Genomic DNA, 50,863 nt, shown 5'->3' with positions numbered 1-50,863 from the left:
AGCAATGAGACAACCAAAGAAGGTGAAAAATATACATTTTGGAAAGGAAGAAATCAAAATATCACTATTTGTATATGATATGAAAGCATACTTAAGTGACCCCAAAAGTTCCACAGGAGAACTATTTAAGTCTGATAAACAACTTCAGCAAAGTGGCTGGGTATAATATTAACTCAAACAGATCATTAGCCTTCCTCTACTCAAAGGATAAACAGGCTGAGAAAAATATTAGGGAAATGACACCTTTCTTTTTTTTTTTTTTTTTTTTTATTAACTTGAGTATTTCTTATATACATTTCGAGTGTTATTCCCTTTCCCGGTTTCCGGGCAAACATCCCCCTCCCCCCTCCCCTTCCTTATGGGTGTTCCCCTCCCAACCCTCCCCCCATTGCCGCCCTCCCCCCATAGACTAGTTCACTGGGGGTTCAGTCTTAGCAGGACCCAGGGCTTCCCCTTCCACTGGTGCTCTTACTAGGATATTCATTGCTACCTATGGGGTCAGAGTCCAGGGTCAGTCCATGTATAGTCTTTAGGTAGTGGCTTAGTCCCTGGAAGCTCTGATTGCTTGGCATTGTTGTACTTTTGGGGTCTCGAGCCCCTTCAAGCTCTTCCAGTTCTTTCTCTGATTCCTTCAATAGGGGACCTATTCTCAGTTCAGTGGTTTGCTGCTGGCATTCGCCTCTGTATTTGCTGTATTCTGGCTGTGTCTCTCAGGAGAGATCTACATCCGGCTCCTGTCGGTCTGCACTTCTTTGCTTCATCCATCTTGTCTAATTGGGTGGCTGTATATGTATGGGACACATGTGGGGCAGGCTCTGAATGGGTGTTCCTTCAGTCTCTGTTTTAATCTTTGCCTCTGCCTTCCCTGCCAAGGGTATTCTTTTTCCTCATTTAAAGAAGGAGTGAAGCATTCACATTTTGATCATCCGTTTTGAGTTTCGTTTGTTCTAGGGATCTAGGGTAATTTAAGCATTTGGGCTAATAGCCACTTATCAATGAGTGCATACCATGTATGTCTTTCTGTGATTGGGTTAGCTCACTCAGGATGATATTTTCCAGTTCCAACCATTTGCCTACGAATTTCATAAACTCGTTGTTTTTGATAGCTGAGTAATATTCCATTGTGTAGATGTACCACATTTTCTGTATCCATTCCTCTGTTGAAGGGCATCTGGGTTCTTTCCAGTTTCTGGCTATTATAAATAAGGCTGCAATGAACATAGTGGAGCACGTGTCTCTTTTGTATGTTGAGGAATCTTTTGGGTATATGCCCAAGAGAGGTATAGCTGGATCCTCAGGCAGTTCAATGTCCAATTTTCTGAGGAACCTCCAGACTGATTTCCAGAATGGTTTTACCAGTCTGCAATCCCACCAACAATGGAGGAGTGTTCCTCTTTCTCCACATCCTCGCCAGCATCTGCTGTCACCTGAGTTTTTGATCTTAGCCATTCTCACTGGTGTGAGGTGAAATCTCAGGGTTGTTTTGATTTGCATTTCCCTTATGACTAAAGATGTTGAACATTTCTTTAGGTGTTTCTCAGCCATTCGGCATTCCTCAGCTGTGAATTCTTTGTTTAGCTCTGAACCCCATTTTTTAATAGGGTTATTTGTTTCCCTGCAGTCTAACTTCTTGAGTTCTTTGTATATTTTGGATATAAGGCCTCTATCTGTTGTAGGATTGGTAAAGATCTTTTCCCAATCTGTTGGTTGCCGTTTTGTCCTAACCACAGTGTCCTTTGCCTTACAGAAGCTTTGCAGTTTTATGAGATCCCATTTGTCGATTCTTGATCTTAGAGCATAAGCCATTGGTGTTTTTTCAGGAAATTTTTTCCAGTGCCCATGTGTTCCAGATGCTTCCCTAGTTTTTCTTCTATTAGTTTGGGTGTGTCTGGTTTGATGTGGAGGTCCTTGATCCACTTGGACTTAAGCTTTGTACAGGGTGATAAGCATGGATCGATCTGCATTCTTCTACATGTTGCCCTCCAGTTGAACCAGCACCATTTGCTGAAAATGCTATCTTTTTTCCATTGGATGGTTTTGGCTCCTTTGTCAAAAATCAAGTGACCATAGGTGTGTGGGTTCATTTCTGGGTCTTCAATTCTATTCCATTGGTCTATCTGTCTGTCTCTGTACCAATACCATGCATTTTTTATCACTATTGCTCTGTAATACTGCTTGAGTTCAGGGATAGTGATTCCCCCTGAAGTCCTTTTATTGTTGAGGATAGCTTTAGCTATCATGGGTTTTTTGTTATTCCAGATGAATTTGACACCTTTCAAAATAATCCCAAATAATATACAAACCTTGGTGTGAGTTTAACCAAGCAAGTGAAAGATCTGTATGACAAAAACTTCAAGTCTTTGAAGAAAGAAATTGAAGAAGATCTCAGAATATGGAAAGAATGCCCATTCTCATGGATTGGCAGGATTAATATAGTAAAAATGGACATTTTGCCAAAAGCAATCTACAGATTCAATGGAATCCCTATCAAAATTCCAACTCAATTCTTCATAGATTTAAAAGGAACAATTTGCAAATTCATTTGGAATAACAAAAAACACAGGATAGATGAAACTATCCTCAACAATAAAAGAACTCCTGGGAGAATCACCATCCCTGACCTCAACCAGGATTACAGAGCAATTGTTATAAAAACTGTATGGTATTGGTGCAGAAACTGGGAGATAGATTAGTGGAATAGAATTGAAGACCCAGCAATGAACCCAGACAACTATGGTCACTTGATCTTTGACAAAGAAGCTAAAACCATCCAATGGGAAAAAGATAGCATTTTCAACAAATTGTGCTGGTTGAACTGGAGGTCTGCATGTAGAGTAATGCAAATTAGTATCATGCTGTACAAAGCTCAACTCCACGTGGTCAAGGATGTCCACTTCAAACCAAATATGCTCAAACTAATAGAAGAAAAAGTGGTGAAGAGTCTCAAACACATGGGCACTGGGGAAAATTTCCTGAACAGAATGTCAATGACTTATCATCTAAAATCAAGAATAAATAAATGGGACCTCATGAAACTGCAAAGCTTCTGTAAGGCAAAAGACTCTGTAATTAGGACAAAATGGCAACCAACAGATTGGGAAAAGATCTTTATTTATCCTTCATCCAATAGAGGGCTAATATCCAAATCATACAATGTACTCAAGAAGTTAGACTCCAGAGAGTTAAATAACCCTATTAAAAATGGTGTTCAGAGCTAAACACAGAATTCACAGCTAAGGAATATCTAATGGACGAGAAGCACCTAAAGAAATGTTCAACATCTTTAGTCATCAGGGAAATGCATATCAAAACAACCCTGAGATTCTACCTCACACCAAACAGAATGGTGAAGATCAAAATCTTAGAGGACAGCAGATGCTGGCTAGGATGTGGAGAAAGAGGAACACTCTGCCATTGTTTGTGGGATTTCAAACTGTTACAACCTCTCTGGAAATCAGTCTGGATGATCCTCAGAAAATGTGAAATTGCACTACTTGAGGACCTACCTCTAACACTCTTGGGAATATATGGAAAAGATGCTCCAACATACAACAAAGACACATGCTCCACTATGTTCATAGCAGCCTTTTTATAATAGCCAGTAGCTGGAAAGGATCCATATGCCCTTCAAAAGAGGAATGGATACAGAAAATGTGGTATAGCTACACAATGGAGTACTACTCAGCTATCAAAAACAATGACTTCATGAAATTCTTAAGCAAATGAAATGAACTTGAAAATATCATCCTGAGTGAGGTAACCACATCACAGAAAAACACACATGGTATGCACTCATTGATAAGTGGATATTAGTATAAATGCTTGAATTATCTAAAATGCAATCCACGGACCATATGAATCTCAAGAAGAAGGATGAACAAAATGTGGATACTTCCCTCCTCCTTAAAAAAGGAAACAAAAATTTCCATTGGAGGGGATAGCGAGGCAAATTTAGAGCAGAGACCAAAGGATAGGCCATTCAGAGTCTGCCCCACATGTGGCCCATATATGTTCACCCACCTAGGCTAGATAAGATGGATGAAGTTACGAAGTGCATGCTGACAGGAACCGGATATTGATCTCTCCTAAATGACACAGCCAGAACATGTCAAATACAGAGGCAAATGCTAGCAGCAAGCCACTCAACTAAGAATGGGACCCCAGTTGGAGAAATTAGAGAAAAGATTGATAGAGCTGAAGGGGCTTGCAACCTTATGATAACAACAATGCCAACCAACCAGAAACTATACATGGAATGACTCATGGCTCCAATTGCTCATGTAGCAAAGGGCACGAAAAGAAAGGAGAAGTCCTTGGTCCTGCCAATGTTGGACCCCATGTGTAGGGGACTGTTGGTGGCGGGGCAGTAAGGGTGGTGGATGGGGAGGGGAACACTGTTACAGAAGGGGATGGAAAAGGGTTAGGGGCTTATGGACAGGGAACCAGGAAAGGGAATAACATTTGAAGTGTAAGTAAGAAATACTCAATTTAAAAAAATACAGAGTGAAAGAAAAAGAAAAATGTCCCCCCCCCAAATACAACTAGGTCTCTAATTCTGACTCATCAGAATTTTCATATAGCTAATGTCATAATCAAATATTCTCTGACTACATATTTATTTGAATGTGTATGAGAATTTTGACTACACGCACACACACACACACACATTCATCTGCATGTATATGAGATGATGGATAACCTCCATGTGTGTGCAGGGAAATGAATTTATGTCCTCTGAAATAATAGTCAGTCTCTGTAATTTCTCCTGGTTAGAATTCATTTGTTTCTCAATTTTTAAATAGTAGACCCTTGCTTGATGTTTGTCTGTGTAGAAAATGTTGTGCCATTAAAGTGAGCTCTAAGAAGGAAATATAAAGTTCTTAAAACTATATATATATAATGTATATATATATAAAATTTTAATGTATACCATTTAATTTATATACAATTTTATATTATATGCAATATTATACATGTAATATATAATATGTAAGTAATATATGGTTGTGAACCATGATGTGGGTGCTAGAAATCAAACCTAGCTGTTCTTCTAGAACAGCATGTGCTGTTAAGTGTTAAACCATCTCAGTATCTCCAACAACAGAATATCAGATTCAAAATCAAAATAAAATTTCAGAAACTTTGACTTCAACCCATATGCTGTATGACTTCTTACTGGTGTGAGTACATGTGGGACTGAGCATGACTAGAGGGGAAGTTCACATTCTCTTACTAGAATTCATTTTTTGGTTGCACAACTTTAGTATAGTCGTACAATGGTGTAAGCATGCAGAGTATAAAACTTGAGAGAGTAGTGACTTCTAACTAGGGGCATTTAAGCAGATTGATTATACTTTAAGAGGACTGAGTTCAACCGCAGCACCCTCTGGAAGATAACAGTCATCTCAATTCTATGTCTTACAAGTCAGAGACTTATTCTTGTGTTTGTAGCTCCTGCATGCATATAATTAAACAACCATATAAAGAAATAAAAATGAATTATTTTACAATAGAAATCTACTATTTATCATTTAGGCCTGGGGATATTTATACTATAAATTCACTATCACTTATAGTTCCTATTTAATACAGTATTATCAAGACCAATGTTTTATTTCAACAGTAATGTGATAAATGCAGAGAGTTTGGATGGCCAGAGCTGCACAAGCCAGTGCAGGAGGATCAACGAACAGCTTTTGAACTCATGGAGTATGGCCCACCAATTAGCACAACCACTATGGGTATGTCTCTGTGTCATTAGCCATAACAGGGCAAAGTAATAATTAGCGCTTGATCTTACTGAAGTTACTTCAATTTACATAATATTACAAAGAAGCTCCAATAGTCAAAGCCCAGGATTTTGGGCTTAATAAAGATTCCTGTTACTAGTGTGCTTTTCCTTTTATTATTAATATAGTACTCAATAGGTATTAGTCCACCCCTTTTGAACAGATACCTGCAGATCTCTGAAGGTAAACTGTTTTGTAGTGATGCCATATAGACTTGTATATGACTTCTTATTCCCTAATGATGATCCTAAAAATTCCTAAAATTATAACGGTTATTTTAATTTAAGCTCTTATAGTGAGATTGCTATTAGGTTTGATCTGATAGTCAAAACTGCAGTGAGAACTCTGTTAGTTTCCCATGAGTCACCGTTTATCTGCTTCTCTACAGTAACCAGACATTCTATAGCTCAGAGCACATTCCCAGAGGTGGTAAAACTGTTAACCAAAGTCATAAAAAGGGAACAAATGGTTTATTATAGGTGTGAGGACAGAATGTTAAATATTGAATGGGTATACTTTCAGTCCCTCAGTAGGCAGTATCTCTAGCACTCAAAGTAATAATACTTGATCTTTTCCAGTCATTGCAGCTAGAGCAGATTAATGATTCAATCACAATTCCAGGAAAGAACTTAGAGATGTAGATTTTTAGCACTGACCATCAGACTCAGAAAGCATTTGAAGAAATAAAAAATACTTTGATTACTTTAGCTAGTGACTCTTTAAGGTCAGGGAACAAAAAAGTTGACAGCACTGCCTGACCTGACTCTAACTGAGGCAGACTGGTGATGATTGATTTCTTATACTCTTTTTTTCCAACAGCTTCCTAATATAATTTAAGGAGAATTTATGATTAGTATATATGTATTTAGAAAATTTAAAATGAATATGATAGAATTTTATAAAGAAGTATAGATCTGTGATTCTTTTAAGATTCCTATAAGGTTCACTGGTTGGGTGCACAAAAGCTACTGACCACTGTGGTTGAATTAGGGAAAAGCTGGCAGAAACTGAGAAGTTCGTCAACCCTGTCTCAATGAGCAGTCTCAATTTACTGGACCACAGAGACCTCTCAGACACTGGATCACCAACAAGGCAGATTACACTAGCTGAGATGAGGCCTTCAACATGTATCCAGCAGAGGACTCCCGTGTAAGGGTTTAGTTAGAGAAGATACACCTAACCCACAAGAGACTGGAGGCCCCAGGAAATTTAGAGGTCTGGTGGTGTCAATGTAGTATGAACATCCTTGTGGAGATTGAGGAGTTCATGGAGGAGGTATGGGATGTAGAACAGCCAGGGGAAGTGGACTGGGAGGGGAATAAAATCAGAAGTGTAAAAATAAATAAATAAAAAATTGAAAAAAGCTTAAATTTTAAGAATACAGTTAAGTGGAACTCGTAGTTTTAAAACAATATGAAAAATACTCTATAACAAATAAACACTATAATTTTTGAGCACAGGGCAAAAGGTTACTTTATAGAAAAGTATTAAAATAATTTCTATGGATTGAGAAAAGATCTTTACTAAACCTATATTCCATAGAAGACTAATATCCAATATATACAAAATATTCAAGATATTAGACTCCAGAGAATCAAACAACCCTATTAAAACTGGGGTACAGAGCTAAAGAAAAAATTCTACCCTGAGGATTACCTAATGGCAGAGAAGTACCTAAAGAAATGTTCAACATCCTTAGTCATCAGGGAAATGCAAATCAAATCAACACTGAGATTCCACCTCACAATAGTCAGAATGGCTAAGATCAAAAACTTAGTTGACAACAGATACTGGTGAGGATGTGGAAAAAGAAGAACACTTCTCCACTGTTTGTGGGATTACAAGCTGTTACAACAAATCTGGAAACCAGTCTGGAGGATCCTCAGAAAACTACACATAGTACTACATGAGGACCCAAGCCTTTCACTCCTGGATGTATACCCAAAGATGCCCCAACATATAACAAGCATACATATTCCACTATGTTCATAGCAGATATATATATAAAATAGCCCAAAGCTGAACAGATTGGATACAGAAAATGTGGCAGGTTTCAACAATGTAATTCTGCTCAACTATTCAAAACAATGATTTCATGAAATTCATAGGCAAATGGATGGAAAATATCAATGTGAGTGAGGGAACCCTATCACCAGAAAAACACACATTGGATGCATTCACTGATAAGTGATTATGAGACCAAATCTAAAAAAACCCAAAGTACAATCCACAGACCACATGAAGCTCAAAAAGGACAAACAAAATGCAGATGCTTCAATCCTTCTTAGAAGGGGGAAAAACAATGTTCATAGGAGGACAGAAGGAAAACCAAAGACAAAGTCTGGAGCAGAGAGTGAATGATAGCCATCCAGAGACTTCCCCATTTGGGGATTGAGCCCATATACATACAGCCACTAAACCCAAATAATATTGGTGATATGAAAAAGTGCATGCTGACAAGAATCTGACATAGTTGTTTCCTGAGAAGCTCTGCCAGCGCATTACAAATACAGAGGCAGTTGCTGTCAGCCAACCACTGAACTGGGAACAGGGTCCCTGTGGGAAAGAGAGCTGTGAAAAGTACACTTACTCTTGGTTGAGACATTTTGAATCCTGGGAAACCCTAATAGGGATGGCAGGAACATTCCTAGCCTCCCAGCTCAAAGCCTCATTAGCTACAGCTCTCCACAAACCCCTATAGAGAGGTTTGAGAGACACCAGCAACATATAGAGAGGCTCCAAGCCTCTCTTCCAAAGGTGATGACAGCTTACCTAGGCTCAAGTCAGATCAGTCATAGAGGACAAGACCCTAAACCCCTCCTCCACAGGTGAAGACATGACCATAGGTCAACTAGGCTCAAGACAGATCAGTCTAAGAAACAGAACCACACCCCTGAATATGTAGATGAGGTCTTCCTAAGCTCTCAGGCCAAACCAATAGGAAGTACCTGCTGTCAGATACTGACCCATCAAAAAAAAAAAAAAAAAAACAAAAAAAAAACAAAAACAAAAAAACAAAAAAACAAAAAACAAAAAAAAAAACAAAAAAAAACAAAACCAACCAACCAAACAAACAAACAAACAAAACCTATTTAAGAATCCTGTTCAAAATTAAAAGGGTACAGGGATTATTCCATCTTCTGAGAGATTCTTTCATAAGAGCTGTAATACCCCTGCTTGGAGAAGAGATCTGCTCTCCTGAAATCATCACTGTCAAAAGCTCCCCTCCTCTATCCTAAAGCAAAAGGATATACCTTCTTCTCAGCTCCTCATGGTACTTTCTCCAAAATTGACCATATAATTGGTCAAAAAACGGGCCTCAACAGGTACAGAAAGATAGAAATAATCCCATGCGTGCTATCGGACCACCACGGCCTAAAACTGGTCTTCAATAACAATCAAGGAAGAATGCCCACATATACTTGGAAATTGAACAATGCTCTACTCAATGATAACCTGGTCAAGGAAGAAATAAAGAAAGAAATTAAAAACTTTTTAGAATTTAATGAAAATGAAGATACAACATACCCAAACTTATGGGACACAATGAAAGCTGTGCTAAGAGGAAAACTCATAGCGCTGAGTGCCTGCAGAAAGAAACAGGAAAGAGCATATGTCAGCAGATTGACAGCACACCTAAAAGCTCTAGAACAAAAAGAAGCAAATACACCCAGGAGGAGTAGAAGGCAGGAAATAATCAAACTCAGAGATGAAATCAACCAAGTAGAAACAAAAAGGACCATAGAAAGAATCAACAGAACCAAAAGTTGGTTCTTTGAGAAAATCAACAAGATAGATAAACCCTTAGCCAGACTAATGAGAGGACACAGAGAGTGCGTCCAAATTAACAAAATCAGAAATGAAAAGGGAGACATAACTACAGATTCAGAGGAAATTAAAAAAATCATCAGATCTTACTATAAAAACCTATATTCAACAAAATTTGAAAATCTTCAGGAAATGGACAATTTCCTAGACAGATACCAGGTATCGAAGTTAAATCAGGAACAGATAAACCAGTTAAACAACCCCATAACTCCTAAGGAAATAGAAGCAGTCATTAAAGGTCTCCCAACCAAAAAGAGCCCAGGTCCAGACGGGTTTAGTGCAGAATTCTATCAAACCTTCATAGAAGACCTCATACCAATATTATCCAAACTATTCCACAAAATTGAAACAGATGGAGCACTACCGAATTCCTTCTACGAAGCCACAATTACTCTTATACCTAAACCACACAAAGACCCAACAAAGAAAGAGAACTTCAGACCAAATTCCCTTATGAATATCGACGCAAAAATACTCAATAAAATTCTGGCAAACCGAATTCAAGAGCACATCAAAACAATCATCCACCATGGTCAAGTAGGCTTCATCCCAGGCATGCAGGGATGGTTTAATATACGGAAAACCATCAACGTGATCCATTATATAAACAAACTGAAAGAACAGAACCACATGATCATTTCATTAGATGCTGAGAAAGCATTTGACAAAATTCAACACCCCTTCATGATAAAAGTCCTGGAAAGAATAGGAATTCAAGGCCCATACCTAAACATAGTAAAAGCCATATACAGCAAACCAGTTGCTAACATTAAACTAAATGGAGAGAAACTTGAAGCAATCCCACTAAAATCAGGGACTAGACAAGGCTGCCCACTCTCTCCCTACTTATTCAATATAGTTCTTGAAGTTCTAGCCAGAGCAATCAGACAACAAAAGGAGATCAAGTGGATACAGATCGGAAAAGAAGAGGTCAAAATATCACTATTTGCAGATGACATGATAGTATATTTAAGTGATCCCAAAAGTTCCACCAGAGAACTACTAAAGCTGATAAACAACTTCAGCAAAGTGGCTGGGTATAAAATTAACTCAAATAAATCAGTTGCCTTCCTCTATACAAAAGAGAAACAAGCCGAGAAAGAAATTAGGGAAACGACAACCTTCATAATAGACCCAAATAATATAAAGTACCTCGGTGTGATTTTAACCAAGCAAGTAAAAGATCTGTACAATAAGAACTTCAAGACACTGAGGAAAGAAATTGAAGAAGACCTCAGAAGATGGAAAGATCTCCCATGCTCATGGATTGGCAGGATTAATATAGGAAAAATGGCCATTTTACCAAAAGCAATCTACAGATTCAATGCAATCCCCATCAAAATACCAATCCAATTCTTCAAAGAGTTAGACAGAACAATTTGCAAATTCATCTGGAATAACAAAAAACCCAGGATAGCTAAAGCTATCCTCAACAATAAAAGGACTTCAGGGGGAATCACTATCCCTGAACTCAAGCAGTATTACAGAGCAATAGTGATAAAAAATGCATGGTATTGGTACAGAGACAGACAGATAGACCAATGGAATAGAATTGAAGACCCAGAAATGAACCCACACACCTATGGTCACTTGATTTTTGACAAAGGAGCCAAAACCATCCAATGGAAAAAAGATAGCATTTTCAGCAAATGGTGCTGGTTCAACTGGAGGGCAACATGTAGAAGACTGCAGATCGATCCATGCTTATCACCCTGTACAAAGCTTAAGTCCAAGTGGATCAAGGACCTCCACATCAAACCAGACACACCCAAACTAATAGAAGAAAAACTAGGGAAGCATCTGGAACACATGGGCACTGGAAAAAATTTCCTGAAAAAACACCAATGGCTTATGCTCTAAGATCAAGAATCGACAAATGGGATCTCATAAAACTGCAAAGCTTCTGTAAGGCAAAGGACACTGTGGTTAGGACAAAACGGCAACCAACAGATTGGGAAAAGATCTTTACCAATCCTACAACAGATAGAGGCCTTATATCCAAAATATACAAAGAACTCAAGAAGTTAGACTGCAGGGAAACAAATAACCCTATTAAAAAATGGGGTTCAGAGCTAAACAAAGAATTCACAGCTGAGGAATGCCGAATGGCTGAGAAACACCTAAAGAAATGTTCAACATCTTTAGTCATAAGGGAAATGCAAATCAAAACAACCCTGAGATTTCACCTCACACCAGTGAGAATGGCTAAGATCAAAAACTCAGGTGACAGCAGATGCTGGCGAGGATGTGGAGAAAGAGGAACACTCCTCCATTGTTGGTGGGATTGCAGACTGGTAAAACCATTCTGGAAATCAGTCTGGAGGTTCCTCAGAAAATTGGACATTGAACTGCCTGAGGATCCAGCTATACCTCTCTTGGGCATATACCCAAAAGATTCCTCAACATACAAAAGAGACACGTGCTCCACTATGTTCATCGCAGCCTTATTCATAATAGCCAGAAACTGGAAATAACCCAGATGCCCTTCAACAGAGGAATGGATACAGAAAATGTGGTACATCTACACAATGGAATATTACTCAGCTATCAAAAACAATGAGTTTATGAAATTCGTAGGCAAATGGTTGGAAGTGGAAAATATTATCCTGAGTGAGCTAACCCAATCACAGAAAGACATACATGGTATGCACTCATTGATAAGTGGCTATTAGCCCAAATGCTTGAATTACCCTAGATCCCTAGAACAAACGAAACTCAAGACGGATGATCAAAATGTGAATGCTTCACTCCTTCTTTAAATGAGGAAAAAGAATACCCTTGGCAGGGAAGGCAGAGGCAAAGATTAAAACAGAGACTGAAGGAACACCCATTCAGAGCCTGCCCCACATGTGGCCCATACATATACTGCCACCCAATTAGACAAGATGGATGAAGCAAAGAAGTGCAGACCGACAGGAGCTGGATGTAGATCGCTCCTGAGAGACACAGCCAGAATACAGCAAATACAGAGGCGAATGCCAGCAGCAAACCACTGAACTGAGAATAGGTCCCCCGTTGAAGGAATTAGAGAAAGAACTGGAAGAGCTTGAAGGGGCTCGAGACCCCAAAAGTACAACAATTTCAAGCAACCAGAGTTTCCAGGGACTAAGCCACTACCTAAAGACTATACATGGACTGACCCTGGACTCTGACCCCATAGGTAGCAATGAATATCCTAGAAGAGCACCAGTGGAAGGGGAAGCCCTGGGTCCTGCTAAGACTGAACCCCCAGTGAACTAGACTATGGGGGGAGGGCGGCAATGGGGGGAGGGTTGGGAGGGGAACACCCATAAGGAAGGGGAGGGTGGAGGGGGATGTTTGCCCGGAAACCGGGAAAGGGAATAACACTTGAAATGTATATAAGAAATACTCAAGTTAATTAAAAAAAAAAAGCTCCCCTCCACCCCTCCCCAGCTCTGCCCATTGTGAGCAACCAAAATGAAGCTTCAATCACAGAAACAGAACCAGCAGCAGGGGAAGCAAAAGCTGGTCCCCCTACCTGCCTGAGTTCTCTCCCTCTTGTTGGAACTCATGCACCTAGCTGAAGTACCCCAGTACCAAAGACCCACAGGTCCTCAGTGGAAGAGTTACAGAAATGATTGGAGGAGCTGAAGGGGTTTTCAACCCCTTAAGAACAATATCAGCCAACCAGAACTCCCAGAGACTAAACACACTATCCAAAGAGTACACATGGACAGACCCATGGATCCAGCTGCATATGGAGTCAAGGATGGCCTTGATGGACACCAATGGCAGGAGAAGCCCCTTGTCCTACCAAGACTGGATACCCCAGTGTAGGGGAATGCAGAGCAGGCAGGCAGGAATGTGTAGGTGAGTAGGGTAACACCCTCATAGAAGAAGCAGGAAAAGGGATGGGATAAGGAGTTTATAGACGGGAAACTGGGAAAGGGGATAACATTTGAAATGTAAATAAAATATTTCCAATATAAATAATATCAGAAAAAAATAAAGATTTCTTTCTCTTTTTAAACCCCTGATTGCTGTTTGCACGAAAGAGAAACTAACTGAAATACCTTCTTGTTTGCATTTGTTAATCAATAACAAGTTCTTTCTTTACCTTACCTGCATTATGTAATACTATTTATTGTCAAGGTATTGGGAACATAGTGTTTTTTCATGAGGGATGTAGGGTAGTCCCAGGACACATCTCCTGAGGTGGGGAAGCATGGTCTGTGGCAGAGGACACATGCACGGCTGGCTCGGTGTCCCTGGGCCTACAAGGAGGTTGGGACCCTCAGGTTCTCATACTCTCACTGAATGCCTTAGAATTGCTGAGAACAGAGTGGGACTCCACAAGCTGGATCTAGCCCAGGGCCAAGGAGTAAAAGAGGGATAGCACTCTGGTTGGTCCTGTGGGGGAGAAGTTTTGGCTTCAAGGCAGCACTGTGGAGGGCTGTATGCTGGGTGGTAGGGAAGACTGGCAGTGCAGGGAGGACTTCTAAGCGAGATTAGCCAGTGGCTTTGTAGACCAAGGCCTTCTCGGTGCCTCCCCATGGTGGATCCCAATGAAAAGAAACAGTCCATTGTTTTAAGGCATTTATTGGCATGGCTGAAAGCAGATGAGTTAAACCATACCCCTCTTTTCAAGGTTGGCCTGCAGGGAGGAGTTTCTGGGAAGGAAAGTTTATTGGCTAAGTCTCCAAGTCTTTGACTATGTCACATAATAGAAATCTGTTCTGAGTCCCTGTGACCTGTAATCACTTCCTTTAATCTGTGGAGGTGTTTGGGCTTAAGTAACTGATGGCCAAAATTCTATGGAGGGCTGTGACTTGTGACTGGCCTGGTTTACTGGGAGTCAGTCTAAATGCCTACCATCTTTTATAGGGTCACTGGGCTTTCAAACCTCTGATCAACTGGGAACCAGGCTGCATTTCACTGACCCACATGTATGTACATATATAAAGTTCTTGTGAGAATTTGTTGGAACTTCGTTCCATCCATCAAATCTATATGTATGTACATGTAATGCTTGCTGGGTATGTTGGAGCTTGCTTCTTCCAACAATTGTGTTTATATATGTCTGTATGTTATATGTAAAATTCTTGAGGCCCATTTTTTGGAACTTTATTCCACCCAACCTCCAGTACATGTGTATATCTGAATATTTATTTACATGCATATATGCTTATATGTGAAATACTTCAAGTCTGCTGGTTGAAGCATTGCTCCAGTCATTTAACATGTATATATGTATGTGTTTGTCTGTGTCTGTCTATATGTACATATTTGCATATTTCAAGTGACTGGACCTTGCTTTTGCTTCAACTATTCTGTGTGAGTTTACACATATGTACTTTCTTTTACATGTGAGTGTATGTGTGTGTGTGTGTGTGCGTGTGTGTGTGTGTGTGTGTGTGTGTGTGTGTGAATATTTGATTTCCCTGTTTTTATCTTCTCTAACTGCTCATTGCCACAATCAACCTCAACTGATTTCTGAAGCAACCTCCATTAGCTGATGTCAGTGCTGACAACTAGTGGCTGCCTGCTTCAGTTTCCTCTCTGGTATCAGAACTGATCTTTGTCACAAAACCCTATAAATTCCACAGATGGAGATTATTTCAACAAGTAGTGCTGTCCTTGAAGATTTCACAACTGTGTCTTTTATGATACACTTAAAGTACCGGTTCTTATTTAAAATGCCTTAACATAAACCCAGTCATATCTACCTATGTCCCATCCTTTTTCTGTAAATTCCTGTAATTCTGAACATTGAAGAGCAGACTGCCAGTGTTAAGTCTTTGTAATATTCTTTTTTTTTAAATTTTATGGAATTTGTGTGTGTGTGTGTGTGTGTGTGTGTGTGTGTGTGTGTGTGTGTATTTATGTGCATAAATAAGTTCAGGCAAATTTGGAGCCCAGAAGAAACCATCTGATCCTTTGTAACAATAGTTACAGTTGGTAGTTTATAGTACTTGGTGGGATTGATTATTGAATCAGTTCCTTACAAGAGCAGGGCTTTATTTATATTGTTGTGATGTCAACCCCTCTCCTGAAATATTCTATCAACCTGTTGAAAAAATAATTCTTTCTCTTTTCTCTTCCCAGAAGAACTCTGGATCTGAGACTGTTTCAAAATTCTATTACCTCTTTCTGGAAAAGAGGAGGATTGATGTGGAAAATGGTGGAAGATTATAGGAGATAAGGTAGACCTCAGTAGACATGATCTTGCTACACAATATCATCAAAGGGAACAGTGACAGTCATTCTAAAAATATATATGGCAATGTAATCTCATGTTTGGTGATTATGAACAAACTATGCATGTGTCAGTCAGACTTTATAAAATGTGAGTGTGGGAAGATGACTTCTCCTTGATCATTTGAAGAGAATTTCTGTCTGGTCTACACAGTATTGTGTAACATTTTGGAACAAAAATGCATCCCAACATTCCTGCACTAGAAGCCAAGGTGGAAAAGATCTCCACAACCACCATGACCTTGCCTTTGGTGCTATGGTAAACAGGTAGGAAAGTGACCCAGACACTGCAGAACACCAGCATGCTGAATGTCATGGACTTGGCTTCATTGAAGGTGACAGGAAGGTTTCTGGAAAGGAAAGCCAGTGTGAAGCTCACAAAGGCCAGGCAGGCCAAGTATCCCAGGACACAGTAAAAAGCAGTGACTGAACCCTTGTTGCAAACAATGATGATGTGACCATGCTCAGACTGTGCATCAATATCAACAGAAGGAGGAGAAGCTCCTAGCCAGATGGCACATACAATAATTTGAATGAGAGTACAAATGGGAATGATGTAGTTAGTTGCCCTTGAAATAAGAAAGTACTTCATCATTCTATGAGGGGCTGTGATTCTGAAAGCCAGAATGACAGTGGTTGTTTTGGCCAACACAGTGGAAATAGCCACAGTGAACACAACTCCAAATGTGATTTGCTGAAGGATGCAGGTAGCTGAGTTTGGATGGCCAATGAAGAACAAGGGGCAGAGGAAACAAAAGATGAGTGCGATGAGCAAGATGTAGGTGAGAGTGCAGTTATTAGCCTTAACTATGGGAGTTCTGTGATGTTTCACAAAGACTCCAAGAACCACAACTGTGAGTGCAGCGAGGCATAAGGCCATTAAGGAAAGAACCATCCCCAAGGGTTCATCATAAGAGAGAAAGATACGAGCTTTGTGAATGCAGTGATTCTGCTCTTGGTTAGCATATTGTTCCTCTGGACACTGGACACACAATTCCACATCTGATGGAGAAATGAAGCTATTAGTGCAGCTTCAACAATTTTACTGTCAGGATATTTCATTTAAGTACATAGAAGTGTTTCAATATGTGAATCTGTTTGCTGCCAATACATTGAAGATCAGTTAAGGGCAATAACATAATTGATTTCAGTAATGTTTATTGTTAGTATGGAGAATGAAAGCTACCAACCTTTTTGTCTATTTTGCTATACTGTTGTGATCATTTATCATGGGTGTATATTTTTTAAATGTGTTTATATGTAATATAAGAAATGCTTCATGAACCTGAGAGTAATTTGGATTATGAGGTTCAACTATGAGGTTGAGAATAAGAACTGACGTTTACATGATATCAATTTTTTACCAGCAAAAATAAATAAATCATATCTACTTTTGTCTCATTTTGACTATAATAATACAATGTGAGACTTTATCATAAAAGGCTGTAACCCTATCACTGAAGGTAAGATGCTCTCTAATACCCACCTTAATATGTTTAGAAAATCTGATTGCAATTTGACCAAATGATTACATAATTGTAATCAGGGATAATATTTTTTTCAAGATTTGAAGTCTTTTATATGGAATAATGCTTTAGTTATCAGCCACTATTTAATTTGTTTCAGGGTATAGGAATTTAGCTTGCTGTGAAGAGAATGTGTTAATCTTAGAGAGTATTTTTGTTTTGTTCCCAGCACCAATGTCAGGAGTATACAAATATCCCTGTTGAATTACTGATGCGTATGTTATGTGTAGTACTTCATGAATATCAGAAAAGAAATGGTTCGTTACCTCCTATTATATGGGTTTGTGGAATAAACTAACTTCATGATACTTAGTGGGAAAGGATTTAATTGCTAAGTCATCTTACTGTCCATAAAATACTTTAAGGACTTCTATTCAATTATATAAGTTGACACCCTAAAAAAAGGTGATAAATGCATGGCTGTCAATTGACTTTAGTAAATCCTGACTAGTTATTTGACAAATATCGGCTATGCAACACCATGTGAAAAATTGTGGCTAATTCCTTTCAGGACAAAACCATTTTAATGTATTCTATTGTGGAAATATTAACTACGTGCTCTGTATACTAATATGGAATAGAGAACTCCTAATATTTATACATGGTGTGAAAACAGTGATTCTCACTTTCCTCCATTCAAATAACATTGAACATTTTTTAAAAGTTTCTACTATAATAAAGACATAAGTTTCTGAAAAATTTTTTTTAAAATAAATGGATTTGTTTCATCAAAAAGTGTCTTTATTATACAAATCTCCTATCTTACTCTTAACAGTTTCCAATAAATTTAGAAATTATCATTTACTTTTTCATTAGTCTTACAAAGGACTTTGATTTAATTCCCACTAACCACGTGCATTATTCTGTATTCCATGTCCTTCTGTAGTTTATAGTTGTTCATAAACTTATGTAATGGTACATACATCAAGACAATATAACATAAATGTTTTAAAGATTCTTGAAATACATATATTTTGAGAGAGAATTAATCACGAGAAAAGATCTTCTCTAGAACACATTAACACTATATTTTTCTTATTAAAACTGTTTATTTGAGCATATGTTATCTACAATAAATTTTTGATGTGTCAAAGATATATGACAAGTTCTACTTTTGTCTTAATAAAGATATTTTCAGTTATTGTTTTCATATAATGACTAACTTGGGAAAGTGATACATATTTTTACCATAGTGTTCTATTTTAGAACACTTCAGCATTTCCTATATGGGTTCCAGTTAATAATCCATTTGAAGATCCTATCCCTGCAGGAAAAACTCACTTGTCTCATTAGAAATTTCATTTTCTGGGCAGGGACTGCAGTCAAAACAACAGGCTGGCATTCCATTCTTCCAGACTTTTCTAAATCCAGGACCACAATCGGCACTGCACACAGAGGTTGGCATCTAAAGGAAAAAGAGATATGTCCTGTTAGCAGGTGTTTTACTTACCCCTTCTGTAATTGTGTTAAGTAGGCATGTGATATGAATGAGTTTATTTTAAATAAATCAACGAAGTTACTGGATTTTACATAGTACATTGTATGACAGTCATCAATATAAGGAAAAAATTGTGGTAAAGTTGAATTGTTTCCCATCAACATGAAATTCAGGATGAAGAGGTAGTAGTGTCTTGTATGCAACCAGTGCAAATATTGCAAGCTGGTTATTTTATTTAATTCTCATCTCCTTAACACAGAGTACATTATAAACACACAAATAATCCTAATAGAGAGATTATCTCCATCAGAATAGTCTCTCGTCATATATGTGAAAAATATTTTTAATTGGTAATTGATGTGGAGTGCCCAGCTTAGTGAGAGCAATGTTCCTTGTAGGCAGTGGTACATTACACATCATGAAGAAAAAGCCAGTAAGCAGAGTTCCTTGAGTGACTTTGTTTAAGTTGCATTATTCAGACCTTGTCTTCCCTTGATTGTAACTCATGAGCCAAATCTAACTTTTCTTCCTCACTTTCTTTATAGTTAGTGTTCAATTACATCAACTTAGTATTCAATTATGTGTAAAGGCATACAAAACCAGGGAAATACAATCTCAAATATCTGATAACCAAAATAATGTCAACAACATTAGGACAACAAATCTTAAGAAACTAAGTGGAAACAGAATAAACCAGCTGTATATGATCACCACTATTGCATTTTGGTGAGGAGATGCTGAGTTCCTGTATAGTGAGCTGGAAGATGGAGGGTTTCCTAAGAGAGAAGTCTTTACAAAGCTGGTAAATATGGTGAAAATTTACATGGCTTAAAATTATTTCCTAAATTAAGAAAGTCTTGGCATTACAATGACTCTGGTGATGGGTGTCTATATGCTGCATTATAATTTTGCTGATACTGCGTGCTGAATTTGCATCCTTTGTTTCTTGTGCCATTTGATGTTGCCATCACAGAAATAGTACACACAGGATCCTGTGATGGTTTCCAGGAATATGATTAAGCACAACTCTCCTTTTAATATTTTGTTTTGGTGAAACAAGATCTAAATATGTCGTATTGGTAGATTTCAACTTATTGTATAGATAAGGACAGACTAATTTCCTTCTTTTTATATATTTATTTTTAATTATGTGATTTAATACCTAGATTTTAAACACTGTTTTGAGGCTGAGTTGAAAAAAACACATTTTCCCATCTATATTCTGCTAATTAAATTTGAGGCAGAATATCCATTTCTTCTCTGATTTCAATAGATTCAATAGAAAAGGCAGACTAGCCATGAGTGGAAAGAGATTATCCTGACAATTAATTCAAAGAGTACAGATTAAATACATGTGCCACTACAAAACCTTAACCACATTTCTAGTTTTAATGGAAATCCTTTGATCCTCCTCTTCATACAGTAGAATGTCGTTAGTAAGTTTACCATAGAAAACTTTACTATTACAACATGTGTTCTCTTAGTTTGTCAGGTTTTCGTTTTCCTTTTAAAAATTCTGAATGAACTCTATATTTTATTAAAAGTCTTTTCTGAATGCTTTTGGATAGTAATAGAGTTCTATCCTTGAATTTAGGTTTGTGATGTTTCACACTTAACTGATACGCATATGTTGAACCATGGAATAAAGTCATTTTTGTGCAGCTGTAGCTTTTTGTATTATGAATGCTACGTATGTTTCCAAAAAACCTGCTTGTACTACAGTGTCTTCAAGTAGCTTCTTGGAATCTGTCCTCAGTTGGATTTCATTTGTAAATTAAGACACCAAGAACCAATAGCTGGGAAGGACCAAAACATTCTAGTTTTAGCCTTCCCAGGGCTTGGAACCATGAGAAGGAGGAAGGGAGAGGTCTGCCTGCTGGATACTTGGAGTGCCAACAGAGGAGAGGCTGACTCCCATAAGGTAAAAAATACAAGGAAAGTGCCCCAGACTCTGTGCCAAGAAAACCTGCCCCAGAATGCTGTCTGATTGGAATTACGTGCAGCTAAAAAGGAATATAGAATTAATAAGTAATAAGTAGGGATTAACAGCATGGAGGTAGGGCAGTGACCCAGCATTTGTGCTCTTTAATTCATAAGAAAATATAAAGTCTATATGTGTGTTTCATTGGCTAACAAAAATCATTGAGGCAGGTAGCAAACCAGATGCAGGATTAATTAATACATATTACAACACAAAGGACCTGATCCTTCAGTTGGGATGTTGAAGTCTGTTGGAAGTTCTTAATCAAGATTCAGGAATGTCCACAAAAGATAAAGGCAGGAAGACGATGGTCTTAAAACCCATACCCAAAGTGACACACCTACTCCAACAAGGCTACTATTCCAAATAGTGCCAATACATGGGTGAAGCATATACAAACCCTCACATTCTGTGAGTGCGTAAATAACAAAATTGGACTTTTAACCATAATTTTTTTCTTTTTTTTTCTTTTTTTTTTTTTTTTTCTGAGCTGGGGACCGAACCCAGGGCCTTGCGATTGCTAGGCAAGCGATCCATCACTGAGCTAAATCTCCAACCCCTTAACCATAATTTTTTAAAATAAATTTTTGTGCAGTGCTATGATTGAGAAACAAAATGAGACACCTGGAGACTTAATATGATCATGGTGCATGATATGAAATTTCGAATGAATCAATAAAAATTATGTGAAAAATAAACTAGACTCTTTTTTATGATTTTTGAGTACAGGTGGCCACAAACATTCAAATATCAATAAAAACATTCTGTATATTATATTTTAGTTGTTATTTCAATATTCAATATTTTTCTAAAGTGTTTTTCCTGTCACTCGAGTGGTGTTTATACATTATTTTGATCGCTTGTGTTCATCTTAGTATTAAATATGATAGAGTTCTTATAATGACTTTCATAGTGCTCATTGTTTAGGTATGATTTTTGTAATTGTGTACATCCTGAAATTTTTTTGTCTCCTTTAACTACAAGGAATAAATTCAATGGATACAGTAACTGAGTTGGCAGTTACGTCTCTAAATGTTTTAAATATATATTTTTAAATACTACTCCTTTAAAAATATAAATGGTATGCTACATGGATCAAAACTTAGGAAGCTAAGTAACAAAGATGGCACAAGGTTGGACACATATATCTCCCTGAGAAGGGGAAATAGAGTAGACATGGTGGGTGAGTGGGTTTGGGGACTGAGTGGGAGTGTGATGGGATGAGAAAGGAAGGGGAGGACTAATAAACAGGTTGTTTGGAGAGAGCACTAAAATGGGGGTGGCAAATCTGAGTCATGCTAGAATATTAGAGCAATAGAAACTCCCAGAACTTTATGAGGATAACCATGGCTAACCCTCCTAGAAAAATGGGATATGGAGTCTGTAATGGCCATCTCCAAAATCCAAGAAAATTTTCAGTGTTGGGATTGAGACAATATCCTAACCACAAATCCATAACCTACAATTTACCCTGCCAAATGATGTGCAGGAATAAAGATATAGCAGAGGATGAGGAGATAACTAACCAATGACTGGGATAGCTTGAAAATGTTGCCAAGAGAGAAAGCTCACCCATGATGCTGATTAAAAAATTCTGAAATATTTGCATGCAAGAATCTTGCAAATCATCATATGAGAGAATTCAACCAGCCAGTGATGAAACCATTTCAAAAATCAATGCCCCCAATATATTCAAAGTTTGGGGAATCTTGGATAAGAGGACAAAGAACTGAAAGAGCAAGAGGGATCAAGGATACAAGAAATCCTACATATCAACTGACCTGGAACCCAAAGTCACAAGAGTCTGAACCACATACCACAAAAATTCACAGGACTAAACTACATCCTCTAAACATGTGTAAACTTGTGAAGCTTGGTCATTATATGGGGGCACCTAAAAGCAGTAGCAGGTCCTGTGTCTGATTTTGTTGTCTGCCCTTGTGATTTTTTTCTTTTACATTTTGTCTTTTCTAGGATTTTTAAATTTACATTTTAAATGTTATCCGCTTTCCAAGTTTCCCCTCCAGAAACCTGCTATTCCATCCATTCTTTTCCTGCTTCTGTGGGAGTGCTCCTTTACTGACACCACCCACTCCCACCCGCTAGCCATGACATTACCCTACACTGATGCCTTGAGCCTTGACTGTACCAAGGGTCTCTTCTCCCACCAAAGCCCAACAAGCCCATCCTCTGCTAAGCATGCAGATGGAGCCATAGGTCTGTTGGTGTGTATTCTTGGGATGGTAGCTTAGTCCCTGGAAGCTCTGGGATGTTTGTTTGTTATTATTGTTCTTCTTATGGGGTTGCAAACCCTTTCAGCTACTTCATTCCTTCTTTAACTAGTTCAGTGGGGACCCCATTCTCAGTTCAATGGTTGCCTGTGAGCTTCCACCTTATATTCACTTTATATTTCAGGTTGTGGTACAGCCTCTCAGGAGACACTTGTATCAGTCTCCTGTCAGCATGCACTTAGCATCCTCAATATTGTCTGTGTTTGGTGTTTGTATATGTGATGGATTCCCCCAGGTGGGGCAGTCTCTGGATGTACTTTGTTATGCACTCATTGATAAGCAAATATAACCCCAAAAGGTCAAGCTAGGAACACCCAAAATACAATTTAAAAACCAAATAAACTCAAGAAGAAGGAAGACCAAAGTGTTGATGCATCAAAACTTCTTAGAAGGGGAAACAAAAATACCAAGAGGAAAAAATATGAAGACAAAATGTTGAGCCCTGTGAATCTTACTACCTTCTCTGCTGCCTCCCCTGGTCCCATTAGGAGAACATGAAACTGTGCCTAGTTGTTGTGCAATATGATATGCCAAAGTAAATTGATTTATGATCGTGGGCTCCCCTTTCTGAAGAAGGAAGGAATATTGGATGGGAAAGAGGGGAATAATAGGAGAAAGACTAGAAGTAGGAGTAGAGTAAGCAGTGTAAATTGGTGTTCAGATATAAAGATAATAAATGAATTAATTCATTAACTACTTTCATTTAAAAATGAGTTTTGCTGGTGGAACCTGCTGTCATGCATGGAAGGACTTCCTATGGAGTTATCTCTTGCAGCTTTCATATCCTCCCTTTGTTCCACAAAAAAAGTTAAATATGTCAAGAAATATTTCATTTTTAACATTTATCATTTGCTTTTTAAATGCTGATACTAGACAGGTATCCATACCCCATATTAATTTGAAAATGTAGGGCTACAATATAATGAATATACTATTGATAAGTATAGTGTTTCCTTACTTGTATTGTTCCCTTAGGTTTTACATTTGATCTTTTAATCATGCTCCCTCAGTCACTGTGATTTTCATTTTTTCCTTGTTTTAATCTGTGTCATCTTTTGAGGTTTCTAATTCTTATGTCTTGTCTTCATGTATTGTCATGCTATCTTGAACGTGGAATATTCATTTTGTCTGTCTTTTCACTAATGTATTTATTTGTTTTATTTTGTTTTCCCATTTCATATTTTAGTTTGAAATTTGCTCATTATTTTATAACTCTCTGCATGTTCTTTGTCATATAATCCTACAGTGTTTAATAAAATTTTGATAAATTCATTGTATTCTCTAAGAGGTGGTTACTTCATTCTTTGATTTTTTTAACATTCTTATAATCATTTTTGATTCTTTTTTTAGTATAACCTTGGCTATATTCCAAATTAGGTTTGTGACTCTAAGGTTTGAATCATATTTCTCTCATGTTTTTCTGTTTTTATTTACTAGTTTCCACAATGGGATTATGATATATATGAATAGAACACGGGTGGGATTTAAAAAAAATCTATAGTTTTTCAATGAATGTGTTAGTAAGAGTCAAGTAGGGCCTGGTGGAAAACACAAGAGATTTTAATGCTATCTTTTTTACGTATATCTAGCTCTGTAACTTTACTTTACCCTTTTATGTTCTTTTTCCTAAGAATGATATTCTTAATTGCATTGGGAAAAACATCAACAATAAATTTTGTACACTATGAGCAAACTGGAAATCACTTCATTTCAAGCACGAAGACTTAAAACCAACTTTGTTTGGGGCATTTTCAATATTACACATTAAAATCAAGCACAACAGAATGCATCCCTATACTATATGTAGTATGTATATGAGATATTTAAGTTTAAAATTTCCTCAAAAGCAAACTTTATTGTTACCAATTCTTCCCCATATTGAGAAGGAAACTATGCATGTCCTTGTTTGTTTGAATGATTTATGCCATAATTAATGAGGCTGAAAAGTTTACCTTAGTCATCTTTATCTTTCACAAGGTATGAATAAGGGCTATCAACAAGCCTTAGCTCTCTAAAACAATTGTTACCAGTGTAGAGGACCCAAACTTGATTTCTAACCCCCACTGAGTAGTACTGAGCACTTGCAAATGCTCTGAGATTCGAATACTCTTCAGTCATCCATATATACCCAAAATGGTGGTGTACCACAGATATACATTCATTAAAACAACACCCATATTTATATTTTAAACAAACCAGGAAAAGTAAGATACAGTTCATAAAATAAAATTGTCATAACATGTTTATGTATGGTTAGCTAGAGGTGTTGGAAATTTAGGACTTTACTAAATAGACTTTAAAATTACATAATAAAAATTGGTGACTTGATTATGTCGAATTTACAATGAGCCAGAGATTTATGCATATTTTAAAGAGGTTCATTATAAGACTAGAAGTCACTCTGTAGTAGTAAAAGTAGCACTAATAGAATTGCTCCCTTTACTGGAAATAATATCAAATTGTTCTGTAAAACTATTTTATGTTAATGGTAAAGACAAGAAACAGGTTCTGATATGATGCAACTACATGATATGCATGTTAGAAACTCTCAGTGAATTATTAAAAACTCATCTGAAAAAATAAAAAGAAGAAACATAGTTTAGGAGGGTAGAAATTGGTCTCTTGCATGACAATCATTACATTTTACCAGATTCAAGGAAGGTAGGATACACATTCTTAACAGTCTAATTTAAATCAGTACAGTTAGACAGAACCCACCTGTATACTTCCTGTGGACCACTCTAAAATATTTTCACGTAAGTGTAGCTGTTGACCTTTTGGAAAATATGGACTAAATATTCCTATTTTTACTTTAAATCCAAGTCCCTGTGGAAAATTCCAATTATAGAAAATGTCATACTCTTCCTTCAGTTTGTTTCTTTGATTCATATTCACAGTGTCTCCAACAGGATTTGTGAATTGAATCTTGCTCAGAAAGGGATAAACCTGAAAGACAGGCACCATACTGTAAAATATACTATATTCCTTAATGTAAGAAAATGCATTCTTGTTTCATCTTAAAGGCAACTTTATTGAGAGTATGCTGGTGGAAAACCTCAATGAAAACTAAGGGATAAACAAAACTATAATGTTCCTGTAATTTCAATTATCTAAGAGGAATTTAGCAAAGAAGCACAAACATCATGCAGACATCAAACATGAATTTGTAGTATAAAACATGTGAACATATGAAAAATAGACAGCCTGGATTTCTTACAGAGTTATATACAAGGAAGAAGCTCACACTTACTACACAAACATACACATATATGCTCAAATACACATATGAAAATACAGATACCCACAGAGCCAGAATATGCATCAAGAAAGTCAAACCAACACAGAAACACAAAACATAATTATACAGGTACACACATAGAAACACATGCAAAAACATGCACAAAAAATATACATAAGTAGACAAAAACAAATACTAACACCTTCACTGAATGACGTTGGCACACAGACAAGTTGATGCTCTCATAAAAAGACACACAGACCAGGATAGAGAAATGATTAAATGAAAGAACTATACAGAAAACACACAGGAAAATGTGTGTTTGCTGTGATAAATATAAGTAAGAATAAACACTTAGACAAAATCAACCATACAGAAAGTAATTGAAACACAGTCAAATTTTTTGTTCTCTGACACAGACAAAAAATATATGTATACAAAAGGCACACACACACACACACACACACACACACACATCTGAATCATCTATTACTATGTATCTCTCTACATCATCTGTATGTAGACATAAACATAGATGTAGAAATGAACACAGATATTCAAAGAATATACAGTAACATATATCCACACACATAAACACACATAAATGCAGTAAACTGAATTCTAGCACTATTTCCTGTGTACACTCAGAGTATCAATAAAAGAACATACACAAAACCACACAAACCAAACAAGCAAATATAGACACATGCATTGATAAATATAAACAGGAATATAAATTTAGACAAAATCAACAATACAAAAAGTAATTGAAACACAGACAAATATATGTTAACTGCCATAGACTGACATAGATGAAGATACAGAAATACATATATGCGTCATCTAATGTTACCTGTCTCTGGTTCATGTGTATGTGTATAAATACAACTATACAGAAACAGAAAAATACTAATATACACCCACATACAGGAGCACACAGGCGTGTAGTAACCTGAATTTAAGCAGTATTTTCCCTGTAAATAATCTCAGAGCAGCAAGTTATGTCCCTAGACTACAATGGGAACAAAAAAAAGGTGCAATCTCTCGCTAAAACAATCACCTACAGTGATTAGAATATATTTGGCAATTAATGAATAAGGTTCAACATTGAGTGGATTCATAAGGAAAGATTGAATATGTTTTCAGTATTATAATATGTGAGGGGTTGGGCTTTTAGCTCAGCGGTAGAGCACTTGCCTAGCAAGCGCAAGGCCTTGGGTTCGGTCCCCAGCTCCAAAAAAAAGAAAAAGAAAAAAAATATGTGATTAAATTCAGGTGATCTGAAACAAAATTACAGTTGTACATTTACAAATTATAACTTCTATTACATTCCCATTACAATAGACTTTCAGACTAATAATAGAATTAAATGAAGAGTGGGAAAAGGGTTCATAAATCATTCTATTTTATAATATATATTCTAGTACATTTGGTTTAGGCATCTAAGAGAGTCTTAAAGACATTGATAACATGAAACATCATATAATGGAAGAAGTACTACCTTCTTGCAGTTATAATTTTGTTCTTTATAATTGTCAAGGAGAAGATTATCAACATTTTGTAAAGTCATCTCATGGAGTGCATGGGCAAAAGCATACACAGCATTGTATATTTCATAACTCCCTTCAATAACGGCCATATCAAAAGTATGTGTCATTAGCCATTCCAATGAGTGATTAAAGGAGCAGTTCTTCAGTGTCTTACATTTATTTTCTAAGATTTTACAATTAATATACATCCATTCCAGCTTTACCAAATATTCATCTGAGTATTTGAAAGGGTTCAATGTCTGAACAAAATATTTAAAACCAGAAATCTCACTGTGGCGGTGTCCAAAGCCAAAAGTTCCATATCCATTATCAAATGTGAAGTCTTTCTTAAAAGGAGTGACATCCCACTGTGAGGTGGTGACCCATAGTCTCTGTATACCTAGAGATTCCCACATTGTAAAGCTCACAGCTAACGTACTCCCTGTATCACCATAAATGATAACAACATTTGCGGATGATGTCATAATTTGGCTGTAATACAATTCAGCTCTTGACATGTATAAATTCATATTGACTGGAATAATGTTGACAAAGGCAAAGCAGACTGTATTTTTTTCCATCTCTCTTCTCAAATAAGAGAGAAAATGTGTTCCTTGATCATTGTCGGGGATGGCCAACCCTATCCAGTTCCAACTGAAATGAATTATGAAGGAGACGAGAGCAAGGGCTAGAGATGTATCATCAGAGGCCATCTGATATAGATGAGGAAAATTTTCATGATCACACAGAGCAGGATGAAAGTGTCCATAAGTAAGCTGACGGAACTAGAAGACAGGAAAGTATCATGAGGTAGAATGAAATCCTGAAAAAGTATAAACACATTTTTGTAGAGTTCTAGAAATCTGAGCTATCTATCACTTCCCTCATTTCAATTTCATATGAGAACATGCAGAAGCCCCTACAGAGACTCTGAAAAGTACCCTTGAACCACACAGATTTGATTAGGCCAAATAAGGTCATAATGGCTTCAAGATATGTCTGATTTCATGAATTTCCACCATGCCCCTAATACAGACACATGTACACATACACACACACACACACACACACACACACACACACACACACACACACACACACGCATGCATGCACATACACATTTACCTGCTGAAACATGAAATTGTTTAGGATTATATGAAGTGTCACTGTTGTTTCCCATTTTAGTCCGCTAAGTACCACTCCACACTTGATGTCTTCTGCACAGATAAAATTAGGGAGAATTTCATGATTTTGTAAAGCCAAAGAAAAGAGACTATTGTATTGGGATTCCAAATAACAACTGTCTTCTGAGCATTTGAATGCTAAGGACATATTTGGCAAAATATCAGGGTTGTTGTTGATTTCATTCATGGAAAAAGCCAAGGCGAGAGGATACTTTTGGTTTTCAGTAGGTATTCTGTAAAAGGTTACAGTGTTTATAAGGACAGGACTTTACAGATTTCATTTGCAGTCAAAAGAAGGACAATCCTGTACTGCCTTTATTGCCCTTACCCTGAAAGACTGAAGTGACCAGTGTAGTGTGTTTGACATAACTATAGAAGCTAGAAGCTCATAAAGCCTTGAAATGTTGATTGGAGTCCATAAGTGAGATGTACAACTCTCATATTCTCACAGAGATAGTTTTTGCTTCTCTTGTTTTAGAATATTTGCTAATAAGATAAATAAGTCACACTTCACTTTGACCAAATGGAAAAAGTGGTCACATATTCTTCTGAAATTAGTGAGAAATATGAAAAATACATGGTATATGTGAGCCATTAAGTATATGGTATTTTTATGAAATTTCCTATAATGGCAAAGTCAGTAACAGAATGACAATTGAGTTCAGAGCAGTCTTTTAAGGCAATGCTTGGCTCACGTAGCTAAAATTCATTTTCATTAGTAGGAAATACATTTATTATATCCCCACATAATCATCCTTATCTTAAATCCTCTTTTTTTTCTAAAATGCAGTTGCAATGGAGTTATACAGTTTTGTTTATGTTTTTAAAAAGCATAATAACTCGTTTCAGAATTATTTAAAACATCTGACTAATCAACATTAAATATATTACTTCTTTACTACTTTTCACTAACAGCTAAATATATTTATTTCAGTTAGAAACTGCACATCGGTCGTGTTTTTATATATTAAAAACAAAACTTTTAAAATATTGATTATAAATACACAGAAAAATATCTTTAAAATTTTTAGTAACACACTACAGAAGTTTGAGACTAGTACTTGTAAAAATCAAACACTGACTCCTACATATTAAACATTAAGAAACATACAGTAATTGAGTCATTAGAGTGACTTTGTGGTCTGAAGTACTTTCTCTGAAAAAAATTATCAGAAGTCCACAGAATCAAAATGGAGATAGTGCCCAAACTGCTAAAATATGCAACTATACTTTGTAAAATTACTAAAAAAAGACATAGGTGCTAAATATTAAAATTTTCTGATTTAATAACAGAGAGGTAGGAATAATAATGAGGTAAAAATAATAAAGCAAATATGACCTAAAACGCAACTTCTATATCCTTATTTTATAGCATTGCCAACCATAGTATGTCAAATTGTCACCTAGGTAAGTGATAAGGGAAGTAACTAGTCACTACTACTAGTAATATATCACTTTTCAAAGAATGAAAACATGTTCTTTATAATCAGTACATTTCCTCTTTTGTATAGAGAGAACTAGACTTTGTAAGACATAAAACCCAGTGAAGTTATACAGATCAAAATATGAAGTTCTCAGAAAACAGATTTCTTACATCAATTCTTGATGCAGCTTTAGTTCATAAATGGGGACCAAACGGAGGAAATTTAAGAAAGTAACTGAAAGCTATATGAAAGCCCTTTACAGCTACGGGTGTTTTCAAAATTAGTGCCTCTAGCATATGCCATAGAAATTATACTCTGAAAAGAGGACTCTATGGCCATTTTTCTAAACAAATGTAGGATAAACTCACAAAAATTTGATAGTGTTTCCTTGGTTAAGAAACCATTGACATCTATGCTATGGAACCTGTTTAGGGGAGGATATATGGGGTAAATAAAGGTTGGAGTTTTTTTTTATTGCCCAGTTTCCATCCCGGTATGTGGGGAGGCTGATGGCAAAAACATACCCTAGGTCAATTTAAAGTGGTAATAGAGCATTACATCTCTAAAAGAATTTGTAGTTCTTTCTTGTTTGCAAGTTGATAACATAGTACAAAATATCTTTGGCATTGCTTTTCTCTTCACCCTCAGCAGACTATGGAAATATTAATCATGTCATTTATATGGAAAATACAAAAGTACTTACTGTATATTCGAAATATGACTGAAATACTTTTTTTCCACAGGTTGTTGCACTGCTAGAATAAAGAACATACAACCTGTTCCCAGGTTTCTATCCTGGTATTCATTCTTCTTCATACTCCAAAAGCACCTGGGATAAATAAAACTAGCCACAAGGAGTGGAATGTTCAGGAGAAAGAAGAGTAAAATGAAGGTGAGCATATTTTTTCCTGCTCTGAGCCTGGGCAGTATTGATAGTTAATTGCTTCACAGATCAGCAAACAAGTAGCAGTTATCCCCATCTTCTACACTGGCCAAGAAGATGCTATACCTGTATTCATGTTTCCTTTTCTACAGGTGTTTCCTCATCCCTGAAGAATCTTTGACAATGTCTCATGAGGAGCTTCATTTGATATCCACAGTGCATGTGATAAACTTCTTTGATATATATAGATGAAAATGGTGTAACTTGAGGGCTGACATCACATGTTTGTGGAAATTAAGGTCCCTGGAAAGATTCCAATTTATGGGAGTTTGGTCCCACTTCTACCCAAAAAGAATCTGTTTATTTGAATTTGGTTAATTAATCTACTCTTTGACAGGTATTAAGGGTTGAGAAAGAACTCACAAATTCTGATGTCAGGGTTATAAACTGGCCATCGCGTCACATATCCTCGGGGAAGTATAAGCAGTGTCATGTTTAAAACATTCAATATCCACTGAGAATTAAGTATTGGCAATCCTACAGCAGTGATATGTACAGAATATCTAAACAAATCTGTGCTATGTAAGCACATTTATGTCTTCAGAATAAAAAATGACAAACAAATCCAGAAATGTCTTGATCCTGCTGTACCTAAAACTATACAAACTCCATCATAGAACCACAATTTAAATACATATTAAATGTTGCTTTTTAAAAATGTTTTCTTGAATATTTTATGTATTTACTTTTCAAATATTATCCAATTCCCCCCTGCTCCCATATCTCCTCCACCTCTCCCTGCTTCTATGGGGATGCTACCAGTCCTACCCACCCACTGAAAACTTCACATCATAGCATTACCCTACATTGGGGAAATGAGCATTCACAAGACCAAAGACTTTTTCTCCCGTTGATGCTGAAAAATGGCATCCTCTGTCACATATGTGGCTGTAGTCATGGGTCCCTCCATGTGTACTCATTGGTTGGTGATGTAGTTCCTGGGAGCTCTGGTGGGGTTTGTTTGGTTGATATTTTTGTTTCATGTTGCAAAACCCTTCAGCTCCTTCAGTTTTTTTCTCTATCTCCTACATTGGAGGTGCCCTGTTCAGTCCAATGATTAACTGCAAACATCCTCAATCTGTATCAGTAGGGCTCTGGCAATGGTTCTCAGGAGACACCAATATCTAGCTCATATCAGCAAGTAATTCTTGGTATCATAAATAGAGACTGGGTTTGGTGGCTGCATGTGGTAGGATTCCCAGGTGGGGCAGTTTCTAGATGACCTTTTCTTCAGTCCCTGTTCCATTCTTCATCCCTGTATTTCCTCCCGTGAGTATTTTTTCTCCTTTCTAAGAAGGAATGAAGCATCCCATTTTGATCTTTATTCTTCTGGGACTTTATATGATCTGTGATTTTTTTCTTATGTATTCCAAACTTTTGAGCTAATATCCACTTATAACTGACTGCATACCATCTGTGATGTTTTGTGACTATGTTACTTCACTCAGGATGATATTTCCTAGTTCCATTAATTTGCCTATGAATGTCATGAAGTCATTGTTTTTAATAGCCGAGTAGTACTCCATTGTGGAAATGTCCCACATTGTTTGTATTCATTTGTCTGTTGAAGGACATTTAGGTTCTTCCCAGATTCTAGTTATTATAAATAAGGCTGAGATGAACACAGTGCAGCAAGTGCCATTGTTATATGTTGCAGTATGTAAGGGTATATGCCCAGGAGTGGTATAGCTGGGCCCTCAGATAGTACTCTGTCCAATTTTCTGAGGAACCACCAGACTGATTTCCAGAGTGGTTATATCAGCTTGCAATCCAACCAACAATTGAGGACTCTTCCTCTTTCTCTACATATTCGCCAGCATCTACTGTCACTTGAGTTTTTGATGTTAGCCATTTTGACTGGTGTGTGAGGTGGGATCTCAGAGTTGTTTTGATTTGCATTTCCCTGATAAATAAGGATCTTGAACATTTCTTTAGGTCCTTTCACCCATTTGGTATGCGTCCGTTGAGAATTCTTTTTTTAACTCTGTGCCCCATGTAATACGATTATTTAAATCTGTGGAGTCTAACTTCCGAGTTATTGAATATGTTAGATATTAGCTCTCTATCCGATGTAGGATTGGTAAAGAACTTTTTCCAATCTGTGAGTTGCTGTTTTATCCTATTGACAGCCTTTTCCTTACAGAAGCTTTCAAGTTTTATGAGGTCCCATTTGCCAACACTTAATCATACACCATGAGCCATTGGTGTTGCATTCAGTAAATTTTCCCCTGTGTGTATATGTTTGAGAATCTTCTCCACTTTCTCTTCTATCAGTGTGTCTGGTTTTAGTTGGAGGTCTTTTGATCCACCTGCACTTGACTGTTGAACAAGGTAATGAGAATGGTTCAATTTCCAATGTTCTCCATAATGACCTCCAGTTGAACCAGCACCAAGTGTTGACAATGTTGTCTCTTTTCCATTGGATAGTTTTAGCTTCTTTTTCATAGATCAAAGGACTATATGTTTGTGGGTTCACTTCTCCATCTTCAATTCTTTTCCATTCATCTACCTGCCTGTCTCTGTTCCAATACCATGCAGTTTCTATTATGATTGTTCTGTAATGCACCTTGAGGTCAGAAATGGTGATTCCCCCATTTTTATTGTTGACAATAGTATTTGTTGTTCTGGGTTTTTCTTTTCCAAATGAATCTGCAAATTACTCTTTCTAGTTCTGTGAAGAATTGAGTTGGAATTTTGATGGGATTGCATTACATCTGTAAATTGTTTTTGTCAAGATGAACATTTTCATAATATTAATCATGTCAATCATTGAATGGTGGAGATCTTTCCACCTTGTGAGCTTTTCTTTGATTTCTTTCTTCAGAGACTTGAAGTTCTTGACATACAGATCTTTCACTTTCCTGTTTAGAGTCAGACCAAGGTATTTTATACTACTTGTGGCTATTGTGGAGGGTGTCATTTCCCTAATTTCTTTCTCAGCTGTTTATCCTTTGAGTACAGGGAAGTTACTGATTTGTTTGAGTTAATTTTATATTCACCTACTTTGCTGAAGTTGTTTATCTGCTGTAGAAACTCTCTAGTGGAACTTTTGGTGTCACTTATGTACACTATCATATCATTTTCATATAGTGATATTTTGGCTTTTTCTTTTCCAATTTCTATCCCTTTGACCTCTTTATGTTGTCTAATTGCTCTGGCAAAGACTTCTAGTACTATGTTGAATAGGTAGGGAAAGAGTGGGCAGCATCATCTAGTCCGTGATTTTTGGGGGATTGCTTCAAGTTTCTCTCCTTTTAGTTTGATGTTGGCTATTGGTGTGCTGTATATTGCTTTTACTATGTTTAGGTATGGGTCTTGAATTCCTGAACTTTCCAAGATTTTTATCATGAAACTTTTAAATTTTGTCAAATGCTTTCTCAACATCTAATGAAATGATCATGTGGTTGTTTTCTTTGAGTTTGTTTTTATAGTGGATTATTTTTGATTGATATATATTTCCATATATGGAAGCATCCTTACATCACTGTGTTGAACATGGTGAAGGATCATATTGACTTGTTCTTGAATTTGGTTTATGAGAATTTTATTGAGTATTTTTGCACCAATGTTCATGTGGTAAATTGGTCTAAAGTTCTCTTTCTACCTAAGGTCTTTGTGTTGTTTACTTATAAACATAATCGTAGTTTCAAGGAAGGAGTTGGGTAGTGTTCCTTCTGTTTTTATTTTATGGAATAGTTTTAAGGTATTATGTCTTCTTTGAAGGTCTGTTAGAATTCTACACTAAACCCATCTGGTTTTAATTTTGTTGTTTTTGTTGTTTGGGAAAGTTTTAATGGTTGCTTCTATTTATTTAGGAGACATGTGACTGTTTATTTGGTTTATCTAACCGTGATTTAACTTGGGTACCTGGTATCTGTCTAGAAAATTGTCCATTTCCTTCATATTTTCCAGTTTTGTTGCGTATAGGATTTTGTAGTAAAATCTGGTAATCTCTTGAACTTCCTCAGTTTTTGTTGTTATGTCTTCCTTTCAATTTCTGATTTTGTTGATTTGGATACACTCTCTGTGCCCTCTAGTTAGTCTGCCTAAGGGTTCATCTATCTTGTTGATTTTCGCAAAGAATCAGCTCTTGGTTTTGTTTGTTTTTTGTATAAGTCTTCTTCTTCTTTGTCTTCTCTTTCCTCTTCTTCTAACTCTTCCCCTTCCTCTTCTTCTTCCTCCTTTCTCCTCCTCCTCCTCCTCCTCCTCCCCCTCTTCTTCTTCTTCTTCTTCTTCTTCTTCTTCTTCTTCTTCTTCTTCTTCTTCTTCTTCTTCTTCTTCTTCTTCTTCTTCTTCGTTGATTTCAGCTCTCTGTGTTTAATATTTCCTACTGTCTACTCCTCTTGCGTGAATTTCCTTCTTTTTTTTCTAGGCCTGTCAGGTATGCTATCAAGCTATTAGTGTATACTCTCTCCAATTTCTTCTTTGGAGGGACTCAGAGCTATCAAATTTCCTCTTAGCTTTCCTTATGTCCTATAAGTTTGGGTATGTTGGAACTTCATTTTCATTAAATTCTAAAATGTTTTTGATTACATTCTCTCTTTCTTGACCAAGTCGTCATTCAGTAGAGTATAGTTCAGTTTCCATTTGTAATTGTGCTTCCTGAGGATTTTTTTTTTTTTTTTTTGGTACTGAAGACCAGCCTTAGTCCATGGCGATCTGATAGAATGCATAGAATTATGCAATGTTCTTGTATTAATTGAGACCGATTAATTTTTTGTGGCCGATTAATTATATGGTCAATTTTTGAGAACGTGCCATGAGGTGCTAAGAAAAAGTTATAGTCTTTGTTTGTGGATGAAATGTTCTAAAGATGACTTTTATATCCATTTGGTTCACAATTTATGTTAATTTCTCTGTTTCTCCATCAAGTTTCCATTTCCATTATCTGTCCATTGATGAGAGTGTTATTCTGAATTCTCCTACTGTTACTGTGTGTGGTGTGGTGTATGCTTTGAGCTTCAGTAAAGTTTCTTATATGTGTGCCCTTGCATTTGGAGTACAGGTGTTCAGAACTGAATGCTCATCTTGCTATATTTTTGTCCTTTGATGAAAATAAGTGTCTTTCCTTATCTTTTTTGATAACTTTGGTTGAAAGTCAATTTTATTGGATATTAAATTTGTTACTCCAGTTTGATTCTTTGGGCTATGTGTTTGGAAAAATGTTCCTAAATCTTTATTCTTCTGGAGTGTCTTTCTGTGTCACTGAGATGTGTTTATTGTATGTAGCAAAATTCTGGGTCCTGTTTACATAACCAGTCTGTTATTCTATGTCTTTTTCATTTGGAAATTGAGTCCATCGATGTTAAGACATATTAAGGAATAGTAATTTTTTTCTCTTATTTTTAGTGTTCGAGGTGAAATTATGTTTATGTGTTTATCTTCTGTTGGGTTTGTTGCAAGATCAGTTTCTTTTTTTTTTCCTTGTGTTGGAGTTTTCTATTTATTATCCTTTGTAGGGCTAGAATAGTTTAAACATATTATGCAAATTTTGTTTCCTCAAAGATTATCTTGTTTTCTCTATCTATGCTAATTTATAGTTTTGCTGGATATAGTAACTTGTGTCGGCATTTGTGTTCTCTTAGGGTCTTTGTGACATCTGTCTAGAATCTTCTAGTTTTCATAGTTTCTGTTGCGAGTTCTACTGAAATTCTGATAGGTTTGACTTTACATATCATTTAACCCTCTTTTCTTTGTGTGTGTATTTGGTGATTTGACTATCATGTGACAGGAGGGAGAAATTTCTTTTCTGGTTCAATATGTTTGGAGTTCTGTAGGCTTCTTGTGTCTTTATGGGCATCTCTTTTTTAGGTTAGGGATGTTTTCTTCTATATTTTTGTTGATGATATTTACTAGTACTTTAAGTTGGGAATAATCATTCTCTACAGTACCTATTATTCTTAGGTTTGGTCTTCTCATTGCGGCCTGGATTTCCTAGATATTTTCGGTAGGAGCTTTTTGCTTTTTGCATTTCCTTCAACTATTGTGTCAATGTTTTCAATGGAATCTTCTGCCCCTCATATTCTCTCTTCTATCTCTAGTATTCTATTGGTAGTGCTTGCATCTGTGCCTCCTGATCCTTTTGCTAGGATTTTTATCTCTGGGTTCATCTATTCTGTGATTTCTTTATTGTTTCTATTTCCATTTTAATATCCTGAAATATTTTGTTCAATTCTTTCACCTATTTGGTTGTGTTTTTCTGTAATTCTTTAACGAATTTTTATGTTTCCTCTTTAATGGATTCTACGTGTTTAGCTGTTTTCTCCTATATTTCTTTAATGGAGTTATTTATCTCCTTCTTAAAGTCCTCTATGATCATCATGAGATGTAATTTTAAATCCAAATCTCGCTTTCCTGGTGTTTTGGGATATCCAGTGTTTGCTTTGTTAGGAGAACTGGGTTCTGATAATGCCAAATAGTTTCAGTTTGTGTTGCTTAGGTTCTGGTGCCTGCCTTTTGCCATCTGGTTATCTTTGATGCTTGTTGGTCTTGCTTGTTTCTCTTGTGTGCCTGTCAGCCTTGGATTGACAGCACTCTTGGAAGTCTAGCTGTCTGTTGGCAGGCTTTTTGTCAAAGCACTTTGAAACAGTCCTGGCTATGGGAGCAGATGGATACCGGAAAGTCCCTGTCCCAGGATTCCCTGAGTCTCAACAGCCGTGTATACTCCTGAAGGGTCTGTCTTTGGACAGTCAATGAGGAGAGAGTGCAGTATCAACAGTGGGCTGAGGGTTTAGTAGGAAGAGGACTCCTGGCAGGTTTTGTGTCTGAGGGTTTTGGGAAAGCCCCAGCTCTGGGCTGAGATGGAGATCAAAACGGCCCCATCATCCGTGTGGTTTACCCGGAATCTGCATTAAGAATATCAGGTAAATAACTAATTTAAAAAAGGGTTTCCTTGGTGGAATCAGCTGTTATGTAGGTGGAGCCTTTCTATGACAGGAGTTCCTATCCTGCAATTTCATTTTCTCCCTTTGTTATAAAATAAAATTTAATTGAAATATGTCAAGAACTGTTTTATTTCTAATGTTGAGTGTTTGGTACTTGTCTCTAGTCTACACAACTCACAGTATTTTGGAAATTTATAGATACATCATTCTTGATAACGCCAATGTATTCTCTTCATCTTGTGCCCATCTATTCTAAATTTCATATTTTAAATATTCTTTCTGGTATCATTTTCATTTTCCTCATTGTTTTATCTTCATCACAGTTTTTCTAACTCTTTTGCCTAGTTTTCAACTTTGGGTCTGTACTCAAAATATTTTTTTTTGTGGACTTCTCACTGGAATATTTATTTGATTCATTTCCCTTTTCATAATTTAGTTTGAATTTCTTTCCTTATTTTCTACCCTTTTTGAATTCTTTCGTCACTAAGAAACTTATTTACTTTTTGTATGCAAGTTTTCATGAGTCCTTTGTATTTTTCCCGAAGTAATTTGTAGTTTCTTTTAACTTTTGGAATATTCTTATAATCATTCTTTGTTTTCTGTTTAGTATATTTTTGAAAGTACTCTCATATGAGTCTATGACTATACCATTTGAACATAATGTTACTTTGATGTCTCCATGTTTTTCTTTGTTTATTTCTATATGTGGGAATAGAACATTGATTAGGTTGTTTTTAATATTCCAGTACCCTTCCAGTAAATATTTTAGTAATAGTCAAGTGAGACAAGGTTAGAACATATATGAGATTTCTCCTCTACTTTTTGAACGCATATCTATCGCAGAAGCTATGTTTTTAGCTCATATGTTCTTTTCCAAGATAATGAATTTCCTTACCATTATAATGAAGAATATTAGATATAAAAATCATAACTGTGCAACATGAGATATCTCTTCAAATCAAATCATGATTGAAGATTTTTTTCAACTTATAGATTTAAAAAGAATCAGTAATGGTTGCAGTTGGGAGTTTGAATTTGAAATGTGAAACCCATGCTCATCAGAATTCATATTTATAATGTATGAAGGAACCAAAATGAGATATTTTATTTACACATTTTTCAAAGACAATTTATCATTGCTGCCAGTTTCCCTCGACACAGAGAAGGAATATAGACACACCCCACTTTGTTTGCGTGAACTATGCAAGAATTAAAGGGGTGAAAGGAAGACTCTTAATTGGCTGATTTATTTTACAAGGTGTGATTCATGTCAGAAAAGATGTCTCAGCTGTCAAGATAACTTCTAGTCATGAAGGCGATTGAAGTTTGATTTCTAGCAGCCATTGAGTTGCAGTAAGTTCGGCCAAGTTTCTGGAGTTATGAATTCCCCTTTAGCCATTCAGTAAGCATTCAGGCAGGTATTACATAGACATAGACGCAGAAAAAAGTCCATAACTATATTAAAAATAAAGAAAAAGTGGATAATTTATAGCATCTAAATGTATGATGAGAAGTGTTGCATATTTAGTACTTACTTGTAAATGGCTTTAAAAACTGTAAATTAAAAATAACAACTTGTATCTTTTGACTTTTTACCATGTATAGAATGAGCTTGAGGTTTTTCAACAGACTAGTAGATCAATGGGATAGAATTAAAGACTCAGAATCAAACCCACATAACTATGGATATCTGATCTTTGACAAAGAAGCCAAAATCATCTAGTAGGAAAAAGACAACATATTCAACAAATGGTCTGGTTCTAGTGGCATTCAGCATGTAGAAAAATGTTAATTGATCCATTCTTTTCCTCCTTGTACAAAGCTCAAGTCCAAGTGGAACAAAGACTTACACATAAAACCAGATATACTAAATCTAATAGAAGAGAAAGTGGGAAAGAATCCTGAATACCTCAGCACAGGGCTCAGTTTTCTGAACACAACACCAGTGGCTCCAGCTCTAAGATTAACTATAGATACATGAGATCTCCTAAAATTGAAAAGTTTCAATAAGGCAAAGGACACTGTCAACAGGACAAAAGGGCAATCTTCAAATTGGGAAAAATCTTTACCAACCCTATATCCAATAGAGGGCTAATATTCAATATATGCAAAGAACGCATGAAGTTAGATGTCAGAGAAAGGGACAGCTGTATTAAAATTGGGGTACAGAGCTAAACAAATAAATCTCAACTAAGGACTCTCAAATGGCTAAGAAACACCTAAAGAGATGTTCAGTATCCTTAGTCACCAGGGAAATTCACACCAAAAGGATCCTGAGAATCCACCTCATACCAGTCAGATTGGCTAAGGTCAAAAGCTCAGCTGACTGCAGATGCTGGGGAGGGTGTCGAAAAGGAGGAAAATTCCTCCATTGCTGGTAGTATTTCAGCCTGGAACAACCACTCTGTTGAAATCAGTTTGGCAGTTCCTCAGAAACTTGAACATAGTTCTACCTAAAGACCCAGCTATACTATTCCTGAGCATAGACCTAAAAGTTACTCCAAAGTATACTAAGGAAATATGCTCCACTATGTACATAGCAGCCTTCTTTGTAATAGCCAGAAACTTGAAACAACCCAGATGTCCCTCAACAGAGAAATGGATAGAGAAAATGTGATACATTTTTACAATGTAGTACTGCTCAATTATTGAAAAACAATGACTGCATAAAGTTCACAGGCAAATGATGTAACTAGAAAATAATATCCTGATGAAGTAATACAGTTACAAATGAACATACATGATATGTACTCACTGATATGTAGATGTCAGGCCTAAAACACAGAATGTTCCTGATACACCTCACAGGTAATGTGAAGCTTAAGAAAAAGAAAGACCAAAGTGTGACTGTTTCAGTCTTACTTAGAAAGGGAAACAAAATAATCATGGGATATAGAGGGAGAGAAGGATCTGGATGGGAGAGAGGATGGTGAGGAAGAAAGGAGTCAAAATCAGGTGTGGAAGGAATTTGGGAGAAGAAATGAGGGTCAGGCAATTGAAGAGAATTTGATAGCAATGAGGCACAGGGAACTGGAGATAGCTACTAGGAAGTCAAAACTGTCAGGAAAGCAAGAGGCTCCCAGGACCCAAGGGGATGACATTTCCTGAAATACCAAACAAACAAGATATGTAGAAGCTACATCCAGAGTTTAGGGATGGCCCCTGGTTGACAGATGAGGTCACCCACCCATCTAAAAAATATTAAGCCAGAATTGCTCCAGTTAAACAAAATTAAAGGACAAAGGATTGAGTAAAGAGAGAAGGAAAGACCATCCAGAAAATGTGCCACCTAACAATCCATTCCATCTGAAGGCATCAAATTCAGGCATTATAGAAGACACCAAGAAGCTCTTGTTGACAAGAGCCTTTTATAGTTGCTCCCTGAGAGGCTTTGGGAGAGTCTGATTAATACATATGTGGATGCTCATAGCCAACCAAGAGACTGAACATGGGGACCCCAAAGGAAGAATTAGGGGAAGGATCAAAGTAGCTGATGGGTTTTGCACCCTCACAGGAAGAATAACAATATCAATGAACTAGACCATGCAGAGCTCCCACTGATAAACCATCAACCAATGAATACAGGGAAGTACACATGGCTCTAGCTTACAATGTAGCAGAAGACTGCCTTATGTGGCATCAATGAGAGGGAAGACCTTTGGTCTTATGGAAACTCAGTGACGCAGCATAGGTGAATGCTAGGGCACTAAGAAAAAAGTGCATGTGAGGGTGAGTGTGGGAGGACCGTCATAGAAGCAGGGTAAAGGATGATGTGATGAGGAGGGAACATTTGGGTAACATTTGAAATGTAAATAAATAAAATATCCAATAAAATATCACTGTGTAAAAGTAAGTCTGGGATCAAGAGAATTTTCTTGACTTTACTAGATAAAAGAGTTTTCAAAGAAAGTTTTATATAAAGAACAAGAAACATGTTCTCATATAATGAAAATATACTGTATGCATGTCTGAATCTCACAACAAAATATTCAAAATGTCCAATCAAAAATGAAAACAAGACTTCTGGTTCCTGCCCTCATGGAGTGCTAAACCCAGTCCCAAGAGCGATGTGAGGCCTGAGTACAGAGGTGAGACCAACTCTTTTGCTCCAAGTGGCCTGCCTGGTAGTCTCAGGACACATGCACACAGGAACAGCCAAAGACAAGTAGAAAAGTATGACTACATGCCTGAAAGCAGAACACTCTGTTCCTATAACTGACTGAAAGAAAATAGATCTACAGCACTCCTGACATAATCTTATAGTCTGTCTGGCCACTGTCAGAAATAGCAGAACCAGGTAACACCAGAGACATCCTGATGGCAAGAGGCAAGTGCAGGAACCCAAGCCACAGAAACCAAGACTACATGACATCACTGGAGCCCAATTCTCCCACCAAAGCAAACACTGAATATCCAAACACATCAGAAAAGCAAGATCTAGATTTCAAATGACATTTGATCATGATGATGGAGGACTTCAAGAAAGACAAAAAGAACTCTCTTAGAGAAATGCAGGAAAACACAAACAAGTAGAAGCCTATAGAGTGGAAACACAAAAAGCCCTGAATAAATTACAGGAAAACGATCAAACAGGTGAAGGAATTAAACATGGAAATAGAAGCAATAAAGAAAGCACAATGGAAAACAACACTGGATATAGAAAACCAAAGAAGAGACAAGGAGCCATAGATGCAAGCCTCAGAACAGAATATGAGAATAGAAGAGAGAATCTCAGGAGTAGAAGATTCCATAGATATCATTGAAACAACTGTCAAAGATAATGGAAAATGGAAAAAGCTACTGGCCCAAAACATGCAGGAAATACAGGATACAATGAGAAGATCAAACCTAAGCATCATAGGTATAGAAGAGAATGAAGACTCCCAGCTCAAAGGACCAGTAAATATCTTCAACAAAATCATAGAAGAAAACTTCCCTAACCTAAAGAAAGAGATGTCCATAAACATACAAGAAGCCTGCAGAACTCCAAATAGATTGGATCAGAAAAGAAACTCCTCCTGTCATATTATAGTCAACACACCAAATGCACAAAACAAAGAAAAAGTATTAAAAGCAGTAAGGGAAAAGGTCAAGTAACATATAAAGGCAGACCTATCAGAATTACACCAGACTTCTCATCAGAGAGTATGAAAACATGAAGATCCTGGACAGATATCATACAGACCCTAAGAGAACAAAAATGTCATCACAGGTTACTGTATCGAGCAGAACTCCCAATTTACATAGGTGGAGAAACCAAGATATTCCATGACAAAACCAAACTTATACAATATCTTTATACAAATGCAGCCCTACAAAGGATAATATATCGTAAAGCCCAATGAAAGGAGGAAAGCTACATCATAGAAAATGCAAGAATCTAATTATTTTGCAACAAAAAAAGAAGACAAGCACACAAACATAATCTCACATCCAAATACGAATATACCAGGAAGAAACAATCACTATTCCTTAATATCTCTCAACATTAATTGACTCAATTCCCCAATAAAAAGACACAGATTAACAAACTTGATGCACAATGAGGACCCAGCTATTTGCTGCCTAGAGGAAACACACCTCAGAGAAAAAGAAAGACACTACTTCAGAGGAAAAGCCTTGACAGAAAATATCCAAGCAAATGGTCTGAAAAAGCAAGCTGGAGTAGCCATTCTAATATCTAATAAAATCGATTTTCAAACAAAAGTCATAAAAAAGATAAAGAAGAACACTTCAAATTCATCAAAGGAAAAGTCCACCAAGATGAACTCTCAATCCTAAATATCTATACTCTAAATACAAGGGCACCTACATATATAAAAGAAACCTTACCAAATCTCAAAGCACACATTGCATTTCACACAGTAATAGGGGATTTCAACACCCCACTGTCATCAATGGACAGATTATGGAAACAGAAATTAAACTGAGACAGAGACAGTCTAAGAGAAGTAATGAACCAAATCAACTTAAAAGATATTTGTAGAACATTCTACTTTTAAAAAAAAGGTTATACATTCTTCTCACCACCTCATGGTAATTTCTCCAAAATTGACTGTATAATTGGGCAGAAAACAGGCCTCAACAGATACAGAAATATAGAAATAATCCCATGTGACCTATCAGACCACCACAGGCTAAAGCTGGTCTTCAATAACAATAAGGAAAGAACGCCCACATATACATGGAAGTTGAACAATGCTCTTCTCAATGATGAACTTGTCAAGGAAGAAATAAAGAAAGAATTTAAAGACTTCTTAGTATTTAATGTAAATGAAGGTACAGCATAGCCAAACTTATGCGACACAATGAAAGCCGTGCTAAGAGTAAAACACATAGCTCTGAGTGCCTGAAGAAAGAGATAGAAGAGAGCATATATAAGCAAATTGACAGGACTAGTAAAAGCTCTAGAACAAAAAGAAGCAAATACACACCAGAGGAGTAGAAGGCAGGAAATAATCAAACTGAGAGCTGAAATCAACCCAACCGAGTTGAAACAAAAAGGACAATGCAAAGAATCAACAGAACCAAAAGCTAGTTCTTGAGAAAATCAACAAGATAGATAAACCAGAGGAAACAGAGAGTGTGTCCATACTAACGAAATCAGAAATGAAAAAGGAGACATAACAACAGAATCAAAGAATATTCAAAAATAATCAGAAACTAGTATAAAATCCTATATTCAACAAAACCTGAAAATAGGGAGGAAATGAACAATTTCTAGAGAGATACCAGGTAACAAAGTTAAATCAGGAACAGATAAACAATTTAAACAACCCCATAACACCTAACGAAATAAAAGCAGTCATTAAAAGTCTCCAAAACAAAAAGAGCACAAGTCCAGATAGGTTCAGTTCAGAATTCTATCACACCTTCATAGAAGCACTCATACCAATACTATCCAAAATATTCCACAAAACTGAAACAGTTGAATCACTACTAAATTCCTTCTATGAAGCCACAATTACTCTTTTATCTAAACCAAAAATGACCCAACAATGAAAGAGAACTTCAGACCAATTTCCCTTATGAATGTCGATGCAAAAATAGTCAATAAAATTCTTGCAAACTGAAGCCAAGAGCACATCAAAACGATCATCCATCAGGATCAGTTAGGCTTCATTCCAGGTATTCAGGGATGGTTTAATATAGAGAAAACCATCAATGTAATCTACTATATAAACAATCTGAAAGACCACATTATCATTTCATTATATCCTGAGAAAGCATTTGACAAAATTCAACACCCCTTCATGATAAAAGTCCTGGAAAGAATAGGAATTCAAGACTCTTACCTGAACAGAGTAAAAGCCATATACAGCAAACCAGTAACTAATATTAAACTAAAAGGAGAGAAACTTTAAGTAATTCCACTAAAGTCTGGGAATAGAAAAGGCTGCCTACTCTCTCCCTACTTATTCAAGATAGTTCTTGAAGTTCTAGCTAGAAAAATCAGACAACAAAAGGAGATCAAAGGAATATATATTGGAAAGGAAGAAGTCAAAATATCACTATTGACAAATGATATGATAGTATATTTAAGTGATCCCAAAAGTTCCAACAGAGAACTACTAAAACTGATAAAGAACTTCAGCAAAGTGGCTGGGTATAAAATTATCTCAAATAAATCAGTAACCTTTCTCTACACAAAAAAGAAACAAACAGTGAAAGACATTAGGGTAATGAAACCCTTCATTATAGTCCCAAATAATATAAATTACCTCGGTGTGACTTTATCTAAGCAAGTGAAAGACCTGTATGATAAGAACTTCAAGCCTCTGAAGAAAGAAACTAAAGAAGATCTAAGAAGATGGAAAGATCTCCCATGCTCAGGGATTGGCAGGATTAATATAGTAAATATGGCTATTTTACCAAAAGCAATCTCCAGATTCAATACAATCCCCATCAAAATTCCAATTCAATTCTTCATAGCATTAGACAGAACAATTTGCAAATTCATCTGGAATAACAAAAAACCCAGGATAGCTAAAACTGTCCTCAACAATAAAACTACTTTTGGGGAAATCACCATCCCTGAACTCAAGCAGTACTACAGAGCATACAGAACTGTATGGTTTTGACAGGAAGATAGACCAGTGGAATAGAATTGAAGGTGCAGAAATGAACCCACATACTTGATTTTTGACAAAGGTGCCAAAACCATCCAATTGAAAAAAAAATCAGATTTTCAGGAAATGGTGCTGGTTCTACTGGTGGTAAGGATGTACAAGAATACAGATCAATCTATTTTTTTCACCCTGTACAAAGCTTAAGTCCAAGTGGATCAAGGTCCCTCACATCAAACTAGATACACACAAACTAATAGAAGAAAAAGTGTGGAGGAATCTCGAACACAGAGGCACTGGAGAAAATTTCCTGAACAAAAGAACAATAGCTTATGCTCTAAGATCAAGAATCCACAAATGGGATCTCATAAAACTTCAAAGCTTCTAGAAGGCAAAGGAAACTATTGTTAGGATAAAACAGCAAACAACAGACTGGGAAAAGACCTACACCAATCCTACAACTGATAGAGGGCTTATATCTAAAATATACAAAGAACTTATGAAGTTATACTGGAAGGAAAGAAATAACCTTATTACAAAATGGGGTTCAGATCTAAACAAAGAATTAATGGCTGAGTAATGCCCAATTGCTGAGGAGCACCTATAGAAATGTTCATCATCTTTAGTCATAGGGAAATATAAATCAAACCAACCCTTCAATTCCACCTCACACTAGTGAGAATGGCTAAGATCGAAAACTCTGGTGACAGCAGATTTTAGGGAGGATGTGGGAAAGAGGAACACTCCTCCATTGTACGTGGGATTGAAGAGTGGTACAACCATTCTGGAAATCAGTCTGGAGGTTCCTCAGAAAATTGCACATTGCACTACCTGCAGACCCAGATATACGACTCTTGGGCATATACCGAAGAAATGTTCCCACAAATAATAAAAACACATGTTCCACTATGTTCATAGCATCCCCATTTATAATACCTAGAAGCTGGAAAGAACCTAGATGCTCTTCAACAGAGGAATGGATACAGAAAATGTGGTACATCTACACAATGGAATACTATTCCACTATCAAAAACAATGGCTTAATGAATTCATAGGCAAATGGATGGAACTGGAAAATATCATCCTGTGTGAGATAACAAAATCACAGAAAAACACACATGGTATGCACGCATTGGTAGGTGGATATTAGGACAAATTCTCGAATTACCCTAGATGCACAGAACTCATGAAACTCAAGAAGGATGATCAAAATGCGAATGCTTCAGTCCTTCTTTAAAAGGGGAACAAGAATACCCTTGGGAAGGATTAGGGAGGCAAAGTTTAGAACAGAGGCAGAAGTAACACCAATTCAGAGCCTGCCCAAGTTGTGGCCTATACATATACAGCCAGCAAACTAGATAAGATGGATGAAGCAAAGAAGTGCAGGCTGACAGGAACCGGATGTACATCTCTCCTGAGAGACACAGACAGAATATGGCAAATACATAGGCGAAAGCCAGCAGCAAACCACTGAACTGAGAAAGGGACCCCCTTTGAAGGAATCAGAGAAAGGACTGAAAGACCTTGACAGGGCTTGAGACCAAATGTAAACAACAATGCCAAACAACCAGAGCATCTAGGGAGTAAGCCACTACCCAAAGATTATATATGGACTGAACCTGGACTCCAACTGCATAGGTAAAAATGAATAGCTTAGTAAGGACACCAGTGGAAGGGGAAGCCCTTGCTCCTGCCACGACTGAAATCCCAGTGAACAGGTTTGTTGAGGGGAGGTCAGTAATGTAGGGATGGTCAGGAGGGGAACACCCATATTTAAGGGGAGTGGCAGGGGTAGGGGGATGTTGGTCTGGAAACCAGGAAAGGGAATAACAATTGAAATGTAAATAAGAAATGCCCAATTTAATAAAGATGGAGAAAAAAATGAAAACAATGTACATAATATAGGAGGTTGGTGAATGGTTCCTCATGAGACAATCTACTTCAACTTAGCAAATAACATGTAAGCATAAATGGGCCCATTTGATAGTTTTAAATGCTGTGTAATTTAACTTCAGTTAAAACTACCTTACTATTTCCTGCAGCCAACTCTGTCATGTCTTCAGATAACCAGACCTGTTTCCAGTTGAAAAAAATAAAATAAAGTTTCCTATCTTTACCTTAGTCCAGTCCCTTGTGGAAAATTCCAAATGTAAAAAATATAATAGTCTTCCTGCATTTTTTTATCTCTGATTCATATGTACTCTGTCCCCAACAGGATTAGTGAAATGCGTGTTCTTGAGAACAAACTGCAGCTCAAAGATAAGCAGCATAATATAATGTATATGGCCTTCCTTGAAGTAATATATAAATGATATATATATATGTATATATATATGTATATATATATGTATATATACTGTCATTTCAACTTGCAGGCAACTGTAGTGAAAGCAGCAAGGAAAGAGTTCACATTGAAACAAAAGAATAAATAAAATCATTTTAATATTTTTAATGTTTTTACTACTTTAGCTTTCTCAGAGACATGCATAGAGACACAAAATATGTGTTTAAAATATGTGTACATACTGATACACCTATGTACAGACAGACTTACATTCATACAGAGATATACACATAGTAGAGGCTAAAGTTATTTACACACACGTACAGATATGTAACCAGTCATTCATATAAATATTCATGTACATATAGAGAGAGGTGTGTTCACCCTAAATCACAAAAAGACACAGGGACACACAAATCACAAACACAGAAACACATATAAACAAATGCATATTCATGCATCTATACATATGCACACTTGTACATGCACAAATATCCCAGAAATATACAGATAGGGAGATATACACAGGTACAAACTCCCAAGAAAGAGACCTTGACACCTAAAAATGTTCATGCTCACATCCAAGTACAGACATACAGACAGGCAGAGTTACAAAGCAAAATGTGTATGTGTGTGTGTGTGTGTGTGTGTGTATGTGTGTGTGTGTATGTATGTGTGTGTGTGCGTGCAAGAACATAATAGAACACACAAAACACATACATAGGCACATGCAGAGACGTGTACTGATAAACGCAGGAAAATACACATAGGTAAAATCATCCATACAGAAAGATATTGACACACAGACAATTTTACTTTAATTTCCACAGTCAGATAAATATAAGCATGTACTTTTGTGGCAACACAGAGAAATACAAAACATATGACCATACACACATAAAGAAACATAATATATATAATGTGAATAATGAACAGAATTCTTGCACTCTTCCATGTGCAAATACTCTCTGAGTGCCCAGAAAGTTCTCCTGGCCTGCAGTGAGGACAAAAATAGTTGAGAATACTTGTGAATACTATCTCATTGAGTACTACCACCTCTACAACCACCTTCCTCTAACATTCAGATTCTAATTCATATAGGTTAGATTCAATTCACCCATCTACCTTTCCAGTTCACTGAGTCCCACAAGGTAGCCCCAAGTGCCCTGGACAGTCTGCTATACAATGTGGACCTCTACTTTCCTGACTCAAGCTCATTAAACCTGTACATTCTGAGAAAAAAAAAAACACTGTACATTATGAACCACATGGGATAGATGCCTTTCTCTCACTCATCTACAATGCTCATTGAGTCCTCTAGGGCACTCTAGTCCTCTCTGAGTAGACTGCTATGCCAAGCATACCTCTGATCTCCCATCACTTCTCTGCCCACTTTCACAAGCCTGCAGATCTTTACTATACAGACCTGCTGACCTGGATCAATATCGACCATTGATACCCATCAGACGCCTGCCCCAACAGAATTTTGCCCCTAATCTCCTTGCAATTTTAAACCTCCATAATTCCTCCAGCTCGCTACCCACCTTCACAGGTGTTGAGGCTCCTGAACTATATAGAACTGTTCGTTCAGAGTCACACAGCCCAATGATACCATTCAGAGGTCTGCCGCAACAGCACAATTGACTTTAAGTCTTCTCTAAATAACTACTACCATTAGAACATCCTGGAACCAAAGCTATCAGATGACTAAATACCCACAAAAAAATCAATAAAACTCAGGTCAATATTATAGCTGCAGAGCATAACTACAAAATTGAAACAAAGAAAATTTTTCTAAAATCAAATCTCATAAAGAAGATAGAGGTCTTCAAACAGGAAATGAATACATTCCTTAAAGATGTACTGGAAAATACTATTAAATATGTGAAGAAAGTAAGTAAAACTATTCTAGATCTGAGAATGAAATTAGGAGGAATGAAGAAATCATAAACAGGGAATTTTGGAGTTCGAAAATCTAAGGAAAAGAATAGTCACAAAAGATGCAAGCATCAACAATACAATAAGAGAAATAGAAAAGATAACCTCAGTGTGGGGAGAAAGAGCAGAAGAAATTGATACATCAGTCAAAGAAACTGTTGTCTAAAAAAAATTGTACACAAAAAAAATCCAGGAAATCTAGGATACCACGAAAATACCTAACCTAAAAACAAAAGGAATGGAAGAATTTGAAAAGTACCAGCTTCAAGGACAAGAAAATATGTTCAACAAAATTATAGAAGAA

General features: G+C 36.7%; 1 protein-coding gene across 1 annotated transcript; it reads right to left on the bottom strand.

Moving 5' to 3' along the window:
* Window positions 1-15,915: 15,915 nt before the first annotated feature.
* On the bottom strand, window positions 15,916-31,344 carry Vom2r17 (vomeronasal 2 receptor, 17). Its single transcript, NM_001099491.1, has 6 exons — window positions 31,148-31,344; window positions 28,962-29,253; window positions 27,809-28,621; window positions 25,788-26,015; window positions 18,641-18,764; window positions 15,916-16,835 (listed from the first exon to the last, which is right to left on the bottom strand). Exons 1-6 carry the CDS (start codon window positions 31,342-31,344, stop codon window positions 15,916-15,918), a joined length of 2,574 nt encoding a protein of 857 aa, NP_001092961.1.
* Between the last annotated feature and the right edge of the window lie 19,519 nt (window positions 31,345-50,863).

Source organism: Rattus norvegicus, chromosome 1, assembly GCF_036323735.1.
Source record: "Rattus norvegicus strain BN/NHsdMcwi chromosome 1, GRCr8, whole genome shotgun sequence".
Taxonomy (NCBI): Eukaryota; Metazoa; Chordata; class Mammalia; order Rodentia; family Muridae; genus Rattus; species Rattus norvegicus.
Note: the sequence above shows the minus strand (reverse complement) of the source record. Positions and strands in the feature narration are given on the sequence as shown.

Excerpts from the sequence above, each read along its gene's own strand:
- Vom2r17 (NM_001099491.1), bottom strand. The coding sequence starts at position 31,344 with ATGCTCACCTTCATTTTACTCTTCTTTCTCCTGAACATTCCACTCCTT. Across the intron at positions 28,622-28,961 it reads ACAATTTCATGTTTCAGCAG|TTCCGTCAGCTTACTTATGG; the intron begins GTAAATGTGTAT and ends CCTGTCTTCTAG. Across the intron at positions 16,836-18,640 it reads TGAAATTTCTAATGAGACAA|ATGTGGAATTGTGTGTCCAG; the intron begins GTGAGTTTTTCC and ends TTTCTCCATCAG.